Source organism: Xenopus laevis, chromosome 2S (assembly GCF_017654675.1).
Source record: "Xenopus laevis strain J_2021 chromosome 2S, Xenopus_laevis_v10.1, whole genome shotgun sequence".
Lineage (NCBI taxonomy): Eukaryota > Metazoa > Chordata > Amphibia > Anura > Pipidae > Xenopus > Xenopus laevis.
Window position 1 is genome coordinate 113,339,137 of NC_054374.1, and position 72,089 is coordinate 113,411,225.

Here is a 72,089-nt window from a genome sequence, read left to right on the forward strand (position 1 = left end):
CTTTATTTTTGGAGATCCTCACATCTTCTTGGATACAGTGTTTTTGGTTTTTGCATCTTGGGACTGAGGTGAACTGTGAGTGTTTTCTCCTTTGTTATTTTTTCTATTATATTGTTGTATTTTTATTTATTTGTTGAGTGGTACCATAGACATTTTTTGTTATGTGGCAGTAGCACAAACCAAAGTATTTTCAGATTGCCAGTTTGTCAAGATCCTGTTGCAAGGATGCCACATCCTGGATGGAATTTATTGGGCTGGATAGTTTTGTCCATTACTATATTGTTTTGATCTTGCTGTAACTGTAAAACTGAAACAAGGACATTATATTAGAATCTGTATAACTGCAATATTTGTGTTACTAGTGGAAATGTTTTGTTGGACTGAGACTCTCAGCTCATAGCTTCATATACAGTATGTGAACTGCGCTGTGCACGACTGAGCTTTTGTGCAATATGCAAAATTTGATGTTTCCTGCCAAAGTTTCAGCCTTATATATCTGTGCCGCCTATAATTTATATGAACAGAATACCCATGTCATCACTGTGCAAATGGGCACAGGTCATGGGTCATTAATGTCATTGGTGACAGGCAGTTGTATTCTCTTATAACAAATCTGTTTAACCTTCACTGCTCTAATCAACATCAATTTGATAAATACTGCATGTTCACTTTAGTTGTTTTCCTATTTTAAAGGAAACCTATACCCTGAACAATGTAGGTCTCTATAAAAAGATATTGCATAATACAGCTCATATATATACAACCCTGCTTCGTGTAAATAAACCATATTCATTATAATATTTTTTTTTATTAGTATGTGCCATTGGTTAATCATAAATAGAAAATTGCCATTTTAAGAAATAAAGGCCGCCCCCTGGGATCCTAGGATTCACGGTGCACACAAACAAACCATACTTGTTAGGTTACATGAACAGAGCAAAATTCTGTCTTTTGCTTCCACACTACTTCCTGTTACAGTTAGAGTTGTAGTATTTCTGGTCAGGTGATCTCTGAGGCAGCACAGAGACCATCACAAAATGGTGGTTCAAGGCAACAGATATAAATGTACTTTAATGTATAAACTAGTTTGGTTACATTCTTTAATATTCCACTATGATATAAACTATCTGTTGCTTAAGTATTCCTTTTGGGGGTATAGTTTTCCTTTAAGCCTAGATGTAAAAAAGTAGCAAAACTTCACTTGTGAAAGAATGAACAAATCTTTGGCACTAGCAGGTATTGTGTTCAATGAATATATATTAACAGCTGTGTGAATATGACTTTGGGGACTGGCAGGTGACAGTAGTCTTCCCAACACAACCTATATGCCCGTTGCCCTTACAGAATGCTGTCTTTCTATGTTTGTCACAACAACAAATGTATTGCACAATTGTGATTTTACTTTTCTTGGGATGTGCATGGGTTAGAAGAAACTAAGGTGGAGCCTAATGAATTGACTAAGATAAAAATGGAGGTAGGTAGGTTCCTATCCTAATCCATTTCTTCAGCACTTGCTTTGCAATTAGACAGATTGTAAGATCGTGTCCTCTAATCCTATTTTTTTTAACTCTATAAAGCTTGTTTATTAAATTATTGTAAAGCGCCTGTTCATTATAAATTATTGTAAAGCACTGCATAACACACTGGTGCAATTTAAATAAATGATGATAATGATGAGACTCTATTCTATTAGCACAGAAGAAATAATGTAGTGGTGCAAATTCAGAATTCTCTCTTTTTCACAGCAGATCCCACAGTGTGTTCCAAATTACAGCTGGTATTCCTTAGAAATTATAATAATAATAATAATCTGTTTATATTCTTTAAATAAGACATATGTATTGATATGTGCTTGCACACAAAGTATTGATTTCCCTAGCGTGTACAAAAAATAAGGTCCAATTCTTCACTTGTACAGTACAATATTACTTTGCAGATACTTCAGCCTATTAAATTGAAATACTAGTACTGCAGTCCAGTAACTTGCGGCGAGATGAGTCTGTCACACTTTAGCTGATTACCCGCGCTTTGGTTTTTAACATTTTTTTCAGATTTCTCAGCTTTATCTATAGTCATACCACTCTAGTATATTTCACTAAAAATCAATGGGAATGCCCACTAATTCTTATTTATTTAGAGTGCTGAGCGAGTTCATAGTTGATCTGCACAGTTATTGTTTTAATCGATTTCTGAAGCCATGTTTTGGAACATTTCAAGCACAAGAAGCATTATTAGTGCTGAACATGTGGTCTATGTTATATCAGTCATCTCTTTCAAGAAGTTATGCTGAGTCTAAACTCAAAACATTGGTAAGCAGGTGTACATATATATGTGTGTGAAAGTATTATTTATAAGCTTCTGTTTTTGTATATTCCACAACAATTGAACACTTTGCTGCAACTGTGATTTCCTTCCCAGGATTCCAGGAAAATGGTAAACCTCAGCAAGTGCAAAATCAATCTGTATCTTTATAAAATCCAGCACAAGGCACAGATTTCAGCTCACATAAATGCAAAACAGCTCAGTATTTAAAGAAGAAGGAAAGCTATGGAGCCATATAGCCAATAGATCAGCTGCAATAGTGCAAGCTAGAATGCTATATTTATTCTGTAGAATGTTTTACCATACCTGAGTAAAAAACTGCAGAAGCTCTCTGTTTAGGATAGCAGCTGCAGTATTAGCTTGGTGTGACATCACTTCCTGCCTGAGTCTCACTTATAGCCATGGGCTCAGATTAAAGCAGGTAAGGGGGAGGGGGGAAGAGGAGCAAACTGAGCATGCTCACGCCCGGAGCAAGGAGGTTTAAGCTGAAGGCAGGAAGTCTGATACAGAAGCCCATGGGGCAAATTTACTAAAAGGGAATTGACTAACGCTGGCGAAAATTCGCCAGCGTGACATCATTTCGGTGCTTCGGCAAATTACTAGTGGTCGCTGGCGTGACTTCGCTAGCAAAGGAGATAGACTCTAGCGGTACTTTGCTCCCTAACACCTGGCGAATTTGCGCTCTGGCGAATGGACGTAACTACGCAAATTCACTAACATGCGGATACTGAACGTTACCTCTTGCGTCAGACTTGCCTTCGCCACCTCAGACCAGGCAAAGTGCAATAGAATAGATAGGAGATACTCAAAAAATAGTCCCAAAAAACGCTGGCGTCTTTTCCTTTTTCAGGGTGATAGGCTGAAAAATAGAGTAATTTTTTTTTGGGGTAACCAGCTTCCCCCCTACATTTCCTAACATACACTATGGCACATAAACTATACACTGGGCACATGTGTAGGGCAATAGAACAACTTTATTTTATTAAGGTTTCCTGGGCTCGTGTAGTGTAATTTATTTGCTGCAACATATACGTCCATTGTACTTTATCTTCCCGCCATATGCAAATTAGCCAACGCTAATTATTGCAGTAATGCTGGTGCAACTTTGCCAGCGTTTGGCGCCCTGGACGCATCTTTGAATTTTAGTAAATTAGCGTTGTGAGCAAATTTTTGGAGATCAGTGAATCTGCCCCCATGTGTACACAATAGAAGGAAAGAAATGCAGTGTTTCTTTTGACGGGGACTCAGAGCAGCATTACTTTGAGGGTTTACTGGTATATTTAGGTGGACCTTTCTGATAAGGCTTACTTAGTTTTAACCTTTCCTTCTCTTTTAAAGGAGAAGCAAAGGAATAGTCACTGGGGAATGCCAATTTTTATGCACCCCCTAGGGGTGTTACTGTTTATTAAAAATTAGGCACATGCCTACCAAATTGAGGTTGAATAGTGCAAGGACAGATCTGTACAAACCACAATGAATACAGTTAATATGGCTTGGGAAAATATGAGCAATTATTGCCTGAACATTGTGACCAGAGCCCAGGAGTTGCTAATAATCTCATTATATGTATTTAAAGGTAATTATGTAGTGTCCACAGAATGAAGGTTACTTTAGAAATGCAAAGCAAAAAATGACAGACACTATTCCCAAAAGAACTTACCCCTAAACACATTCCTGGAAACTTACCTCGAGCTCCAGTGGTTTGGTAATTTACATGCTATTTGCAAAGTATAGGCTTCATGGACACAAGGGGGCTCTTGAATTAACACTTGCCTTTAGAAATCCTTTAGAATGTTAAGCCTACTCTTTCACTTGACTTGCACTTTCATTGGTAAATCACAGGCACCTTGTGAATCATGTTATTCTGCTGGCACTCACTTCTATGTGTAAATACCTAAAACATTACCAAAAAATAATAATACAGATTTGCATGTATTTTTGCACTTATTGCCTTGCTCTTGAGCGCTTAAGTTCTACAATGACACCATCTTGTAGGTACAGTAATAGGGAAAGGGTTGCCTGTCCCACACACTGTACAAATCAGCTGGCAGTATAGAGAGAGCTTATCTGTGAGAGGATGCTATTTGGAGGATCCCAGTGGAAGTAGCTTTGATTCCCAGGGATTACATGGAAGAGAGGCCCTGCTCCTAAGAGCAGAGGACACAGGCACACAGAGAGGCCCAGGATTTGCAGGGCTTTGACATGAACCATTTAATGCACAGCAGACAAGTGACAATACAAAACCCTGACAATGCCGGATAAACAGTTCCTTTGGGCTGACGAGAGACACAGTGAAAGTGCAGAGAATGCATAAAAATAAGCAAATCAAAGGCAATAAAAGGAAGAGAAAGTGAACAAAAGGCAGAAAGGGAGAAAAGAGCCATGCAAATAGATGAGACAAAGAAAGGAAGAAGAAAGGAGAACAAGAGGGGGAAAGAAGTAATATTTCCTTGATAAAAATGCACAAAAGGAACGATGAACTTTGGACTTTTTTTTCTCCCCCTTTCTTCTCTCCTCCCTCTCTGCTCCTCGCCTCGCAGCACGCCAGCCTAAGCTCAGAGCTGGAATGTCATTAAATTGCAAATGCATTTCCATTTCCGACACACACTGTTTACTTATCTGGCAAAAACATATGTTGGAAGGAATCCGTTAAATTCTGCCCACTGCCTTGGGTAAAAGTGCAATAGAAACGGCCCCAGCGAGGCCACTCTTTCTGGTGTTAGCGCTGCCCTTATCAGGCAGGCTGCTTGGCACAGAGCGACTGATTCAATGGGAAGGGGAGATACAGCCGCAGATTACAGGGAAACACTAAGCACAGGATTCCTGGAGAGAGGGTCACTCCATAGCAAATCATTTCACTGCTCTGCATAAATTACTAGTTTTAAGGCATCTTTAAAGTCTGTATATTTTTCTCACTCTGTCAAACATTTAATTTCACGCCCCATGTTCTGAATATGCTAAAAATGCATATCTCTGATGCACCTTTAAGCCAGAGCAATGAATGCAAAATTGAAGATAAAATGATGTGATTTACACTACAAGCCTATTACTTGAAGTATTTACATATAGTTTACCTTAGCAATTCCTGCAAAGAGGTTTATTTTCCTTAAAAAAAAAAATCATCTAGCGGGATTAAGCGCATATAAATATGTATAAACCTTTGTTTAGGAAATAGATTTTTTTGTAGTTATGGCAAGATTTCTATAGGTCCACCAAAAGAAATTCCCTTTTTTTTAATCCATCAAAATTGTACCGTTTGACAGCATTCTTGCTTAGAAGTGACATCCACTTTTGTATCATATTTTCATGCAGATTTCTAACACCAAGCACTAGGCAAGTGAACATTATACTGAAATATTATGTATAAGATGTAACTCTATTAAAATAGAATACATTCATACAATAGGAAGAAATAAAGCACTTTTATACAGTTTAATACACAGGGCCCTTTCATGCAATTCATCCTTGCAGATAAAACATAATTTTGCTCGGCTTCAAAGTTTTCAAAAAAGCGAATTAAAAGTCTTTTCTGAGCACCGTTATATTGTGAAGTAATTAACAAATAAAGGAATTATTCTATATTTATAAAGATCTATAGCTAATAGCATACAAACAGAAATCATTTTTGGGGTTGCTCTTTAGCCTTTTTTCTGGTGTTTTACATGTTTAAGGTGTGTACGTAATTGTTATACCATGCTAATTGCATGTTATAAGGGCAAGAAACACTGCAAAATACCAGTAATGTATTGCAATGTCTGCTGATTTAATATACATAAAATATCTATATATGACAAAAAAAGTAAGTTGACTTTAAAATCCTTGGCAGTTATCTAGTATTCGCTGAAATATTTGACAGAGTAAAATATTTTTCTTGTTTATTATTCATTATCAATAGATCTTTCCTATTTTCATTCTTCAGTTCTGTTACATTTTAATAATTTGCTCAATATAGTCTCAAGAACAATAAATATATATTAAAAAAAATATAGATATGAATTTTAAGCAATAGTCAAGTTTAAGCATTCCTACCACAGATTCACACGAGGGGAGAAGGGCTATGATTATTATATATCACAGTTTAAGACCCAGTCAAATCCCTCTGGTCCAATGCTTACAGACTAAGGGGCAAATTCACTAACCTCCGTAAATTCGATAGCGACGGCTTCACTCATATCATAACACTTCGCCAGGCGTAGATTTGCCAGGACAACACTAATTCACTAAAATCCGAAATTGCGTCCAGGGAGATGAACTCTGGCGAAGTTGCGCTAGCATTACTGTGCCAAGCGAGGTGAAGTTGCGCTAGCGTTGGCTAATTTGCATTCGCCGGGAAGTTAAAGTTGAATGGACGTATATGTAGCAGCAAATACATTACACTACACAAGCCCGGAAAACCTTAATAAAATAAAGTTGTTATATTGTCCTACACATGTGCCCAGTGTATAATTTATGTGCCATATGGTAGGAAATGTAGGGGGAGCTTGGGTACCCAAACAAAAATTCTATGGATTTTTGCAGCCTATCACTCTGAAAAAAGTAAAAAAAAGATGCCAGTGTTTTTGGGACTTACAAAATTTTTCAACTAAAAATTGAAGAAACCCTATACATTCCATTGCACTTCGCCTGGTCTGAGCTGGCAAAGTCTGGCGGAACAGGTAATGTTCAGTAAAATCTGCATCTTAGTGAATCTGCGAAGAGCGAAACTTCGCCTGGCGTAAGAGTGCGAAGTAACACTGGAGTCTATCTCTTTCGCTAGCAAAGTTACGCCAACGTTAGTCACCTTTAGTAAATTTGCCCCTAAGTGAGCAGGTACAAACCCTAAAACATACTTGGTTGAAATGAGAAATACAGAGAATTTTTTTTTAAGCAAAGAAAAACAATAATTGTTGTAATCAAGAGTTGAGGATTTTGGGGTCTCCTCAAATGCATTAATCAAACTTGGTTGAAATACTTCTTTAAATACTGTAAGCTACTCAATGCTGACAGACATATGGTATTCTTCAGCTGTACAGATGTTATACATATATCAGCCTGTTTGGGTGCAGATGAAGCATATATTTACAAGAACACAGCACCACACTCAACAGGAAATATCCTAAGTGATTTATTTTAATTTCTATTTTATATCTATCTATATATAGCCATGAATATCATGTAAATTATAAACGGTGACTAGTGATGTCATCAGTTATAAATGGTGAGTAGTGATGTCATTTTGGTCACATGACTCACTAAAACTTGTGTATTATAATAAATAAAGTACCCGATGTTGGAAAACTTAAGGATATTAGAAGTTACCTCGGAGTCCCATGACCTGTATAAAAGTACGAGGCCGAAGTCATGGAACTCCTCGGTGACTTATATATCCTTATATTTTACAATAGGGGATGCTTTATTCACTATATATATATATATATATATATATATATATATATATATATATATAAAACCATTGGTTGCCCTTTCACCTCCGCCATTCGATCATTTCGCCGGGTGCTAACCCAATTCAATATAAAGTCCAAAAATCAAAAGAAAGCACTCACGGCACTCCCATATATGTATATATGTAACACATTATTGCAATAATATCCTACAAAGGATCACACAAATGTTTTACTGAAATGATACAACTATACACATACCTATATATACCCAGAGCTCCTGAAATCCCAGCAAGGTGATCTGCTGCCTTGCAACTCCCTCTAGTGGATAACATGGGAAAAACAATCCTGCTTACCATGGAAACCTCTCACATGAAAAAGTGTGAGGTGGAGGTGGTCTTCATAGGCTTCAAAATTAGGGGGCTGTACTTCAGGGGGTATATTTATCAAGTTAGAGATGGCCACAGTCCTCTAGAGTAAAATTTTGCCGCTCTCCATTCATTTCTATGGGATTTTGAAAGGGGTATTAATTATGGATGAACATTGACTTTCAACTTGATAAATACGCTTTTAAAAATCCCACTTCTGTTATGGAATCCAGTGGCAATGCCTGCTACCACTGGCAGCTTTAGAACTTTTCGGAGAAAGTGAAAGCAGTCACATTCTACGTCTTCCCCATTATGATCTACTTTTTATTCTTTAGGTTGGGGTAAGAAATTCCATAGAGAAATTAAAGTTTTGAGAAAAATCTTTTGGGTTGGGAAAGAGGCGATTAGAGGAGAATATAGACAAAGGTGAGAAACACAGGGTAGGGAGCGGAACGGAGTGTATTTGGAGATCAGAGCTGCAATGTAGGTGAGGGTTTCAGTATAAAAGAGGCCTTGAATGTTAAGTATGAAGAGGAAATTAAAGGAAACATTTGTCTTGTCTTTTTTGCTGAAAGATTGTACCTTTATGAGATATAATGAAAAATAATGAAACCTTAATAATCAAGCACAATAGTTAAATACAGAAATGGGAAAATGTTTGGGGGGTTCTTAAAAATATATACTCATTTATACGATTTACCTTTTAAAAAATTGGTTTGGCAAAAAATATATATTACATAAGCTATATTAATATTACAGTAATATACTATATAAGGTATACATACTTACATAAGATAAATTCATATATTACTAAGCACCCAATAGTAACATAGAATTCATGAACCGTAAAATATATATCCCTAAAGTTCAAAAAATATATTATAAAAAATGAATATATAAAAATATTTATATATTAATACAGAATATATAAATGTACATTTATGTTAGTTAATTGTGATAGGCAGGTGGCATGTGGAATAAAGCTGAGGGCTATTGGAGGCAGATGATTAGAAAATAATATGGAGAAGAGTTTTTATCAAAACAAATCTCCCTCCGCTCAAACACAAACAGCTTTTCCACTACCTTCAATATCTCTGCCTTTACTTTGCCATTTTCAGTAGGGATCATAATAAACTTGGGATTTGGCCGAATCTCACAATAGTGGATTTAGTGTATCCCTAGTAACCAGTTGTGTCAAAAATACAGCAAACAAATGCTATAAACATGGTCACATTCTATTGCAAATATGTGCTACATATCCAGTTACGTCGCACACCTCTCTGGGCAATTTTTGGAGATACAGGCATGGGATCCATTATCCAGAAACCCATTATCCAGAAAGCTCCGAATTACAGAATGGCCATCTCACATTTACTCCATTTTATTCAAATAATCCAAATTTTTAAAAACGGTTTTCTTTTTCTGTGTTATAATAAAACAGTACAAACTAAGATATCAGTAATCCTTATTGGAAGCATAACCAGCCTATGTGGGTTTATTTAATGTTTATATCATTTTCTAGTAGATAATGTATGAAAGATCCGTTATCTGGAAAGCCCCAGGTCATGAGAATTCTGGATAACGGGTCCCATACCGGTACAACAAAAGTTCCAAAGGTAGATAAGAAATTAGCAAATATTGTTTCTGCAGTCAATAGAAAAGCTTTACTTCATTGTTATCAAATCTTCCCCCATCGCTTGACATGATGCAAACTAAATTTGACTTTGCCTACCATATGGATTGGTTAGAAACTACTCTAAATAGTAGTTAATCTAACGCCAAGTCACAAAATATGTGCAAACATCATCTCCTAAGAAAATTCATATGTATCTCAATTCTCTCAAATGTCGGAGGAGTTGGCGGGGAGAAACTCTTTAACAATAGGAACCTAAATATATGAGAAAGGCCCTAATGGTTTCTCTATTTGATACAATCCTGGGTAGTAATGGGAGTGGCTCTAAGGGAGAAAAGTGTAACTTTTTCAATGTTTAGGGAGTTCTGATGATCATTGTGTGATATTGCCTATTGGGGTAAGTCAAGGAATGTGTGTAGACCTATTCCAATTTATATATGTATATATATTTATGACTATATGGCATGTTTTTTTCGATTTTGTATGTATCTTTTTGGTGCTAAAATAACAAAAAAAAACCTACTGCCAATATTCAAAAAACACTACTCATGGGCTTCCCTCAATGAAAATGTTTACAAAACATTGTTTTCTTACCACATTTACGTGACTATTTGCATAAAGGAAAATTAGAATGTATGCTAATACCACAGTATTTATTTTGTTATGTATGCAGATTAACCCTTTCCCTGCCAGCCGTTTTGTCCTAGATGCGAACATCTACTGCCAAGCAGTTTTTAGATATTTTGCACTCTTTCACTTTAAGGGCCTTTCCTGGGGTGGTCTTTTAGTTAACCCAGGAAAACAATGTATTGTTTTTTTCAGGACAACCTGAACTTTCACAATATGCAAGAATTTTGGTGTAATTCTACTTCTCTAATAAAATATTGGATTCTAAGTGTCAAATAAAATGAAAAAAATCATGTTGCACGAAGAACAATCACATATATCAGAAACATCATTCATTTTATGTACGAGAACACAGTTTAGAAAGGTCTATGTCTCCTGAACGCGACAATACCAAATATATATAGTTTTATGGAGATTTCTCACTTGTATAGCTCAAAATCTACAAGCAGTACACAACCAAATTTCCAAAGCAACACTTCCCAAACGGCATACTTTTGATTTCAAGGCCAAACATTCCGCTAACAGTAGGTTTACCCTAGAAAACTACCCATTACTAGAAAGAACAGATTCTGGTGAATCAAAAATGGGTAGAAATATCTTTGTACTCCAAACCACCAAGTTGCAATTGTTTCCTAAAGTTATAATGTTTTATAGAAATTGGTGAATTTTTTGAAAAATGACCTCAAAGCTTCCACTCTACAGCAACATATCTCCCACACATCATTAGGTATCAATGTAAAACACCCCAAATATAAAATCCTGGGTCCACTGAACAGTTTGATGCCCAATATGAATAGATGTACCCAAGCACGTGGCATAGGAGGCCCCAAAAGGAAGACCCCCCATTTGTTCTGTCATTTCAGATACTGCAAAATCAACACATTTACATCGTTTTGGGGGGCGGCAAAGGTAGAAAAAAGTATGTTCACCCCAGAAAACCATATATTTTCGGAAAGTACACATTCCCCTGAATCCAAATTGGGTATGCATGTCTTTCTACACCAAAGTACCAAGCGGCAAACCATTACTAAAGTTGGTGATTTTGGCGACATTTCCAAAAATCACTTAAAAATTTCTACCCTGCAGCATCGTATTACCCACATACTTTTAGGTATCAAGACAAATCACCCCAAATATGAAAGCCTAGGGTCCTCTGAACAGTTTGATGCCCAATATGTATAGGTGTACCCAAGCAAGTGGCATATAGAGGCCTGAAAAGGAAGACCCCATATGGTCTGTCATTTCAGATACTGCAAAATCAACACATTTACATCGTTTTGGGGGGCGGCAAAGGTAGAAAAAAGTAAGTTCACCCCAGAAAACCATATATTTTCGGAAAGTACACATTGCCACGAATCTAAATTGGGTATGCATGTCTTTGTACTACAAAGTACCAAGCCGCAAATCATTCCTAAATTTGGTGATTTTGGTGACATTTCCAAAAATCACTTAAAAATGTCTACCCTGCAGCATCGTATTTCCCACATACTTTTAGGTATCAAGAGAAATCACCCCAAATATGAAAGCCTAGGGTCCTCTGAACAGTTTGATGCCCAATATATATAGGTGTACCCAAGCACGTGGCATATAGGGGCCCCAAAAGGAAGACTCCCATATGGTCTGTCATTTGAGGTACTGCAAAATCAACACATTTACATTGTTTTGGGGGGGGGGGCAAAAGTAGAAAACAGTAAGTTCACCCCAGAAAACCATATATTTTCGGAAAGTACACATTCCAACGAATCCAAATTGGGTATGCATGTCTTTCTACGCCAAAGTACCAAGCCGCAAATCATTCCTAAATTTGGTGATTTAGGTGACATTTCCAAAAATCACCTCAAAATATCTACCCTGCAGCATCGTATTACCCACATACTTTTAGGTATCAAGACAAATCACCCCAAATATGAAAGCCTAGGGTCCTCTGAACAGTTTGATGCCCAATATGTATAGGTGTACCGAAGCATGTGGCATATAGGGGCCCTAAAAGGAAGACCCCCATATAGTCTGACATTTCAGGTACTGCAAAATCAACACATTTACATTGTTTTGGGGGGGCAAAAGTAGAAAACAGTAAGTTCACCCCAGAAAACCATATATTTTCGGAAAGTACACATTCCCACGAATTCAAATTGGGTATGCATGTCTTTCTACGCCAAAGTACCAAGCCGCAAATCATTCCTAAATTTGGTGATTTAGGTGACATTTCCAAAAATCACCTCAAAATATCTACCCTGCAGCATCGTATTACCCACATACTTTTAGGTATCAAGACAAATCACCCCAAATATGAAAGCCTAGGGTCCTCTGAACAGTTTGATGCCCGATATGTATAGGTGTACCCAAGCACGTGGCATACAGGGGCCCCAAAAGGAAGACCCCCATATAGTCTGTCATTTCAGATACTGCAAAATCAACACATTTACATCGTTTTGGGGGGGGCAAAAGTAGAAAACAGTAAGTTCACCCCAGAAAACCATATATTTTCGGAAAGTACACATTCCAACGAATCCAAATTGGGTATGCATGTCTTTCTACGCCAAAGTACCAAGCCGCAAATCATTCCTAAATTTGGTGATTTAGGTGACATTTCCAAAAATCACCTCAAAATATCTACCCTGCAGCATCGTATTACCCACATACTTTTAGGTATCAAGAGAAATCACCCCAAATATGAAAGCCTAGGGTCCTCTGAACAGTTTGATGCCCGATATGTATAGGTGTACCCCAGCACGTGGCATACAGGGGCCCCAAAAGGAAGACCCCCATATAGTCTGTCATTTCAGGTACTGCAAAATCAACACATTTACATCGTTTTGGGGGGGGGCAAAAGTAGAAAACAGTAAGTTCACCCCAGAAAACCATATATTTTCGGAAAGTACACATTCCAACGAATCCAAATTGGGTATGCATGTCTTTCTACGCCAAAGTACCAAGCCGCAAATCATTCCTAAATCTGGTGATTTTGGTGACATTTCCAAAAATGACCTCAAAATATCTACTCTGCAGCATCGTATTACCCACATACTTTTAGGTATCAAGAGAAATCACCCCAAATATGAAAGCCTAGGGTCCTCTGAACAGTTTGATGCCCGATATGTATAGGTGTACCCAAGCACGTGGCATATAGGGGCCCTAAAATGAAGACCCCTCCTTGTATGTTCTGTCATTTCAGGTACTGCAAAATCAACACATTTACATCGTTTTGGGGGGGGCAAAGGTAGAAAAAAGTAAGTTCACCCCAGAAAACCATATATTTTCGGAAAGTACACATTCCCACGAATCTAAATTGGGTATGCATGTCTTTCTACTACAAAGTACCAAGCCGCAAACCATTCCTAAATTTGGTGATTTTGGGGACATTTCCAAAAATGACTTCAAAATTTCGACCCTGCAGCATCGTATTACCCACATACTTTTAGGTATCAAGACAAATCACCCCAAATATGAAAGCCTGGGGTCCTCTGAACAGTTTGATGCCCAATATGTATAGGTGTACCCAAGCACGTGGCGTATAGGGGCCGCAAAACGAAGACCCCCATATGGTCTGTCATTTCAGGTACTGCAAAATCAACACATTTACATTGTTTTGAGGGGGGCAAATGTAGAAAAAAGTAAGTTCACCCCAGAAAACCATATATTTTTGGAAAGTACACATTCCCACGAATTCAAATTGGGTATGCATGTCTTTCTACGCCAAAGTACCAAGCCGCAAATCATTCCTAAATTTGGTGATTTAGGTGACATTTCCAAAAATCACCTCAAAATATCTACCCTGAAGCATCGTATTACCCACATACTTTTAGGTATCAAGAGAAATCACCCCAAATATGAAAGCCTAGGTTGCTCTGAACAGTTTGATGCCCGATATGTATAGGTGTACCCAAGCACGTGGCATACAGGGGCCCCAAAAGGAAGACCCCCATATAGTTGTCATTTCAGGTACTGCAAAATCAACACATTTACATCGTTTTGGGGGGGGCAAAAGTAGAAAACAGTAAGTTCACCCCAGAAAACCATATATTTTCGGAAAGTACACATTCCAACGAATCCAAATTGGGTATGCATGTCTTTCTACGCCAAAGTACCAAGCCACAAATCATTCCTAAATTTGGTGATTTAGGTGACATTTCCAAAAATCACCTCAAAATATCTACCCTGCAGCATCGTATTACCCACATACTTTTAGGTATCAAGACAAATCACCCCAAATATGAAAGCCTAGGGTCCTCTGAACAGTTTGATGCCCAATATGTATAGATGTACCCAAGCACGTGGCATATAGGGGCCCCAAAAGGAAGACCCCCATATGGTCTGTCATTTCAGGTACTGCAAAATCAACACATATACATAGTTTTGGGGGGAGCAAAGGTAAAAAAAAGTGCATTCACCCCAGAAAACCATATATTTTCGGAAAGTACACATTCCCACGAATCCAAATTGGGTATGCATGTCCTTGTACTCCAAAGTACCAAGCCGCAAGCCTTTCCTAAATTTGGCGATAAAAGCAACAGTTTTTACATTTTTGAAAATTGCCTAAAAATATTGCAATTGGCCGCATTTATCTCACCCAATTTCTTACATACAATTCTAAAACACCATAAATACTGATGCCAAGGGTCAATTGAACCGTTTGATGCCCAATATGCATTGATATACCAAGGCAGCTGGCATGTGCGGACCCAAAATGAAAATAGTGCATATGATTTTTCTCTGCTGCCGATTCGCCTTCTGTGAACATAGACCCTTGACTTCATATTATATGCCTCAAGACCCTCCTAACAGCAAAGACCCCCCCAAAACCATATATTTTTGGAAAGTACACATTCTGACGAATCCAAAAAAGATAAAGACGTCTTTCTACACCAAACTGCAAAGCTTTTCTAAACGCAGAGGTTTTTACATTTCTGAAAATCGCCTAAAATTGTTGCAGTTTGCCGCATTTATCACACACACTGTTTTACGTATAAAGAAAAATCACCCTAAATATGGACGTCAGAGGTCTACTAAATAGTTTGATGCCCAATATGCATAGATTTACCAAAGTATGTGGCGTGTACAGACCCCAAATGAAAAACATGCCTATGAATTTTCACGCTAGCCAACTAAGCTGCAGAAAAGAGAGCCCCAACTGTGCGTTATGTGCCATAAGACCCCAAAACTGTAAAAAGACCCCCAGAAACCCATATATTTTTGGAAAGCATATATTCTGGCGAATCAAACTAAGTAAAATAAATCTTTCTATACCAAAGCACCAAACAGCAAAACTATACTAAAGATACATAAGGAACAATAATGCATGGATAAAATTGCAATAAAACCACAAAAATAGCGTAAATCAATGAAATAACAAAATAATTGATCCGGCAGCGTAATTAGTGGCCGAAATCGATTATCCAATAGTCACGCTGTCAAAATAACATGCTTTTAGGCAAAACAAACAGTACAATGAATAAGTAAAAAAACAAAAAAAAACCCTGTTTGTGAGTTTTTGTGTATACATATTTGTGCACTAATAAAAGTTGTCTGAGTGTGCAAATACATGTAATTAAGTGTAAATAAGTGTACAAAATCGACTAAGTGTGCTAAAATAAAAAAATAAAAAATAAAAAAACACAAATTTTTACTAAAATGTTCATGTAAGTGTATAAATGTACTGTAGGTATGTGTAAGTGCAGGTAAGTGTGTAAAAAAAAGTGCACTTACCGTTTTTGTAGCAGGAGGATCGCTGGAACCGAAGGACGACTCCTGGCAGCGTGTCTGCAGAGTTACTGCGCAGCAGGAAGTGACTGGGCGCGTGGTGCGACGAGGAGGAGGTAAGCCAGCAGCAGCAGCGCTTACATTGCGCTTCTGCTACTTTGAAGTCGGATCTGCGACAATCGCGTCGCAGATCCGACTTGACAGCCCCCCAGCCACGTTGCCCAGGGGGCTGTCTACCCTCCTGACTCTCTGCAGAGGCGGCAAAAGCCGCCGATGCAGAGAGAAGGGCTCAGCTGCAAAAGAACGTACGAGGTACGTTCTTGGCAGCCTGAGCCCTGAACCGCCAGCACGTACGCCGTACGTGCTTGGCGGTTAAAGGGTTAATACCTGCATATATATTTAGGTTCCAAGTTGATCCAGGGACTAGTCCGATTGCCATTTTGGAGTCAGGAAGGAATTTTTCCCCCTCTAAGGCAAATTGGAGAGGCTTCAGATTTTTTTTGCCTTCCTCTGGATCAACTGGCAGATAGGTAGTTAAAAAAAAAAAAGGTTGAACTCGATGGACGTGTCTTTTTTCAACCTTACTTACTGTGTTACTATGTTACCTATATTTATCATATATTAAGTCAGTCTTTTTCAACATGGATATGAACTTACCGTGGTTTTAACTTTGAAATAGACCATATAAAAAACAGGCTCAAAAATTAAGTTCTATATTCATACATTTTTTTCCATTTTAACCAGTTATTTTTTTAACAAAAAAAAAACATGTTTATTGATGTTGTGTCCTACTCCAAAATTAGGCCAGAACCTTTCTTTCGGTACATGAATAGCAAAAAGAGGCTCTATACACTGGAGGTTGAAGTTTTCAGTTGAGTATTCGGTTCTTTCTATTTCAAATTGCAGCAAATAAACGTTATAGATTTGGAATTTCCTCATAATAATCAATTTAATTGTTTGCGTAAAGCCTATGTTAATGCTGCTTTATGAACCCTATTAGGCTAATGTCAGACTGGTAGGCAAAGAAACGAGCCCTCTGCTAATATCTGCTCTCTTCTGTATCTTCAACCATATCCTGAGACGCAATGCATACTCACACAGGTCGAGAAACAACCCAGTCTGGCTTTAGCCTTAGTGCTTTGGATTGAATAGAATCAATGGCACTGGGCATAAAGGACATTTGGGACAGTGCTATAGATTCTAAGCTTCTGGTCTGTGACAAATCTTATATGGATCAAAATGCAACAGGAACTTAAAGAGATAAGACACGATGACCATTAAGAAAACAAACAAAATGTAACCAACAAAATTTATATTTTGAAATAATAACTAATTTAGTGGACACACTTTCTTGAACAAATATATGGTCAATAAATCAAAAATCATTGTTATAATGTTATCATTATAACAGTTATCTTTAAGAATCTTATAATATATTGGGAGGGGGCGATTTATCAAGGTTTGAATTTTCGACACGATTCAAATTTTTTTGCACATTTCACGTCATATTTTCAAAAACTTGAATGCCTGGTATTTATTAAACAAAAAACAGACTCAAATGTAAAAAAAAAAAAAAACAGAATCGAAAAGCTGGCAAGGTCATCTAGAAGTCAATAGGAGTTGTCCTAGGAAAAATTCAAGACATTTTTCTAATTCAAGATTTTCGAGTTTGTAAACGTACACATTCAAGTTTTTAGGCCTATAAAATTGACAAATTCATGGTATTCGAGGTTGTTAAGCCTACAAATATGAAACATTTGAAGTTGTATTTCATGATTGTATTCAATCGAGTTTTTTTACATTCTGATTTTTTCATAAATTAGCAAACATTCAAGGTTTTTTTAATTTTGAGTTTATTCAAAGTAGAAAATAAACTTCACAAATTAGATTTTTGATGAAATAAAATAACCAGTCGAGAATGAAATAAAATAACCAGTCGATAAGTAGGTTTCCCCTTTATTTTCCTTCAGACAGCCACAAAAGGCTTAGCTTATTGTGTGCACAGAAACCTAGCAGTGAGAGACAACAGGTGTGCTGTGAATCCCAGTATATGTTGTGCAGTTCCCCAGTATGTAGGGCAGACAACTTAGTTCACTAGCTAACGACAATGATATTCCCTTTCATGCAGGAACTGTTACAAGTATCTTGAAAACTGCTTCTGTCCAGCTTTTGCCAATTAGGGACTAGGAATCAGATACACCAGGACACTGAACTGTAATATATTAAATTTAAGACGTCCAGGTATGTCCCAAGTCCTGGCATCTACATCCAGCCCACAGGACTCCAGTTGGAAACTACTTATTTTAGCAAATAACATTTGGGGGCACATTTCCTATGGGTTGAATATCGAGGGTTAATTAACCCTCGATATTCGACCATCGAAGTTAAATCCTTCGACTTCGAATATCGAACGATCGAAGGAAAAATCGTTCTATCGAACGATTACATCATTCGTATCGAACTTTTCGAAGGCTTTTAATCCATCGATCGAACAATTTTCCTTCGATCAGAAATTACTTAGAAAGCCTATGGGGAAGGTCCCCATAGGCTAACATTGGTGCTCGGTAGGGTTTTAGGTGGCGAAGTGGGTGGTCAAAGTTTTTATTAAAGACACAGTACTTCGACTATCGAATGGTCAAATAGCCGAACGATTTTTAGTTTGAATCATTCGGTTCGAAGTCGAAGGTCGAAGTAGCCAAAAAAATAATTCGAAATTCAAAGTATTTTTCATTCTAATCCTTCACTCAAGCTAAGTAAATGTGCCCCTGGATGTCTCAAACACAATGGAGTTTTTAAACATCCATCCATAAATATTGTTTACTGGTTGTACTTCCCTAAAAATAATCTTTTTAGTACGTTGGCATACATTGAGTTTAAAAATGATCAGTATCCTCTAAAATGACTGATTCTCATTGCAATGAGAAGCACCAACAATAACCCACCACCAACAACGGTCAACAGTGCATTGTGGGGGACAATTGCAGTATAAGGGCTTATCACTGTGCTTTTCATTACTATCAAAAGAAAGTGACACATAGTCATCCTTGATATTTGAACTTTTGCTTTTATAATGCATAAAGTATTTTTAGGTCCTCTAAATCCAGGATGTATTTTCTTGCTGCAGGAAAATAAACTGACCATCAGACAGATTACCACTAATCTTGCTCTAACACTTTACTGCTAATGCTCTGTTTAAAAGTAGACTCTCTGTAGGAACACACAGCTTGACAGATATCAAGGAAGGAAACAAATACAGTATGTTGTTAAATTGATTACATAGAAATTAAACTTTTCGATGTGAGTTGATAAAACATATTAGCCAAAACTAAGCCAACAAGACCACAGTACTTTAAAACCAGACCTTGCCAATGCAAACTTAGTCTTTCATGCAACATAAAACCATAGAAACGTTGAAGGCTGCTTACAAACTTGAAATAAGTTACAAAATGCACTCATATAGCTGGCCATACCAACCTCCTTTTAAAAGAGAAAAAATAAGTTAACTATAATTAACTTAAAAAAAACCACACACGATATCTTGTCATCATCTCTTTAAAGCAGAGAATGTTTTAACAGTCAGCTCTTACAGTACTTTGGTCCTTTTCAGAGGTGCCTTGTCAAAATAATGTTCCTCTTATATATGGACGTATTTTACACAAATATAAAATACAGTATGTATTGTTATAGCTAAATAAACATCACTCATCAGTTTAGTTGCATCTTAAAAAAATGGGTGATCGAATGGATTCCTTTGAGGGTAACATTCTACTGTTAAGGTCTATTCAGTTCAGTATCTGCTGGTCTACAGTTTGGGCAACACTGCTTTAGCCACACAAAATAATTCAGGAAGGATCTTAGAAATGACTGTGGACTTTTCTAAATCTGGGCTCATATTTGCTCCACGATGAGATCTATTAATGTCACGCTTCCGTAGTTTTCTTTACCATAACTCTACTTTTTTTTTAGATCTTCAGGTCCCTTTACTCTTCAGTTGGCAGCAAAAAAAATCTTCCCAAATTTTGAAGATTTGAGCAGTGTAGCCTTAATTGGTGAACATCACCTACTGGGTTATCAAGAGTAATAGCGACTTCTGTGTCCTGAAGATACTGTTAGAGGCAGTGTGACAGATGAAAGGGAAGATACCTCCCAATAGAGACTGTGAGACAAAAATAGTCTGTACAGGATAATCATGGACACGGACTGAGAAACGATGACACCGACAGTAATAACCTGAATGAGGGAAAAAAAAAACATTTCATCATGCATATGATAGTTCATGTAGCCATTACATTAAAAAAGCTTGAAGAAACAATATTTATAGATTTTACTGGATGGGTTACTTTTTACATATGATTGATTACTGCAATTTTATTGAAATCCCTTGCTGTTTCCAGTTGATAGTTTTAGTATTCCTGTTATTTGTAATGTAATAAATATCACCGCAGAAACCCAGGACAGCTTCAGACATCTAGAAACCATGTATACTGTTGACCTTGCATCTGGAGCCCTCCAGGGTTGCCCCTGCCACCTTGGATCAAATGGTTGCCCTCATGCATATCTTATGGCCCTCCTGTGATTTCTGCTAGTCTGCCATCCTGCACCCAGGTAAGTGGTACATGCAAACATACTTTTTTGGGAGCATAGGAGGGCTCGAGTACACTAACAGCGCACACACACACACACACACACACACACACACGCTGGGCTTTTCACAACTGATCTCACTGAGAGAGATTTTACTGCTATGCTGGTTTGTTAAGTGATTTTAGAGCACTCTGCATTGTTCAGTATTTTTATTTTGTGGTCTCTTTATACCACATAGCGTTGTAGTCCTATTCATACTGGGCATGGAACTGTTCAGAAGACATTAATTCATATTGAGGATGTTTTATGGGTCATTCATGATCACTGGGGGGAGTAAGTGCAAGAGAGCGCACCCATTAGTGCTCATTTTTTAAGAACGTATGCCCCCCTGGACGCTGTACTTTGCACTGATCGCTGGATGAAAAATCATCAGTAAAGTGTATAGCCCCAGGATACACGGCTGTTCAATGCAGGCAGTAAGAACAGGGCCCTGATGCAGGCTGTGTGTCTGTTCCTACCTTGCACATCATTCTAAGGCACTGATCTCCCAGAGATATTTTACTGCTAGGATTGTTTGCTTGGTGTTTATTATTGCATTCTGCACTGTGCATATTATGTTTTTATTTTCTTTATGCTTTTGTAATCCTATTCATATTTGGCATGGAACTGTTCAGAAGACATTCATTCCTATTCATGACAAGCATTCCCTTAGTGCTCATTATTGTTGTAAAATGCAGCTTTGAGACAAATTTTAGCACAATCTTTCAGTATCTTTGATTTGGAGTAGAAAGACAATTACGTACTGTTACTTTGGAAGAATGTATACATTCTAAAATCAATTTATGCCTGGGTGCTGTACATTGTCCAAGTTTTCAGACAAAAGTACTGAACGATGGCATGGAAAAAAAATATGTTGATTAAAGAGACCAAAAATCATTGCTGCCAATTCTTTTTAAACGTATTGAATCAAATGCTATCAATTTCCCTTCAGTGTCAGTATCACTTACAAAAAGCATAACTGATGTCAGCATAGCATTAGCTTATTCTGTTAAAGTCTGTAGAGAAGATGTGGAAAAAAAAAAAAAAAGAGGCAACACCCAATATGAAGTGGGTCATTAAGTCTTTGCTTATAGTTTAAAAAACACATACCTTTTCTCTTTGATACTCTTTAAACAGAAAAGAAATAGCAACAAAACATGGGTGGCACAGAAACCACAAGAAACAACCCTGTATAAAGAGACAAAAGAAAGATTTAGGTTGTCTCTTGACATTTATAGGAAAAATAAGTAAAGCAATTTTTTAAACAAATAAAGTGGTTTGGAGGATATGTTGTTCTTTATTTCTTGTGTAAACAGCCATTAGTTTTGCTTACAAACAAAACCCATATTTGCATTAGCATTCAGGTATGCATTATAAATTACAGCAAGGAAACTACAGACAATAAAAGCAGCTTGTTTAAGAAACACATTAGTAACACCAGCTTTTGCTGTTTATGGCAAAACTGTTTTATAACATTAAATTTGCAGCACATGATGGGATGAAATGCATCAGTCTTATTGTTTGTCACTCAAGTTAACCAAACCTCTTCTGCAATGTTCTCCTTAGTTAATGCTCCAGTTTATTTACAGTTATATCCTTCCCTACAATACACTTTTTAACACATTCACCCTGTCTGACACAATGAAGGTGTAAAGGCTCATTTAGGAGTGCAAGTATGCTAACTTGCCATTTTTAACCCGCAATGCACTGTTATTCCCATAATTGTGACAAATAGGTGGAAGATGCGCCTGAAGCTTCTCACCAGAAATGGGGCATGGAGTGGATCCACTTTGCCTGAAAAAAATACACAGGCAGCGGATCCAACTTTCCATCTGCCCTTGGCCTAAAATGGCCTAGGAGAAACTGCTTTTATCAAGTAAAGCCTTCACAACTGTTATCTTTGGTCCATAAGCTTCTTTACATTTCATATAAAATGCTTTAAATAGAGTTGTGAGAGGGCATTTATTCCTACCTTCACAAAGCCTGTTGCTGCTATCGTGGAACGTTACAGCAATAGTTAAACATCCTGAATGTAGGCGTTTCAGAATCATCCAATGACCCTGAGTAGTTTTGGAACAATTAGGAAGATTTCTTTGGTGGGAGGCTAAAACTTGCATGGACAAAAATGAAGATGCCCTGTTTGAGTTACAGGCCTAAGACACAGAGTGCCATGTTGAATGTCTATGGGCTGGCAGCTCAGGGACAGATTTGACAGCACAACTAATGGGGTTTCTGTTTGTATAGAGATCACCCTCCAAACAAGAGAATATTTGCAAAAGTGCTGGATGGTCCAATCATTTAGCCCTCATAACGGCCTAGGCATAATGGTATTTTTAAACATGCCCAATAAATATCTGGACAAAAAACAGTTCTGCAGAAAGAATGTGTGCAATCAAACAAACAAAGGGCTGAATAAGTAGTTGATCCTCTAGCAGCACAAAGACAACTCTAAGAGAGAACAAACAGCAAAGTAAAGCCACACAAATTGATCACAAATCAGATTTGAATTCTCACCCCACTGGAGCTCCAGAGCTGGGGGCTTACATAAAATGTTGTTTGTTACTAATCACCTACATACAGGTTGTGTATTCAAGGATCAATAGGTCTACTAACACATGTGTTGTCATTCGTTTGTATTTTACTGCATGGCAAGTCTGCCCACATGCAGCTACATGACATTGAATGTATAAATTAAAGTAATGGAAAATATAATTAATATGGCTGCAGATTGTTGCTATGCTTACTTATGAAAATAAATGTAATTTGAAAAAAAATATATATTCTGTTATTTGCATGCCCAATACATGTGATCAATTATTCGTCATCTATGGCAGTCATCTATATACAACTTTGTACAACATGAACCTAATTACACAGGATGTTTGAAAATGGATTCTGTCTATTCTTATAATAGCAGATATGGGGACTTCTTCTGCTAATAATACATTAAGTCAATATCAACCATCAGTGGTGCATAAAACAATTTCCTATACATTAAAAGAAAACATTTATGGAAACAACCCACCTTTGCAAAAGTGATATAGAACTGCCGTTTCATAGTGCTTCTTTCCACAGTGATAATCTGATATAATCCACAGGCTAAAGATATGGCTAAGCAAATCTTCATGGCAATCAGGAGATTCTCTGCTAAGCTCTGATGGGCATGGAAACTATGGTGATTGGCATCTTCAAACAGCTCCCAAACCAGTAATATAACCTGTAAAAAAAATCAAGCAGGTGAACTACAGTATAACATGATGATTATATCACATAATTCATTTATATAGAGAGGTGTTCCTTATCCATTTGATATGAAACCTGAACAAGATATGATCTTCAGCACTGCAGCCCAAGACTTGGTTTGGAATTAATAAAGTATGTCCTTCAATTTACTGCTGTCAAATAATCAATTATATTCGATTGTTTCACCTTAATAAACTTACTGATCCACCCTAAACAGCATGGTGACACAATGTTGGGTTCCGCCTCACTGGTTAAGAACTACTTTTGTGTCTATTACAAATGATTAATCTAACTACTTAATACACATGGTAATTGTGATTTTAATATTTTTATTAAACTCCTTGAAGAGCAGAACTTGAAGATGAAGATACTTACATAAAATACTAGGTAAAAAACTATCAGGTTGCAAATACAGCCAGAGGGATTCACAGACCTGTGAGTCAAGCATGGCCAATAGGAGGAGATATTCTTTAAGCTTGTTTAAAGTGACATTGACACCTCTAGTTTAGTTCTTAGATCTCTACTTTGATGGCAATAATAACTATGAATCACAAAATTACTGATGTAAACCCACAAATTAGTAAAATATAAATATATTATTTTAAAAAACACTCCACTTCCTCATATGGAGAAGGATACTACTTCCAGTAAAGGGCGAGTACTACTGCTTTCAGCCGCTCTTATCGCACACACTCCTGCAAAAAAATAAAAGCCTCCTCTTTCTGAAAATCTCCTCTCCAGCACTGCTCAGGTTTTTTTGTTTTTTTTCAGATGATGTTTTTAACTCATTCCCTCTTACTAAGTTATATATGCATGTTCCTTTACTGCCTGCTTGACGTTTCTTGCACCAAGGATCTACTCCAGCTCTGGGGGTTAAAAGGTTAATCTTGCACATGGGGCCCCATACAACAAAATTTTTGGGCCCCCTGGGCCCCACTACGGCGTGCACGCCCCACCAACAATCCCGCCCACTTCAAACCATATTTGAAAGACTACACAGACATCAGCGCTAAAAAAGGTAACACACAAGTTATAAAAAGCTATTGATGGTCAGGGCCCCCTCATAAGTTAACAAAAAACTGTGGCGCTAGGGCGCCCCATAAAAGTTTTCTTTTTAAAATTGTTTGTCAGGATCCCCCCTACTAGTTAAAAAAAATTATTGGTGACCAGGGCCACCCTTAGAAGTTAAAAAAAGGGGGCCCCAGAGAATATTTTTAAAAAAACCATTGGTCTGACTATAAAACCCCCTTCTCTGCACGGATTCACTGCTAATGATATGTCACGCTTGCTTGCTCCTAGGTGCTGTGAATACTGCTTTGTTTGTTTCTTGATTCCTACTACATGCTCCTGTCCCCTGTGTATCTTCCTGGTGCTGACCACAGCTTGTTCCTGAGCTTTAGTTTGTTTTAGTTTGTAGGGGCCTATAGAATATTAAAATAATACATTGGTGGCCAGGGGATTAAAAAAATAAAAAAAACACACATTTGTGTTCAGTAGAATTGTACTCGTGGCTTCAGGACTTCAACTTCGCCTCCTTTCGCAAATTTGGGTCTTTTCCCTGATTCAGGACTTCAATTTCGGCTGCTTTCGTGACTTCGGGTCTTTTTGGCGCTTCAGGATTTCAATTTCCGCTGTTTTCGTGACATTGGGTCTTTTCGCCGCTTCAGGACTCCAATTTCGGCTGTTTTCGTGACTTTGGGTCTTTGGCTGTTTGGCACTTCCGCATTTCGGCTGTTCGGGACTTAAGAAGATGTGGCACGGCTTCGGCGCTTTCAAGGGGGGCCCAGCTATTTTGAATAGTGCAACACAGCAGGGCCCCCCTTCAGACCCGGGCCCTGATGGTGGCCCTGGCTACGATAGTCAAGGTTGGCATTGTGGTTAGCATTGCTGCCTTAAATCTTATACAAATACAGTAGTATCTGGAAAAAAAAAATATTCCTGTAGGCATTGTTTAGCTTTAAAGACCTGTTTCCTACACTACCTGGGAATTACACGTCCATGATACTAAAATTATATGTTAGACCGAGGTGTGTTTTTATAATGGATCTTTCCTGTATTCGGAAGGCAAGTGCAAGCCCAGCAATTACCTTTAATCAAAGGCAAGCAATGAAACGAATGATTATCTGTTCCTTATAAAGGGAGATGATTTAATATCCCTGGCAAAGGATTGGATAGAATCAGGGCCGCCATTAGAAATCACGGGGCCCCATACAACAAAATTTTCACCACCCCAGATCCCGCCCACTCCACACTACAGTTAAAAGACCACATAGACATCAGTGCTAAAAAAATGTTCAAAAACATTGGTGGCAGGGCCCCCTTACAAGTAAAAAAAATAAATTGATGGCCTTGGGCCCCCCCACAAGTTATAAAAAGCCACTGGTGATCAGGGGACCCACCTGCAAGTAAAACAAAAAAAAAATTGGCCCGATCCCCCCAAATTTTTTAAAAATTGCTTGCCAGGGCCAGGAGGCCCAGCCATGTTTCACTTACTTGATTAGCCATGCCCCCCTGCTTTCAGCGTGCTGCACAGCAGGTCTGTGCATGGAAACTTTTCTCCTATTTCCTGTACCCTTGTGGTCCTTTAAGAATAAGTCCCGGTAAAGCTGTACAGGGATTGGATAAGGGGATCCAATCCCAATGCAGATTTACCGGGACATATTCTTAAAGCACCAATGAGGTTACAGGAAATCTTAATAGGAGAAAAGTTTCTGTGTACAGAGCTGCTGTGCAGCACGGCGATAGCAGGGGGCCCGGATAATCAAGTAAGTGAAGCTTGGCCGGGCCTCCCCTTAGACAAAAAACCCTGCGGGCCCGGGACAACTGTACCCCCTGTGACCCCCTGATGGCGACCCTGCTTGCACAGATCGTAGCACAGCTCATTCTGTTTATGCAGGGAAGGCATGCAGGCACCCCATAAGGGCCACACATAATCAAGTAAGGTAGAATAAGTTAAAAACACCATTAAAAAAATGAGCAGCACAGAGCGATGTAGAAGAGGAGTTTTGCATTGCGGTGGAGGAGCGGAGGAGCGTTATTGTATAGTCACATACCTGAACATGAAAGGAAAAAGCAGCACTGTGATAAGGAGGTTGCAAACCCTGTCCCAGTGTGGGCACTTAGTATAAGCCAGATTTTCCTGCCAGTCAAGCATTTAACTTCAGCCTTACAAGCTCTGATTGACAAGCCCCAAGGGAGCATAAGAATGTGTCGGAGTCCAGCACTCTCTTAAAGGAGAAGTGACCTATGTCCAATTTACACAGAAAGAGGTCACCTTGAGGAAAATGGTCATATATGTCCAAAAAAAAGGACATATAGGCATATTTTGATGAATAATTCAATTATGCTAAAACCTGAGAAGTGTCACTATCCCTTTAAATGCACTTCTTTATTGATGCTCCTATAATGGACCATATAAAAAAAGTAAACTGGCTTGATGATCATGTCCCTCTTTATATATAATACAAATGGCCTTCTCAATTATAGGTATATGTGTTAAAAAATTGACCAACATGGCAATTAAATGATATGAAGAAATAAAAAGAATAAGTTGATTCATTATTGCTGATGCAACAATGTCCACAGTGGATATGTAAATGTGCCAATCCTCATTCCACTACCCAGTAGCACAAGTTATCTTGAAAGGTTAGAGATTAAAATGTAGAAAAAATGCACACAGAACTGCTGCAAGCAAGGAACACCTTGCATGTTTAGTGCAGTGCAACATTTCGGTGTTACGCACCTTTGTCAACATGCTTGACAGGGCAGTTTAGCATAGAACAATCCTTAAAACATTCACACAATTACATTTCCAGTGTGTCACCATATTTGAAGGGAACAACAGACCATTAGACTTAGGCCACACAGGGCTATACCTTGCACTGCACTTAAATGCAGGCCGATAAAAAGCCCCTTGCTCATGCCTGAGGTGTTCTGTGTCTCCACCCGACACACGGAGTGGATTTTGGCATTGAAATGCACTATGTATTTTGGAGCCGACAGCCGCTCTATGTCTACATCCAAGTGGTGGCTCCAGGTGCAGACACACAACTGAGTGGATGTTAGCATATTGGCTGATTGTCATCAGCAAAGATACTCACAATAACAGTCAGCAACAATTAAAATATTTAGCAATCCCAGAATGATTCTTACCTGTCTGATCTCCAACTGTGACATAAAATGTTTCCATAAAACCATTAATTAATTTAACATGTTTGACAAAGCTGGACTATAACAATATCAGATACATACCTGGGCAGAGACAGCAAGAACTGCAATCCCAGTGGATGCTGGTGTTCTATCCCACTGAAGGGGTTTTCCCTGGGATTTTTTTTTTCTGCTCAGTGTCCAGCCCATACATAAGCTAAGAAGCAAGTACAACATCTGCACTTCAGAGGCTATGTCACATACTGTTGACAGATAAACATAATGAAGAACAATAAAATCAAAAGGCTGCATACATCAACTGGTTAAAATAATTAAAATATTGCCAAAATATTGATCAAAACAATAATACATTTATCAGGAGCAATAGGAATTTGTAGTAGACTGTTAGGATCTTAGCATGCTTACCATGTAAAACAACTACACATAGCATGGTAAGAATGAAGCAATGTATTAGAGCAAGAAAAGAAACATGCATTTATTGTGTAGAACTGTGAAGACATATTCCTAGCAGCAAACCTCACCATACCCCACTTTGACATATCCAGTGAATTATAATTAAAACTTACGTTCAGCTAAACTTCCAACCAGAGGTGCCCCTTTTCCATCTGTAGCATACCTATGGGATTTCAGAGAAGAGTCACAACAAAGAAATAGCAGTTATAAGGTTACTCAGAATTAAAGTTATAATTTCTACAAACCTGGAGAGATGCAGATAATTTGCCAAGGCTGACACAACCTGCAAGAGCAGAGCAGTTGACAAAACCTTCAGCACTGTGTGCATTGGGCCACCTTTCTTCATCATTTGCCAGAGAGCCTGTATATAAATACAAGCAGCCACAAAATAGATGAGCACCAGGAGGAAGAAGAATTCATGTAGTCCTGGAAAAGAAAAGAATGCTATATGTAATATCTGTAACAAAGGGGAAGAAACTCAATCCTATTTCAAATAAAGGAAAACCAAAGTCCGTGCTACACACTGGCCCTATATGGACAACTGAAATTTAACATTCAGCCATTTTTATTTGAAAGTTGGCCCATTGCAGGAACGCTAGTGTAATGACCCCTGTGCAATGATTCACTGATAATAGCTTTAATATTTTATCACTGGACAAGAAACAAACTATTCCTGCCCTTAAATTGACTACAAATTGTAATTATTAATGTGTTAGGGTAACTGATTTTTGCTGACACTTGCACTGATCCTGTATCCATGCCATAAAACATGACAGTACTGTTATCTTTGTGCCTGAAAAGAAAAAAAGTGAATCATAAGAGTGCCAGAAAGAATGCCAGAAAAAAACATGCTGTTGTCAGAAACGGATATAACATGTATTTCCAGATAAAAGTAATGTGATATAAATTCATGACATCTATACATTATGTCTATACTGTAAATGTACCTGACTCATCAGCTCCAAAGTGGTCAAATGGATTTCCTGCAGCATCTGGATTCAGCATGGCAACCTCAAAGGTGATAGCATCTGATTTTTGGTCTTCATATTTCACAAGGCAGGTAAATTTGTCCACATATATTACATACCATGCTTTGGGATATGCCATTTGTGGGAGAGTGTAGTTATATTCGGTTTGATTTAAGGGAACTGTAACATAATGAAAAAATAGGATTTAAGGAATCCTAGAACATTCCTGTGTAAGATATAGGACTGTAAAAACATAAGGTCTGTTTGTTTAGTGAATACACAGCACAGTAGCTGAAACTGAAATGTCATTCACAGTCAAGACTTTGTTATTATAAAAATGAAGTGAAGTCTTTTAAGATTAGAAATGCTGACCAAATTGTCTTGCTTTTCTAATCTGTCAGGACTGAGAATATTTACATATGACTATGATATTGTTTATTTAATTGGATTATGCTTACTTATTTATTTGCATATTATATTTGCAAACATTTCAGTTTGAATTATTCCTTTGCGGAGAATTCCTAGCTAATGCTAGACAAGGACATGACAAGGAAAGATCAACCTGCTTGCTAAGATCCTATGTGGTGGTGGGGGGGCAAGCTGGTCAAATGTACTAGCCTTTAGCCTTAGACTTTAGGAAACAACAAAAAAAATGGATTCTTGTAAGCTATATCACTTATACATGTTTCGTAATATATCTGAAAGCTACCTGTTGCACTGCAAAAAAAATAATTCTAACAATGCACAAGGTAGGCCAAATCGGCAAATAAATGCACAGATTTAGATGTTTCAAAGTTGCTCACTGCTAGACCAAAATGATAATGGCACTGCTGGTGCATTTTTCAGTGAAGAGGAGTTCTGGCCTGGGATTTGAGGCTAGCAATTCTTCAACAGAAACGCGTCTTCTGTACTGTTAGAATATGGAATTAGCGGTTCACTTATTTCTCCCTGGCTTCACTACTAATTCCTCTCCAGGAGGCCATAGTGAAAATAATAGTATATGTGAGTCTTTCCAAAACAGGGTAAATAGTTAAGCTTTTTTCACACAGTTCCTTACAAAAATTTTCAGGAACCAAAATTCTGTGTTTTCTGATATCTATCACAAAGCACTGAAAAACATTTTTTTTAAAAAAGGAAAACTAAACCAGTGTTTTAAGCACAGGGCTCCTATAAAGGCCCCCTCCACATCTCAACCGACCACATTCACCCAAAAGGCCATGATAACAGAAAAGGCACCGATCACCAGGATCTGCACCTGGCTTCCAGTGTCCATACTCTGTAAATACTACTAAATACAGTTAAATTTATTAATGACAAGGAGTGGGATTATTTTATACACTGGACAAACTAGCCGTTAGGAAGGTAAAAAGGTTGAACATGATGGACGTGTGTCTTTTTTCAACCTAACTTTCTATGTTACTATGTATTTGTTTTACTGACATTTACGAACATTGCAAAATGAAATAAAAGAACTCCGCTCACTTGTGTCTTGCGCCAGGGACAATCTCTCAGGGCAGCTATATTCCTCCAGGCTGCTGTGTATTTGCACCCATTGCTCATCTTGGTAGAGATATAAGGCAGATTCCTTGCCAGCAGCAGCTGCAACATTGTTGATTTTGACACGCAACACAGCTTGGTCACCTAAGAATCACAAAGTCAAACACTGAATAATGCAAGGCCACAGAAATATTAACCCCCTTCTTTAATGAAACACTTGCTAATACTGCTTTTTTTTTTTTTTAGCAATGGCCCTGATTTTCCAAGTGACCTGGTGAGCCATGACACTACTAATAAGGCTGGTTATCAGGCTGCTGAGAGAGATGACATGTAAGCAGAGTAAAGGCTGGCTGGGAATGGTGCGTTACGTGTAAAAGACACATATACACGATGATGCAGTGAATGGCATGACTCCAGTACCCACCATGGAATAGGAAGGTGACAATATGCTGCCCCCGGCCGTGCCACGCCACGTCACTATCCAGGCTCCCATGAACAGTCCTGGCTCGCCCCGTGTGCACCAGCTGCAACACCACAAAGAGACTCCAGAGCATCTCTCGCTCCCTGTTATTTCCTAGTTCCCGGTGACATGTGTAACCTCAAGCCGCCACATCTGCACAGCGAAAGCAGGCGGGCTTCTGACGTCACCAATAGGCGTTGCAGCCCGTGGAACGCATTCTCGGGCGCGCCACTGCTACGTGGACACTGACGAAAAGCGAGGACTTCCTAAAATGTCGCAATAAATGGTGACAGCTGACTTTGTGCGATCGTCTCATGAAGGAAGGAAGAGTGGATTGGCAAATTTGGGTCTGTCCTATGGACTGGACGTGGCAGGGTGTTTTATCACGTGATGAGTCGCCAACCACCGGCGCTTTTGCTTATTGTTAGGCTGGATGACTAGGACTCTCACTGCCGCTATGAATGGGACGATACGCTCCGAGCGGCCCGCGGGCTTCAGCAAAAGGATCCTGGTAACCGGAGGGGCGGGCTTCATGTACGTATTAGTGTCGCATTATACCACTGTTAGTATGAATACAAACTCTATACACAGAGGGAATATTTCTATTTCAGCCAACTCCAGCTGTACAATTTCAGCCATAGGAAATGCTGTGCCAGCCAATAGCTTTACTTGCACTTTAAAGGACAACAATATAGTTACACCTGGTGCCACCCGTTGTTGGACTATATCAACATGCTGCCAATGTTATTCATAGGGAACAAACACAACATGATGATGCTGCTGCCCCCACACCTTTATAAAGGTTTCTGGGCTCTCCTTGAACATTAGCTCACATATTCCACAGTGCAAATAAAACCTCATTTTTCACCTTCTAAAGCAACTCTGGGAGGGGGTCGCCGACCCCGTAAATTGTTATAAATTGATACATTTAGTTGATTTCTTATCTCTGTCCCTGCTGAGCAGAATCATTAAAGGAATGGTTCACCTTTAATGCATTATTTTTTTTTTATAGTTTTATAGTTATTTTGCCTTATACTGCTGACTCTTTGCAGCTTTTTCAAATGGACGTTGCCGACTCCCTTCTAAGAAGCAAATGTAAGGCTAAAAATGTATTGCTATTGCTACTTGAGATTTCTGATCTTTCTATTCAGCTCCTCTCCTATTCATATTCCAGTCTCTTATTCAAATCAGTGCATGGTTGCTAGGGAAATTTGTACCCTAGCAACTAGGGATGCACCGAACCGAATCCACTATTTTGGGTTCGACCGAACCCCTGAATCCTTTGTGAAAGATTCAGCTGAATACCGAATCCTAACCCTAATTTGCATATGCAAATTAGGGGTGGGAAGGGGAAAACATTTTTTACTTCCTTGTTTTCTGACAAGTCACGGGATTTCCCTCCCTGCCCGTAATTTGCATATGCAAATTAGGGTTTGAATTCAGTTCGGGTGGGGAGAAGGATCCTGGCCGAATCACGAACCGAATCCTGGATTCGGTGCATCCCTACTAGCAACCAGACTGCTTAAAATTGAAGAGCTGCTGAATAAAAAGCTAAATAACTCAAAAACCACAAATAATAAAAAATGAAAACTAATTGCAAATTGACTCGGAATATCACTCTACATCATACTAAAAGTTGTTCTCAAAGGTGAACCACCCCTTTAAAGACAGCTGTTAGAATTGATACAATAGTTGCTAATACTCCAGAGATGCTGGAAATATATCAACTAAATGTTGCAAAATTGTAAGAGTTTATTGTCTGCACCTGAATTACTGAGCTGGCAGACTGAAACACCAGAGACAGGAATATTCAACTTTAAACTTAGATTTTGGAAAGACAGTAAAAAAGAAATAATAGACCATGGAAAACCAGTTATTAATGATGCAGCACACTTGATGAAATATTGCATAGTTGTGCTGCTGCTGCCTATGCAGAGATTTCCGAATGCCTGCAATGTATGCTGCAAACATCTATGAATATTTTGGTATGAGTCACTACTGGCTGAATACGTGGCCTTCTGGCCTGTTGTTTGTTTACCAGTGTTAAATAGAGACTAAGGTATGGAACCCCAAGCTGTTGCCCTTAGTGAAACTTTCACACACTGGTAAGCATAGGTTTCCTACAATGTATTATTAAGCTAGCCATACATTTAATAAGCCAAATCATGTGAATGTTTATTATGACATGTGCTTTACTTTTCATAGTATTCTCATTCCGATTGGCTTGTAAAATAAAAATAAAAAAATCATTCTTTTTGGTGAGTAGGTGTCTTATAAAGGCTAGATTCTCTAACCAAGCATCTAATTTATTATAAAACTAAGGATTAGGGGGAAAAAGTATAAAGGAGTTAGTTTGGTACATAATGATAAAAAAAATAGACAATATCTCACTGTTAGCACTTTACTACCATCTAGTGGATAAAAGCATAACAGCAGTTCAATTCCCAAAACGCTTCCACAGAAAATAAATACCATTCTGCATTCTGTGTATTTTCTCATACATTTATATATTGTTTTATTGCTATGAATGTTGCATGCTGTCAGATGGCCATTATCATATCATTAGAGTATCTACATACCACTAGAGCATTGGTATCCTCAAGCAATGCCAAGATCTAAGCAGATCTTATTGATGAGCATTGTGTTTTAGTCCATATGGTCTGCTCCCTCTACAATTTTATTTCTGGGAAATAGTGAAGAAATCTTTCTACACTCTAAAATTATAAGGCAGTTTTAATGAGCTGATTACATAAGTAGTTCTATATGAATAAAAATATACATATAATGTTCTATGTTACCTGGGATTTGTCAATCCTAGGATATTGATATTTAATGGAGGTTGGCTTCCACACCTGTAATAATACATGTTAATGCCAAATATTAACAAAGCCAAAGAGAACACAATACTCCTGTGTTAATAAGAACACCATTTAGAAAATTCCTTCTCCTTGTGAAGAGCTGGGTTGAGTAGCATTAGAACCAAAATGAAACAAATTCAATTTAGCAAAATTATTAGTGCAAATAGTTTGGGGAAAATATGTATAATAGTCTAAGTTACTATAAAGTTTAGCGGCTACTTAATTAATAGAATTACTATTTTACTTTGATACAGTCATTACAACAGTACCTAGGAGGTGCATTCAGTATTAAGGATCCAATACAGTGTTTTATATCTTTCGCTGCCCAATCCTATTAGCTAGGCTTAAAGGGGGTTATTTATCCAAATGCCAAAAACCTGAAAAATTCTAGTTTTTTTTTTTTTTTTTAAATATACAATCTGAATTTTTAGTGGATAAAAAAATTCAGACCTGCCGAGTTCATTTAGAAGTCAATGGGAGTAATCCCGAAGATATGCTGATCTGCGCTGGGTTTCGTGCAATAATCCTAAAATTTCATGGGTCTTGGGCTTCAAATTTAAAAAATCAACTGAATATAATTTTTTGATAATATAATCTCACATTTGAATTTGTTTTTTCCTCTGTGTCTCAGCTGACTCTTTCCCATATCTGGTTCTACTCATGACAGTCACTTAGCTGGCTCTCACTCGTGTCTTTCCCTTTTCCCATAAAACTAATTTTCAAACTATTTAGGCTTACTCTGTAGTGGCAATAATGGTCCAAAGGCACACTTTTGAGGGTGGAGATTGTGCATTTTTAAAAGTAACTTAAAGGGTTCCTCTTCATTTTTGCATCTTTATATGTTACAATTCTCTTAATGCTTCTGCATGGTAAATCATCTAAATCCCAAATTGCGAACTCTTAACTTTTCACCCGTTGATAAATACAATTCTTAAAATCTCATAGGATTAAATAGAAAGTGCGTGAGTTATTTTTGTGGTGAGACCTAATCTCACATTGTGATAAATGTACCCCTTCGACAGTGATATTCTGAGACATTTTGCAGTTGGTCTTTATTTTTTATTTTGCTTGTTAGAAAGTATGTAATGATCCAGAGTTACACTTTAGTTAGTATGCAATCTTGTAATCCAGAAGGATTCACTGCTGTTTGATCTTTTTTTCTATTTAACATGAGAAAGTTAACAAATTGCAACAATTTCAGTTTGTCACACAGTTCAACCACTTTAAGTAGTGGTTTTCATTTAACAGCTCTGCATTGTTCAGCAGTTGTGCTGTGTGTTGCCACCTATCTCAATCCTTAATAATAATAATAATAATAATAATAATAATAGAAAAATAATAATAATTAAGAAAACCCCTGACTGAAATTTTGTCAGGACTCTCTATGCAGCCTGAAAAATAATTTTCCAATTCTGCATTGTTCAGCAGTTGTGCTGTATGTTGCAACCTATCTGAATCCTTAATAATAATAATAATAATAATAATAATATAATAATAATAATAATATAGTACATTGTACTGGATCCCAACGAAGATATGATCGATCCTTTCTGGAGGCAAAACAATCTTTTAAGGTTTAATTGATATTTAAATGATTTTTAGTAGACTTAAGGTAGGGAGATTCAAATTACAGAACTTATCCCTTATCCAGAAAACCTCAGGTCCTGAGCATTCTGGATAACCAGTCCCATACCTGTAATATTTATAATAGCCTCCCTGACTGATATTTTGTCAGGACTCCTTTATGCAGGCTGGAAAATCCAAAGCAGAGGCCTGAATCAAAATGCAGATGTGATTTTACAATCAGTCTGCAAAGAGGGACGGTGCATATATTGGGGCCACAGTAGGCAAAGATTGAGTGCGTCTTCCCTTGCCTGATGAGATTTACACCTCCATAAATTCATCTCAAAAGCTGATTAAAATAATAACAAATTAGGAGCACACAGAGAGCAAATTATTCTGAACACAGTATCAGATTTTTAAAGGTTTCCTTTTTTCTTTGGATTCAAATAGTGCAGCAACCTTTTGTAAGGAAGGCCTTGTCCCTTTGAATAAATACTGCCTTTGTAGCAATATTATACTACGTCATCCTTTTTTTTTACTTGGTTTTGTGAGGGTCTTGTGTGTTCAAGTAAAAAAAGCATTTCCTGGCACAGAAAAGTATTGGAGCATTTTAATTTTTCTGGGATGTTTATGAGTGTAGTTCAACAGACTGCCCTTATATTATGTCATTTGGGATTTGGTTGTTAGATGCAAGCCAGAATCCATTCACAGTGTTTTTCTTACAATTTCATGAAAATATTATTTTAAAAAAATAGTCATTTTACCTCTCATCTGTTATTTTTTCTATTGTCATAACTGTTTAATTTTAATATATTTTAGATATGATGTGCCAAATCACAGAAAGAAACTCTCCAAAAAACACAGTTTAAAGTGATGGTCTGACTTTTTTTACTTAAATAATCAGAAAAAATGAATTTTGATAAATAACCCCTTTGGTCATAAGTACAGATCCAAAATATTTTGCCAATATGAGGTTATCCTAGTATGTAACAGTTTGCCATTACAATGGGCATTTTATAATATACATAAAAATAACTTTTGTTGACTAATTTGTTTGTTTTTAGAGCATCTCACATGATAATATCCCTGGTTGAAAACTATCCTGACTATCTTATTATTAACCTAGATAAGGTAAGAATTATATTTGGTAAAATATGTCATAAAAGAGGGTTTGCCCTAAACAGGTCACATCTGATGCTGGTATTGTAAATCAATGTAATATCCAAGGAGAAAAAATTAAAATGTAGAAGTTTCATACTTTTCTACAAATGTTTTCATTTGCTTAAAAAACAAAACAAACAAACAAAGCAAAACATTGTACAGGTATGGGACCTGTTATCCAGAATGATCGGGACCTGGGTTTTTTTTTTCCAGAGAACGGATCTTTCTGTAATTTGGATCTTCATACCTTAAGTCTACTAGCAGATCATGAAAACATTAATTAAACCAAATAGGCTGGTTCTGCTACGAATAAGGATTAATTATATCTTAGTTGGGATCAGGTACAAGTTACTCTTTTATTATTACATAAAAAAAGGAAATTGTTTTTAAAAATTTAGATTATAATGGAGTCTATGGGAAACAGCCATTCCGTAATTCTGAGCTTTCTGGATGATGGATTTCCATACCTGTAACAATATGTGTTATACACTGGAACCATTCATTTTAGGGTAGGGCTTCATGGTGCGCGAGCAGCCGACACGTTGCAATGCGACTAAACGCATGCGACGTGTCAGATGTTTTAAAAAAAAACAGAAGTGAAGGAGAAATCGCAGGTAACAACTACATTGATCCGATTGTCTGATGAAAGCGCTGCGTGTACACTGCAAACATCTCTGTGCAGTTTCAAGCAGTTCTGTTTCCCCCCAAAATTAAGTACTTTGAAATTCCTTTTGCATTTGATTAATTTTTTCTATATTCTGTACAAAAGAAGAATTTTAGGCCGTGCCTCCTTTTTGGCATAATGTAAACAGTAATTCTGACAACTATCAGAATTTCATTTTATATTAATCTGAATTGTTTTCAAGTAATTATCACTGGATAATGAACACGGATGGATAAAATTACTCACTGATATTTTGAAAGCTTGTCATTCGTGTGAACTGTTTGTGTGATATATATAGATTCATTTTAATGTGACAATTCTTTCAAAAGGAAGGGACATATTTGAATGGTTTGTCCTAATGATTTTCATTTTGTATTACATTTTTTTTGGTTATGACTATTAACTGTACTGTAATAGCTTCTGACTCCCAAAGCATTAATTATAATTTTAGTTGTTCTACCTTGCACGTCTATTATATACATTTCAGCTGATATAAATGTGCCTGCAGTGATTAATCAGAGTTAGATTTTTATTTATATTTACAGTACAGGTATGGGATCTGTTATCAAGAAACTCGCTATCCAGAAAGCTCCGAATTACTGAAAGAGCCATCTCCCATACATTTTTAAAAAAAAATGATTTCTTCTTTTCTCAGCAATAATAAAATGGTACATTGTACTTGAACGCAACGAAGATATAATTAATCCTTATTGGACACACAACAATCTTATTGGGTTTATTTAAGGGCCAATTCACAAAGGGTCGAATATCGAGGGTTAATTAACCCTCGATATTCGACTGGGAATTAAAATCCTTCGACTTCGAATATTGAAGTTGAAGGATTTTAGCGCAAATAGTGCGATCGATTCGAAGGATTTAAATCCAACGATCGAAGGAATATCCTTCGATCAAAAAAACCTAGGAAAGCCTATGGGGACCTTCCCCATAGGCTAACATTGAGTTCGGTAGCTTTTAGATGGCGAACTAGGGGGTCAAAGTTTTTTCTTAAAGAGACAGTACTTCGACTATCGAATGGTCGAATAGTCGAACGATTTTAAGTTTGAATCCTTTGATTCGTAGTCGAAGGTCGTAGTAGCCCATTCGATGGTCGAAGTAGCCCAAAAACACTTCGAAATTCGAAGTTTTTTTACTTCGAATCCTTCACTCGAAGTTAGTGAATCGGCCCCTAAGTGTTTAAATGATTTTCTAGAAGACGTAATGTATGAACGATAAAATCCTTCGAATCGAACGTTTTGAAGGATTTAAATCCAACGATCGAAGGAATATCCTTCTATCAAAAAAACTTAGGAAAGCCTATGGGGACCTTCCCCATAGGCTAACATTGAGTTCGGTAGCTTTTAGATGGCGAACTAGGGGGTCGAAGTTTTTTTTTAAAGAGACAGTACTTCAACTATCGAATAGTCGAACGATTTTAAGTTTGAATCCTTCGATTCGAAGTCGTAGTCGAAGGTCATAGTAGCCCATTCGATGGTCGAAGTAGCCCAAAAAAAGTTTTTTTACTTCGAATCCTTCACTCGAAGTTAGTGAATCGACCCCTAAGTGTTTAAATGATTTTCTAGAAGACGTAATATATGAAGATCCAAATGATGGAAAGATACATTATCCGGAAAACCCCAGGTGTCGAGCATTCTGGATAACAGGTCCAAACCAAGTGTGGGTTGAGTAACCGTGTGTTCCAGTTGTCAGCACAACCAAGCAAACTTGCATGCATATTTCCATATTTGATTTTTTTGTAGCAACAGAGGCGTATTTATTTGTCCATTTATGTTCTGCGTTATTGCTTGTACTAATTTGATCAAATTGACAGCATGTGAAAACCATATCAAAATTTAAATGAATTCAAAACATGTGCATTATAGCAATGGAAATTTTTCTTTTGTTTTTTCCCCTCCCTTTAGCTTGATTATTGTGCCAGTTTGAAGAATCTGGAATCTGTTTCCAGTCATCCAAACTATACGTTCATACAGGTATGTTACATGACAGCACCAAAATATCTGTATAAAGACATAGACACTGAACCTGGATCTTACATGTAGTGTGTTTAGTAAACAGACAAATGAGATGTTTTCATGAAATATAAATAAGCAAAGTACAAAGTCATAGATTATGCCTCCAATGCTAGGTGGCTTACTAAACTGATAAAAGAATAGTTATTATATATTCCTGTTAAACTTCTCACTTTTCAAGCATTCAGGCTACTGCTCTTATATTGCTTAAACCGCTCCCCCCACCAACCCCACATACCCTTTCTGCAGCATCATGGTGGCCACAGCTGTTGCGTCATTTCTTTTATAGTGGTCTATTGATCTGGCAGGCTTTTCCTTGGCAGAGCACAATTTTCAATAGAGACCCTGCTAATTTGGCTGATTAATAAAGGAACCCCAGCTTTAAGACATGAACAGTACTGATTGATGTTACAGTGTGGCTTGATGTTTAAAAAATATTTAGTTAAAAGTTCTGGTAGATTTCATAACAACACTTGCATTCTTTCTGTAATTATCTTTTGAGTAATTACTCACAGACTAGTGAATGCTTTTATTCATAATCCCATTAGTCTCCTTTGCCATGCTTTTTGTGTAAAGAAAAATACCTTGAAATGCAAGTTTTGCTTGTTTGCAAATTTGCTTGCCAAGCTTATCTATTCATTTTAGAGATATGAGCACATTATATGGGCATATTCAAAAGTGTATCTCACAGTAGGGCTTGTAAAATTATACATATTTAAAAAAGCATGCCATTTTATGCAAATATGTAGCCTTGTGTACAATTCTATTATAAAAGTAGAATTTTTAATTTTTTTTTGCTACCTGGATTTCTCATTCTGGCACTACCAGCTCTAAGGTGGTGTAAATAATGGTGTAAATTAATGCATCAGTCTGATGTAAAAAATCTTGAAATCCCATATAATATGGGTCAATATGGTGGCTGCCAGCACTGCTTGCTCAGCTGTATAGGGGTACCATAAGCTTTTCTGACACTTTCAGCGATGTGGTACAGAGGGGCTTGGGGTCCAATCTAATGGGGAAAATTAAAGAAACAGGTCAGGAATGTGGAAATATATAAAATGCATTTAAAATGTATAATACTTTAATTCCTGCTTTTCTTTTCCCACAGGGTGATATCTGTGACTCTGATTTCATGAAACTTATTTTTCAAAGAGAAAATATTAATATTGTCTTGCATTTTGCAGCACAGACCCATGTAGGTAAGATGATATTTTTGTTTTTATTTATAAAGTAATGAAATAGTAAATTAGTGCTTTCCTGCACCTACATGAGTTTTTTTTATTAAAGCCAGAAATTGTTGTGTGAAAGCTAGGTTTATAGTATATTCTGTACTGGCTTATTTCTAGTTTGCACTTGGTAGAGGTGTTGAAGCATTGACAAAGTTCCCTTAAGGGCAGCTTTATTTATAAACAACCAAATTCTGCAAGATACCTCTTTAAATGCTTTGATTATGTTTGTTTGTTTTTTTTTTTTTTTTTTTTTATACAATGCCAAAACAAAATCCTATGTTCAAGGTAAGCCCTAACTTAAAGTGATACTGACATATTCCTATAAAAATAGGAACGTGTCGGTATCAGTGAAAAGATGAACTTGAAAAGCCCAGCGTGACTGGAATGACTCAGGAAGATGATTTGATGGTGTCGGAGGGTCGCCGTTACTAAGGTTCGCTGTGCTGACGGCGGCTTTGGTGAGCTTTTAGCCGCTTGTATTTCACGTGCAGCTTCTTTTCACTGATACCGACACGTTCCTATTTTAATAGGAACGTGTCAGTATCACTTTAATAAATGTATTCATTTCTGTAAATGGCATTCATAGGAGTTATGTAATAAAAGGTGAAAAGTTTGATACCACCCAAAGTTTAGAGCTAATTCAGTATATCCAATGCATTATTGTGTTTTCTGCATTATATTTTTGTGTAATACAACTTTCTTATTTTTATCTTAGATCTTTCATTTTTCCAGTCCTTTAAATTTGCCTATGTGAACACTTATGGCACGAACATCCTGTTAAATGCAGCCCATGGCCATGGAGCCGGAGTTGAAAAGTTTGTGTATATAAGTACAGATGAAGTGTATGGAGGTAGCCTTAATGAAGTAAGAGCTATTTTATGTATTAATATGTGAGTGTGAATTAAATAGATACAGTATGTGATTTATAGTATTTTAATTTTTCTTACCCCCCAATTTATCTCATTTTTACTACAAGGGTGCCAGAATACCCAGACCCCTCACTGCCCTGGGTGATTATAGTAACTTTTATTTACTTGGGGGAAAAGAGCATGTTTGTATGCTGACATGTCCAGATAATATGCTCTTCGTTGTTAAATAGATTACCCAGATATAGAATTGAACTGAAGCTCTGCTGATCACCATGGGAGCAAAAATGTCTTGTAATCTGTTATATTAGAATTTGTATATGCCACAGATGTAAATGAACAACTTAACACCCTGTTTATATTTGCAATGTATTTTAAATTTTTTACTTTTGCCCATTTTTTTTTTTTTTAAACTTGTTTTTTATTGTAAATGACAAAGTATAATCACAACAAATATTCATACATGTTTCCATAAAGCGGAGAGCAGAGCAATTGTTATTACGATCATATAGCAGTTCAATAACATTTTAATAACATTTTAAACATTCAGCTCAATTATGGTTTTACTTTTGCCCATTTGATATATAGTACATAAATATATATACGGTATATGACTTGGACAGTATTAATGTGAGGGCATGTTTTTCTGAGAAATGTTGCTATAAATTAGTACAATATGTATTGGTTTCTTACTGAGTCGTACTGTGTCTACTGTCATTTATCTTCACTGCTGTGTTGTGGTTTTTAATTAAGGAATTTGATGAAACTTCTCCAAAACGGCCAACCAACCCATATGCCTCATCCAAAGCAGCTGCAGAAAGTTTTGTACTGTCTTTCTGGGAACGACACAAGGTAAGGGACACAGAGACAGTCCAGGATTCATTAGCACAGGGAATAGCCATATGTTGCACACTGTGAAGGGAAGGTTTATGCTGCTGATATGGATAGACCAAAGTATACCAACCCACCCTGCTGTTTTCCAGCTGTCTTTTAGTTATTTCATAATGATAATTGTTTCTCCTGTGCATTTGAAATGTATGACCTGTCCAGAGGAGCAACATTTGTGTTACAATTATATTAAATGCCATTTTCACTTTATAACAGATGCTACTCTTAGAAAGCCACTATGCATACGTCTAAATTCAAAGCAGAACAATGTTAGGATTTGGAGTATTTATATTGTAGACAAAGGTTTAATACTCAAAATAACTTGTTTCCTTTAACTCCATGTAGCCATTTTAACCTAATTTATTATTAGCAGGGAAGGGATTGAACATCAAAAAGTGAAGAGGACCATGCTTCCGTAGTGTAAAATCATAATATAAAACTTGCGTAGTACACATGTTGCACTTACTATTGTAGGTACAACATGTGTACTGAATACATTTCATATTATAATTTTACACTATGGGAGCATTCTGTTTTAAATGATTTGCTTAGAGGCTATGCCCACTACAGCCATTCTGCTATTTACTGGAACTGTTATGTGGATATTTGCATCAAGAGACAATAAGGTTTTCTTATTTTTTGGGTACACAAAATTATTGTGTTGTGTATTTATTATCTGGATATTCTCTACAGATTGTTTTTCCACTTAGGGCACCCCCTTTTATATGTGTTAAGGAGCAAATGCGTTAAATCTATGTAATGCTGTTTATACAAAGAGATATCGAGATATAAAACCACTAGTTCAAAATATGTTCCTGGCAGAGATCAGAACTTGGGATATAACATTTTCTGTCTTTTTCCAGCTGTGAACATTGACTTCACATTTTTATACAAGTCTACCAGGCTAAGTTAGGAACTTTATTTACAAAAGAACTGGCCCTTGACTTGGACCGCACATAAATCATGGCACTAATATCGATGTACAGTGTATAACATAGACCTCTTTTTTGTTTATATAAATATACATTCTTTTTTTTTTTTGCCTCAGTTTCCAGTTGTAATTACCAGAAGTAGCAATGTTTATGGACCACATCAATATCCAGAGAAGGTAAGTTCCAAATAAACTTAATCTAAAGAAAATTGTGGAATGCAGAAGGAAGATGTGCTATGGGTTTATCCATTATAGCTTTATAGACTTGTTGCATCAATAACATTTTGAGAAACTCTTAATGGGTTGACCAGAGGTCATTGTTAAGGTCAGGGCAGTGTTAAGTTGTGGCAAGTTAAACCCTGGTCCATATAGTGGATAAACTCTGCACTTCCTTACCCACTAGAGCCTTAGACCTGGTGAAAACATTGTGAATTTTAGGGTAGGGATGCACCGAATCCAAGATTCTTATATTTCTTAAAAACACTAAGTAAATTGAGATTTTTTTTAAGTGTAAAAACCATGAAAAATTCCAGTGCAAAAAATCACCATGTAAAAGTTGTCGAGGTCCTGTAGAGGTCAATGGAAGATGCGCTGATTCTATTGGAACTTTTTAAATTAATTTGGGCATTTTGAGGGTTCTCGTTTTTCTCACTAAGAATTGTCTGAAAAACTACATTTTTTCAGAGGAATTTGTATTTTTTTTTCCCGATCGTTCAGTACTTTTCTCCATTCGTACTTTTTACATTTGAATCGTTTAATAAATTCCATAGCATTTGTGGTTTTATAGAAAGTGAGCTTTATCATGTTTTCAAAAACCTCTAAAATGAGACTGCTGATAAATAGGCCTCCATGTGTTATCTTTAGTTCTTTGTAATGAGAGGATTGGGCAGTTGCTTTAGACTTTTCTTCACTAGATATAATAATTCATAAATCTTATAAAATACATTTAAAGCTGAATTTAGTAGGTTAACAAAGGTAATTTACAGGTGGGGCTCCATGGACTGCTACAGTTGTGCTTATAAGTTTACATACCCTGACAGAATTTATGATTTCTTAACCATTTTTCAAAGAATATGAATAACACAAACTTTTCTTTTACTCATGGTTAGTGGTTGGCTGAATCCATTTATTGTCAAACAACTGTGTTTACTCTTTTTAAATCATAATCACTACACAAACTACATAAATGACCCTGATCAAAAGTTTACATGCCCTGGTGATTTGGCCTGATAACATGCACACAACTTGACACAAAAGGGTTAGAAGGTAAACATCTTCACCTGTCATCTGTTTGCTTGTAATTAGTGGGTGTGTATAAAAGGTCAATGACTTTCTGGACTCCTGACAGACCCTTGCATCTTTTATCCAGTGCTGCACTGATGTTTTTTGGATTGAAATCCATTTCTCAAAAGAGCAAACAGATTTTTATATATTCAATTTTGAAATCTGACATGGGGCTAGACATTTTGTCAATTTCCCAGCAGCCCCTGGTCATGTGACTTGTGCCTGCACTTTAGGAGAGAAATGCTTTCTGGCAGGCTGCTGTTTTTCCTTCTCAATGTAACTGAATGTGTCTCAGTGAGACATGGGTTTTTACTATTGAGTGTTGTTCTTAGATCTACCAGGCATCTGTTATCTTGTGTTAGGGAGCTGCTATCTGGTTACCTTCCCATTGTTCTTTTGTTTGGCTGCTGGGGGGGGGAAAGGGAGGGGGTTGATATCACTCCAATTTACAGTACAGCAGTAAAGAGTGATTGAAGTTTATCAGAGCACAAGTCACATGACTTGGGGCAGCTGGGAAATTGACAATATGTCTAGACCCATGTCAGATTTCAAAATTGAATATAAAAAAATCTGTTTGCTCTTTTGAGAAATGGATTTCAGTGCAGAATTCTGCTGGAGCAGCACTATTAACTGACTCATTTTGAAAAAAATTTGTTTTCCCATGACAGTATCCCTTTACGAAGTGGGAAAATTAGGGGTTCTGTTGAAACCAAACCACGGTCAGGTAGACCAACTAAAATTTCAGCCACAACTGCCAGAAAAATTGTTTGGGATGCAAGGAAAAACCCACAAATAATTTAAGGTGAAATACAAAAAATATTGGAGGAAAATTTGCACTCCTACAGTTATTTGAATGCATAAATAGTTGCGCAATACAAAGTTGAATTGAACACGACGATCAAGCATTTAATGAAGCTTTTCCATTTATTGAATCTATAGCATCATGCACAATTTATATGCTTCTGATGTATCTCCTAATTAATATGGGATTGTGAAATTTACATTTTAAATGCATGAGAATGCAACATAAGTGTAAGGAGACAGTAAAAAGCCTACTGCACTTCAATAACTATACTACTTAAAATAGAATTAAAATTTTACCAAGAAGTAGGATAGAAATACTACATTGTGTTTCGGGTTTCTGTACCACCTCAAGGTTTATCGACTGACTTACAGTACACACTTGAGCATACAGTTACATAGACCTGGTACTATTTGTTAGATATTGGGCATTTTTGGAAAATATGAGTGATCCTACAAAACACCATTCATTTCTTTCAGAATGTTTGCAGGTGAAGCTATCCTTCCTTTAGTAATCATAATGATAACTAAAAAACACACCACATATAGTCCTGATCAAAAATGTATATATCCTTGAATATTTGGGCTGATAATATACACTCAAGTGAAACACACAGGTTGAGATGGCGATGAAGGTTAAGTATCCACAGCTGTGCATTGCTGAAATTGTAATTATTGCCTGTGAATAAATAGTCAATGACTTTCTTAATGCTTAAGGAAACCCTAAATTAGGGGTTCTGTTAATACTAAGCTGTGATATATTGGGATGCAACGAAAAATCACATGTACAATAAAGGGATACTTGTGCCATGGTAAAGTTAAACAGGCTTCACTAAAACTAAATTGTGTGGCTTTTCCAGCATGTATAATTTATAACCTTTATGGCCATAATTTGGTTAATGGTTGGGTCACAATACAAGGCTAATTAAAATAAAAAAAATTAAACATGAAAAAAATTTAAAAAAAAAAAAGTAAAATCTAACATTTAAAATCATTACGTGACAGCTCAGCTCATTTTCTGCTTGATGATTTGCAACCACTGCTAGGTTTAGCTTCTCAACAGTTGCTCAGAGCTCACTGAACATGTGCAGTGTCAATGAATCAAAAGATAGACTAACATGATCCAAGATTCTGAGTTGCTGTGGACAACATTGAAGGCCTAGTGTTATAGGGCTGCTGAACCTGTCTGTTGGTATGCAAAGTACAGAATATAAAATACAGTATTTCTAGTCACATTCATTTTTAGGCTTTCGTTTTCTAATGCTGATTCCCATGTCGTTCTCTAGACACAAGATATTTCAACTGCCTGTAAGTGCCTCAAATATGTGACATTGATTCACTTATGTAGCTCCATAATGGATATGTTGCTTATGATATATCATATACTAATTTAATGTTTCATTCATAGTGGGAACAAACAAATGCTTTTTCTACTGATGGCATTTGGGATGTGTAGATTGCCTATATCACAATATTACACGATTAGGAATCTTTCAAAGTGGAGCTTTTTAAAACTTCATAAATCCCACACTTATCCATTGCAATTAAACCCCTGGCAAATGTAAGTGTACATGCAATGTCTTCTGAAATGTTGATGCTTGGCCTGATTTAAAGTTGTGTACAAATGTAAAAAAAACACTCTTCAGGTGAGGTCTCCCTGGGGGGTAAGCCCAGCAGAAAGCAGATGTTCTTCACATATTCTAAGTCAGTGGCAACACATACAGCACTGGGAGCTCTGGCAAGATGGCTCTGCCATGGCTTAGTGTAGAGCACCCTGGTCGATCTGTTCCTCAGAGAACAGACTTACTGCCCAGGCTACCACTTGGGGTCACAGGGTGGAAATGCCATACAGATTCCCTCTGGGTTTTAGAGTTGACATGTTCATTAAACTCTAATGCATTGCTGGTATTTTTGCACTTTAGGTAATTCCAAAATTCATATCATTGTTGCAGCAGAACCAAAAATGGTAAGTATTGTCACCTTTAATTTAAAATTTCAGTATATAACTTTATTATTTCTAGTTTTATGTATCTCTTAAAGGAGAACAAAACCCTAAAATGAATATGGTTTAAAATGCCATATTTTATAAACTGAACTTAATGCACCAGCCTAAAGTTTCAGCTTCTCAATAGCAGCGATGATCCAGGACTTCAAACTTGTCACAGGGGCTCACCATCTTGGAAAGTGTCAGCGACACTTAGGGGTCGAAACAAATTTACAAGAAGAATATGAGGTTGGCCTGTAATATAAGATGATACTACAGGGCTGATAATTAAATTCTGATGCTAGTTGCACTGTTTTCTGTGCTTCCTTGTAGTAATTATCTGTATTAATTACTTATCAGCTCTATATTGTGACATTTATATTATTTGTACTGTATATTTTGATTGAGCCCTTAGTTGAGTAAGTGACAGCAGCACAGAGCATATGCAGTGAATCAGCAGAAAAGAATATGGGGAGCTACTGGGGCATCTTTGGAGGCACAAATCTTACTGCTAAAGAGCTGTGGTTGCCTTTGGCTGGTACAGAAGCCCAAAACACAATGTGAAACATTTCTAGCCTACTTCTTTAATTAAGCTTTAGTTCTCCTTTAAAGCAGAAAACATATGTTGTTAGTTTTCCATTCTGAATACTAGTGTAAAGTTTCATAAAGCAGTGATATTGGGAAATTGATGGCTTACATTTATTTATAAGTTTACATTTCAATTTAATTTTGGATTTCAACCTTATTCTGAAATTCTCTGACTAAGCATAGCTGGAAGAGAATTCTGAGAGTTAAACAATACTATACAAAGGCAGGTGTGGTTGAGGTAAAATCTGTGATAACTATAGCTGTTATCGAACTATAACTACTAGAATTAATTGTCAGCATTTGGTTATTGGGTCTGAGTCATTAGCATTATGACTTTCTGGTCTAGTGTATATTATTATTATTATTATTATTATTGTGTTAAATGTATCTTGCACACAACACCTCTGGGGTCCTGCAATGATTTTAATTTTATATTGCCATATCAATGTTACTTCAGAGACCTACATACATTGCACTGGAATTGTTCAAGTGTATGCCTTAATTTAAATGTACATAGTTTGGACTGCAAGGAATAATACACACTGCTCATGCAAATATATTGTAATTATTTCTAATTGGGCAAAAAAATTTGGTTCTCAACTAATAATGTATTTTTTTTTTCTTTTTTACATTTTTGGATATTTTCTGGCAAAAAAAGCTGTATACATGGGAGTGGAAGGCAGACCAGACATTTTCTTTATGCCTCGGATATGGTGGAAGCACTGATGACCATCCTCACGAGGGGAAAAACTGGAGAAGTTTACAACATTGGTGCAAGTTTTGAAATCTCAGTATCTGAGCTAGCCAGAGAGCTAATTCAAACAGTAAGTCTTCGGCAAAGCTCAAAAGATTGGAAAAGTGAAAATTGATTTGTTTCACAAATATCAAAGGACCAGTATTTTATATACAGGTTTAGAATCTGTTATCCAGAATACTTGAAATCTTCCATTTCCCGGGGGTGTTTTATTCTTAAACCAGATATGGGGTATCTTATTCTAAAAATATGAACCCTTTTCACGGACGGCTCTTATCTTGTTATGTCTTGTGCATCTTGTATTGTCGGTACAGCACAATCGATGGCTGCAAAATGAAAAATCCAAGGTGGAGGCATTCCGGTCATTTACAGCCAATGGGGTTATTTGTGATCAACAAGGCCGTATGCTAGTTTTGTAGCTTTTGTGGCTCCCCTTAGCAGTTAGTCGTGATGAACTGAATAATACATAATGTGTACCCCAGCATACAGGGGGCTTTCAACTAAACCCATGTCCATATTTATCCTTTATTTGATTGTATGCTGCTATTAAGGGCCTTCTTAATATAAAACTATACATGGCTTTTGGAAATCAATTCAGATTATTTCCTGATTTGTTAGTGCTTCACTCTCATTTTGAGCGGTTTAAGACTCTCAACTGACTGATGCTGCAAGCCTTAAGTACTGATGCCCCAGAGGTGCTAATTACTGTCTCTCTCTTTATAAGCCGCCTGTTCTTCTGTATCTTATTAAGCATCAGCAGTGTAATACTGTTAGTGATTTTGTGTCTGTTTAAAAAAAAAAAAAGCAATGTCGTTAAACACCAAAATTATTTTGTGTTGACAAGAAATTTCGAATTAGCTTTATTTGATCTAATATTTGGCTTTATCTTTGCCTAGATAAAAAACACAGAGTCTGAATCCGAACTCAACAACTGGCTTGTTTATGTGAAGGACAGGTAATGATATTTTTTCTTTCCTTTCCCATCTGTGGCTTCATATTAATCATTTGATCTTTTCTCAAACATCATTTTAAGATACAACGCATACTTCATATGAAAGTACAGAAAGTAACCGTTCTTTTTTCAACTGTATATTTTGTTTTGCGAACAAAAAGTTGCTGCTTTAACCCTTTTAGGTAAAAGGAGTAAATGCCATTGATCTACACCTATAACTGTGGGGATGCTTCATAAAAATGTATTAAAAAAAAATATTTGTTTTTATTGATAGTGTCCTTCCTCAACCTGACATTTTGCTTACTGTAAACAAGTGAACCATGTTGTTTCTCAGTAGTGAATTGTAAATTGTTACCCATGCTGAAACCAACCAGCCAGCTAGAGCATATGATAACTTTCAGTGATTCACAGCATTATTATTATTGTTACCACGTATTTAGAAAACGACAACATATTCCTTAGCACTGATGAGTGCATTATTTGTAGCCAGAAAACAATACGTAAATCATGAAATACTATATAAGCAAATGGCTGCTTATTTTTTTTGCACTTTACACCTTGTGTGCATTGTAAATGAGCCCTGCAATCTTTTAGGATTAGAGGTTTCATTAAGTGTTTGCAGGTTTTTGACATAATTACCTAATTACAATCAAATTAACCTCCCTAGCTTTTGACTATGAAGATTTTCATTCATCCAGGTCATGGTATATCTAGTATAGGTCAATTTAGAAACAACTGGACTTGCTGAGTAATCAATGAAGACGTTTCACTACTCATCCGAGCAGCTTCTTCAGTTCAACTGACTGGTGTGGGAAGTTTTCGGCATATAAACTCTTCCACTAATCCAGTTACAATGGCACATTGTAACTCTTCAAAGAGGTGACATCTGAAGAAATTCACAGAGGTGTTGATTCTGTGTAGTTGTGACCTATACTAGATACTCTCTAGCTTTTCTGCTTTTGATTATGTATGGAGCCCCTTGTTGCTGCAATTCAACTGACTACTTTTTGCTGAGGCAAACTTTTAATTAGTGATAATATATAACTTTTCATTAAATTTAAAAAAAGTACATGGAATTCTCTATTTACTTTCGGCAACCAAAGGCAAAAAAGTTTGGACTGTGCCTGAAACACTGCTTATAAATATTAGTTATGGGCCCTCAAAGCACAGTTAAATGAGATATCTAGGCTCTTCAAGCCACCAATGAATTATAGGTCCTGTGCTGTGTATATAATTTCTACATTATTTGGTGTAGTGCCATTGCATTTTAACAGGTATAGCTTCATTACTATCTGTACATAATGTATTTACATCAACTGCCTATATGTGTTTGTTTATTGCTATAAGTATAGTACATTATGCGATTTGCAGTTATGCACATATAAACTTCTTTTCCTTTAGCTAAATGGGATGTTAAGAACTTTTAGTTTTCTGGTATGGGTGGATTTCCATTAAAGTCAGTGTCAAGCAGCACTGGAGTCCAGCTCCAGCAGTAGTACGGTCACAGGTTCTATGAGCCTATTTATACGCTTGCGAAGTTGAGGCAAATTGTGTCTACATTCAGTAGAGCCCTCCAAAGGCAAAGTATCAGGATAAAATACTGTTAATTGGCTAAGATAAGTGTAGACTTTTCTCCCGGCAATACCCCAGTACACAATTCTAGTAATTGCTGCTTGAGAAAAGTATACAGCATATTGGTTTATGGCATGCAAGCAATATTATAGTCAAAGCAAAAATATCTGTATTTGAAGCTTTTATCCTCTAAATGAACTACACCAAAAATATCCCAAGTTTTTGGCTTATACTACATATCTTTATGATGCCTTTTATTTATGTTAAAATGTAGTTATAAGATCTGTTATACCGAAGACTGTTATCTAGAAAGCTCTGAATTACTTCATGGCCTTCTCCTATAGACCCATTATAATTAAATAAATCTAATTTTTAAAAATGATTTCCCTTTTCTCTGTAGCAATAAAACTGTTCCTTATATTTGATCTCAACAAATATATAATTAATCCTTATTGGATTAATTATCCTTTTGGTTTTATTTAATGTTTAAATGTGTTTTAGCAGATTTAAGGTATGGAGAGACAAAGCACAGAGATCAATTTTTTCAGAAAATCAGAGGGCCTGAGCCTTCAGGATAACCGGTCCCATGCCTGTTTTGAAATTTGGGATGAAAATATCCATTTATGGAATTATCATTTGACAAATTTTCTGAATTTGGTTATAAAATTACTTTAACATATATATTCCATGTTTGCATTTATTTTCAGGCCTGTCAATGATCTGCGTTACCCTATGAAGTCAGAAAAGATGCACAGTTTAGGATGGAGACCTAAGGTTCAATGGAAGGAAGGTATTCAGAGAACTAGTAAGTAAAGTTACTATATATAAATATACAGTCGTATGAAACTTTGGGAACCCCTCTTAATTCTTTGGAGTTTTATCATTGGATGAGCTTTCAAAGTAGCAACTTCCTTTTAATATATAACATGCCTTATGGAAACAGTAGTATTTCAGCAGTTACATAAAGTTTATTGGATTAACAGAAAATATGATATGCAATATGCATCATAACGGCCTCTACACACCTCAGCCTTTGATCAGTGTTCTGGATAGTGGTATTTTGACAATTTGTCCATAAAAAATCTCTCCAGTTTAGTTAAATTTGATGGCTGCCGAGCATGGACAGTGTGCTTCAATCATCCCATAGATTTTGGGACTGTGACGGCCAATCCGGAATATTGTACTTCTCCCTCTGCATAAATGCCTTTGTAGATTTCGAAGTGTGTTTAGGGTCATTGCCTTGTTGGAATATCCAACCCCTGCGTAACTTCAACTTTGTGACTGATGCTTGAACATTATCTTGAAGAATTTGTTGATATTGGGTTGAATTCATCCGACCACAACAAACACTCCAATACTCAAATGTTCCTGGGAAATGAAAGACAAATTATTATGCAGACTGAGAGGAGTTCCAAAACTTTTTCATATTACTGTATCTACCAGGGAGCTGTTATTTCATGTCATGGGGATGTTATTTGGTTACCTTCCCATTGTTCATTTGATAGGCTGCTGGGGGTTGATATCACTTCATTTTCCAGTGCAGCAATAAAGAGTGACTGAAGTTGATCAGAGCACAGGTTACATGAGGGCTGGTGGGAAGCCAACATCATGTCTAGCCTCATGTCAGATTTCAAAATTAAATATAAAACAGATCTGTCTGAAAAATTAATGCCAGTGCAGAATTCTGCTGAAGAAGCACTGTTAACTAATGCGTTCTGAAAAAGTTTCTGTGATGGATCCCTTTACAGCAAACTGCACTCTTTATAGTTTATATATAAAAGGTTTATATCGCCCTTTGGAAGGAAGGTTTGTGGAAAGAAATAGGATGTACAACACTTTATAATATTATTCCTCACGTGCAGTAAGTATTCAGTTTTGCACTTTAAGCTGTTCTTGCTATATTTTCATAATTCAAATTCTCGACCAAAATTGTTGGCGACTTTTATAAAAAAAAAAAAGGCTTTTCTTTTGTGATTGACAGATTATGTATGCAGTTTGCAAACCAAGTTGTTATAATATGCATTGTTTTTCATTTGACAGTTGAATGGTATAAAGATAATTTCCACAACTGGCAGAATGCTGAGCATGCACTGGAGCCATTTCTGCATGATGCATAGGGTACAGTGTCCAGAAGCAGGGGAAGGAGAAGATGAACATGGAAACATGAAGCACCAGAAATGTTTCTTTCTCTTGCAGTAATGAAGGGTAGAAAGAACAGCAGGAACTACTTGCATTTGTAATTAAGTTCGGTTTACCGAACATTTTATTCTTTGTACTTTTGTAATTTATAGACTTCTAAATACTATATATTTTATTTATGCCTGAAAATCATTTTGGGAGTACTGTATTTATAGATGAGATGAATTCCTTTTTGGCTCTTGTTTCTTGTGCAGCAATGCCCAACCTGTTGCTCTTCACCATTTGTGGAACTACAGGGTCCAGAGGTTTGTATTAGAATAGTAACAGGGCCACAAGTTGGAAATACCAGTGATGTGAATTGGATCTAATCACCGTTGTTAATCTTGAATGAAAAGCTTTATAATTCCATTACATATTACCATATAAATTTATGGAGCTCCCTATTTCCATAAATACATATTTCCAGCTGGTGCATGGAAGTAAAGTTATATTTACTATGTAATGCAGATTTTATACCATACAGTGTAAATGGTTAATTCTATCAGTTGATGTATGTGTGCTTATGTCGCTGCCAACGTTAAGGTTTATATTTTCAACATACTATATATCTTTTTTTTTTTATAAAACTGTATTTCACACTTTGTTTCTTTAAAACAGTTATTTGCCCAGCACTTGAAGTTCCTCTGGCCTGGATTTAACGAATAGGGAACGATTGTTAGCCAAAATGTTAGGCACCCCACAGTGCATTAAATCACTAAGTAATTTCTACCCATGTCACTGCTCCATTTCAAAAAATATGCAACGGCCTTGGGATATTTCTAATGAAGTGCCGTTTTTACTTCTGATTCCCAGTGATCCCTTGCGTATTCCTGGGCCTGTGCATTTGCTTACTAAAATCGGAAAAATTAACTATACTGTGAAAGCCCAAGCCTGCTCAAGGATTACCAACAATAGAAGGAAGATGGTAGCCCAGCACCTCCTCAGAAAGATCTTGATGCATGTCACCAGCCTGGGAAAACCTTGTATTTACTTGGTGGTGGGGAGGGTGCCTAATGTTTTGGCAGTCGACAGTGAATTATTATTTTCTTGTCCTTTAAGAAAAGCGTCTTTTGCATTTTTGAGAAGTTGTTCAATGTGCTTTTTCCTGGCTCTAACAATGCCAAACGAACAAATGTAGCTTTTAAAATTACAATTGTATGGATCAGCTGTGAGTTAAATGTATTTTTCTAATCAATGTGTTTTTTGTATTCTTTGATGCTCTACTACATACTAAGTGCATTCCTTCTTAATAAAACCTTAACCTTTAATTTTAGATATGTGTATGAAGTATACTTTTGTATAAATTAAAATGCAGCAAAAAGTTCCATCTCCTGGGACAATCATGGTGAAATCCTTGGTATATACTTTGTGTTGTAGTCAAGCTTGCATTACATTATCAATGTCTTCTCTTTTTAAATGAAGGCAGAGGGGGCATTCACCCTGGGACCCCAGAAGGGGATTTTTTAATGATTAGTTCAAATTACATATAATGCTGGACATTTTAGTTCAGCAACAGCGGGAGGGACAGATACATTTTTGTATCCATGTCCCTCTTAGATGGGAGGCCAGGGTTCTTGTACTGGCAGGAACCCCTAACACCGACTCGGATATTTCAATTCCCTTCTACTGAGGAAGGAGCATGGATTTCTTTTCCATTCATTTCTGAGATATGCGTCTATTTCGTTGCCCTATATGTGTCCTAGAGACAATTTGCATTTGTTTTTCATTTTTTATTATTTGTGGTTTTTGAGTTATTTAGCTTTTTATTCAACTGCTCTTCAGTTTGCTATTTCAGCAATCTGGATGCTAGGGTTCAAATTACCCTAGTAACCATGTGTTGATTTGAGTAAGAGACTGGAATATGAATAGGAGAGAGCCTGAATAGAAAGTTGAATAATAAGAGTATAAGGTTTATCAAAGGTTGAAATTATGTGTATTTTTTTTTTTAACTCTAATAAATTTAAATGTACTCACAACTCGAATGGGAAGTTATTTATGAAAAAACTCAAATGTCTAATATTCTATCGAATGGGAACGACCTGAAGATTCCAATTGCGTTTTCCCCTGAAAAAGGAAACTACTTTTGCGTGTCAAATTTTTTTTGGTCATGCAACAATTTTTTTCTTCCATTGGAGTCTACAGGGCATAATTTTCACAGCGAAATTTGGCAAAAATTTGGCTCATTAACATCTTGAAATATTTCAAGGGACCTCTGCCATTGACTTGTAAATTAACTCGGCAGGTATTAGGTGGCCAATATTCGAATTCGAACTGTTTCCAAACTTGGCTGCCCTTTTATTAGACACCAGTGGGATCACCTGACTATCCCTGACTACCCTTTGTAAAATGTATAATGAAGCAATAGAATTCTTAATGAATCAGATAAAACTGAGCATAGGACTGGCCAGATATGGGATGACTTTGACGTAGTTGGCCAGCTTAAATATATTGCGATATATGGACAAACAATCCCTGTTTTGTTTAAAGGGTAAGTCATTTTTCAGTAGCAGTATGCACAAAATGTCACTGTCTTAAATATATTGATAATGGGTTGAGTGCAGAGGACTCTTGTATTTGTCTATATGTATTTTGTGGTCAAAGCCTCATTGCACCCCGCCTAATGGTTTTAAAATAAAAAATATTTTTCTAATGACTCCTTCCTGGATGGATCACCGTTTATATTTATATAATACACAAAAGCCATGAATATCCTGTAAATTATATACTGAATAAAGTACCACCTCTTGTAAAATATAAGGACATTATAAGTTACCGAGGAGTTTCATGACTCCATGGAACTCCACTTATACACACGTTTCATAACGTTTCATGTGACCGAAATTACATCAGAACTCACCGTTTATTATTGACAAAATCACCGTTTATAAGGATATCATTTACAGGATATTCATGGCTTTTGTGTATTATATCCTTATAATACACAAAAGCCATGAATATCCTGTAAATGATATCCTTATAAACGGTGACTAGTGATGCCATCAGTTATAAACGGTGAGTACTGATGTAATTTTTGTCACATGACTCCCTAAAACTTGTGTATTATAATAAATAAAGTACCCCTTGTTGGAAAATATGAGGATATTAGAAGTTACCTCGGAGTTCCATAATATCCTTATATTTTACAATAAGGGGTACTTTATTCACTATATAAACAGTCCTTAGTGATGTAATTTGTTATAAATGGAGCTTAGTAATTATATTTTTGTCACCTGACTCACTAAAATGTGTGTATTATAATAAATAAAGTAGCCCTTGTTAGAAAATATGAGGATATTAGAAGTAACCTCAGCATTCTATGACCTCTATAAAAACACTCAGCCTTCAGCCTCGTTCTTTAATTTGGTCATGGAACTCCTTTCTGACTCAAATGCTTTAAAATGGCAACCAAAACCTGAAAGACGAGGAAGAAATCAGAAAACTACCATTCAAAAGGATAGAACAATAGCTAAAATAGAAAGGAGTCAGTTTATGGTCAACTCTAGGAAGTTCAAAGAAGGTCTAAAGTTACCTGTGAGTACTGTTACAATTAGCAGATGCCTATTTGAAGCCAAGATATCAGCAAGAAGCTCCCGCGCAGTCCCATTGTTGAAAAAAAGACGTGAAGAAGTTACAATTTGCCAAAGAACACATTGACTGTCCTAAAGAGAAATGGTGCAACATTTTGTGGACTGATGAAAGCAAGATTGTTCTTTTTGGGTCTAAGGACCACAGACAGTTTGTCTGACGACTCCAGAATTGAATTCAAGTCACAGTACACTGAAGACAGTGAAGCATGGTGGCACAAGCATCATGATATGGGGCTGTTTCTCATACTATGGTGTTGGGTTTATTTATTACATACCAGGGATCATGGATCAGTTTCAATCCATCAACATGAAAATGCCATGTTGCCTTTTGTCGAGGAGGAAATGCCCTTGAAATGGGAGTTTCAACAAGACAATGACCACAAACACACCAGTAAACAAGCAACATCTTGGTTCCAGACCAATAAGATTGATGTTATGAAGTGACCAGCCCAATCCCCAGACCTTAATCCAATAGAAAACTTGTGGAGTGACATCAAAAATGCTGTTTCTGAGGCAAAACCAAGAAATGCAGAATACCTGTGGAATGTAACAGGTGCCAGAAGTTGGTGGACTCCATGAAACACATGTGCAGCAATTCTCAGAAACACTGCTTATACAACTAAATATTAGTTCAGTGAATCAAAGGAAAGTAAAATCTGGATACATTTTTCAGTTTATACAGTGAATGTTTAAAAAGAAGAATACAGACACTGATATTTTTTATCAGCTTTTTATTCACTTTCTGTAAAGTAATAACACTTCTGATAAATGTTTCTTCAGGTTTTTATTTGGAATAGAATGTGCAGTGTGCCCAATGCATTTGGGTGTATGGAAATGAAAGCTTTTATGAGCTTTATTCACTTTTTTTAAACACACTGCAATTATTCTAAACACAAATGTACATTCATTTTATACCTTCAATAGTTTTAAATTTGTTGAAAAGTTAAAATCACTCAAATATTAGGCACCCCATAGTGATTATAATAGTTTACCTGATAATGCTCCTGTTGGCAGACAACTGTACCAGCCTGGGGTACTTCTGAGTGAGCACCATGGAGCGATCTTCTTACTTCTTCTTAGCAGGACACATGCAGTAGAGTGAAAAGCCAGGTTTATCACTCTACAGCACATGCATCAGCCCCGGCCAACAGAAGAACAAAGTGAAAAAAGAGGTTCAATGTTTGCTGAGAAGAATCCCGAGCTGGTGCAGTTATCTACTAACAGGGGCACCATAATTTTGTCAGCACCTGTTTCAATAATACACTTAATGATGGGTGCAGGTCACACCATGGCCATGTCGGTCTGCATATGTTAACAGACTGCACCACCAGCAGATATCTTCTTAAAAGCCTCTACATCTAGGTAGCTTGATAAAAGGCCGATGTTGGTCTGAAATGTTGCTTGTGCCCAGGTCAGGACCCTTAATCCAATAAAGGCTTTTAAGAAGATTTTTTTTGGTGGTGCGATCTATTAATAGTTTAACAGGAGCACCGTCCTGGGGTATCCGGTAACTGATTAAAAACACCAGGGGTGCCAAAAATCTAATAGAGTGGTAATTATGGAATCTCATTAGCATTCCCATTCGTCACACAGGCAAAAGCCTTTTCTGGGAGCAGAAATACCAAGTACAGTGGAAAACAAAAAAAAAACTGAAAAAGAGGTGTGTGAATAAATACCTTTTATGTTGTATATGATGCAAGTTTGCAAAAGGGTCCCTCCGAACTGTGCTTGTAGATGTGCAAATTGTTTTTGTTTAAATGTTTATCCCCTATATGTAATATAAGGCACTAAGTTTACCCAGGAGCAGTCACCCATAGCTACCAATAAGATGTCTACTTTTAAACAGGTGTCCAGCAAATTCTGCCTGCTGATTGGTTGCCATGGGTTACTGCACCTAGGCAAACTTTGTGCCTTTTATTACATAACCCCATAAGTGTTTGTGTATGCAGCCTCCACTTATCTAGGAACAGGACGGGGTGTCAGAAGGCCTCACAATGCAGAGGACAGCTGCCTTGTACCAGATTTTGTGGGGCCAAAAACAGCAGAAATGTGGGTTCCATGTCTGCTTTTGCTGAGGGCCCCTGAGTCCATTTGTTCCTCTTGAGGCTCACCTCTGTCTGACACTTGCCACCTGTTTTCTTTTATAAACTTGACAATAGACATGAGTGGGTCAGGTATTGGATTATAAAGTACCGGTATGTCAGCACAGTTGGATATGAGCATTTTTTGTAAACTGCATTCCCCTGCACTGGATCTTTCATGTGTTTCAGTGCAGGCAAAAAACTCTTGTCTGAAAGAGCCCTACACCATATAGCAATTTTCAAAATGCCGTCAATGTTCTGTAATTAAATGCACTTGTGAAGATGCATACAAGGCATACTGGGGAGTTTTGGCTGGAGAAAAGATTACTTTTGCCCCATTGTTTCAACAGTTGGGACAAGCTGTGCAGAACTGGCCCAAGCTGGCCAGGCTCCCTAGTCAACCTGGCCGGCCATCTTGACCCCCCCACATGTACGACCAGGGATGTCACATGGGATGCCAGAGCTGTGATTGCTAGCTTTATATAGGGGATGCGGGTCTAGAACAGGAGTAGGCAGATGGTAAAGGTATGTGCCCAGTACCCTCTCACCTTTACACCCTAGGCATGTGCCTCTCCTACATACCCCTCCATTCTGCCTAGTCTACAAACTAGAATTTTCACTGTCTCAATTAATGGAATGTAATACTCCATAGTTACCATAGTCCACCTGTTCCTGTTTCTATACACTATGCCTGTGAGCTGTGGCTCATGGAAAACAAACCTGTACTCACATAAACAAAACCTGAGCAGCAGAGGCATAATGGAACTTTCCCTCATGAATAGAAATGACCAGACACTGATTTCAACAACATTTATTGACAATATTGAAACAATGTATATTTGATAGTTGCTGTTCATGATTCCTTCCGTTCTAAATCTTGTGACATTTGACCTTCCAGTGAATGGCTGATTGTGAGCTCCTGTGCATGTGACACGGCACAGCTTATAAGTAGTGGGGCCCCGCTAGTGAGAGGAGCAGAGCTGAGTTGGAGCACAGAGGTGTGAGGGCTGTGTTGTTCCTCCTTGCTTGCTGCCTTCAGGTGCTTCAAGCTCAATTCCCCCGGCCCTGTGTGTCTGTGGAGTCTCTAACTTCTAAGCACTGCTGTCCTGCTATGGGCTCAGATCCCAACAACATGTGCGGCTCCCTGGAGGGTCAGGCCAGCGCACGCCTGTAACTGTGCGTAAGCGACCCTGGAGCGGACCCTATACCTTGCGCAATGTGGATGATCGGTAGCGCTGACCACTGAAGTTCTTTAACTTGACCTGCAGGTGCACAGGTGAGAAGCTATTGAAGTATCCCCCGTTCCTTCAACCTTTCTCTGAACAGCTGCTGCGGGATGCCGGGAGGAGGAGTTAGCGCAGCCTGCTGCCATATATACAAGTTAACTGATTAAAAGGGTGGTTCACCTTTAAGTTAACTTTTAAGTATGTTATAGAATGACCAACTCTAAGCAACTTTTCAGTTGGCGTTCATTATTTATTTTGTATATTTTTTTAAATTATTTTGTTTCTGCTTCTGACTCTTTCCAGCTTTAAAATAGAGGTCACTGAACCGATCTAGAAAGAAAGGCTCTGTAAGACTACACATGTGATGTTATTGTGAGTTTTTATTACTCATATTACTATTCAGACCATACCCTAATTATATTCCAGTCTCTTATTCAGATGAATGCATGGTTGCTATGGTAATTTGGATTCTAGCAAGATTGCTGAGACTGCAAACGGTAGAGTTGCTGAATAAAAAGATAAATAACTCAAAAACCACAAATACTAAAAAATAACAAGCAATTGCAAATTGTCTCAGAATATTGATATTTGCATCATAGTCAAACTTAACTCACAGGTGAACAACCCCTTTAAAGCATGAAATAACAATTCCTTAACAAAATAAGGGAAAAGTGTATTCTACTCTGAGAACTAATTCACATTAGCTGTACTTAAATGCGGTTTTGAATGATGTTCTAGTAGCTTTACCGTATTCTTGCACACAGACACATTTGGGGTTATTTATCAAGGTCCGAATTTATCTCAGTATTTCTAAGTTCCAAGCAACTCCGATTGCCCGAGTGGACCTTATTTATGAAGAAAAAAACCCGGAAAAATAGGGTTGGGCAAACTTCTGAGCTTTCCCCGAAAACTCCAAATTGTTTAGAGTTTTGCACAAAAACTAAGATTTTTTCATAGTTTTCTGAGTTTTTTGCTCAGAAACCACAAACTCATCGGATATTGGTATGGGCATCAGTGCAGACACTGGGACCTTCCCCATTGACTTATACAGGACCTCGAGAGCTTTTAGATTCTGAGGGTTTTTTTTCCTCTGAAAACGAATTATTCAAGGTTTGAATATTCGGAGCTTGATAAATAACCCCCATTGTATCAGGTTGGGTAGGAAAATCCACATCTAATTTTGGAGGGCCCCAAGTGCAACTTCCCCCCCCCCTACACACACACACACACACACAAAAGTACCTGTTATCTTGTTTCTGCTGCAATCTGGGCCAGCGCGGAGTTTCTTATTAGTAGGTAGCAGTGGCTTTGTATTAGCACTGGTGTGGCTGATTCAATGACTGGCCCTTTCTGGGTGCTTGGGTTAAGGGCCAATGCTTGACTCTAATGAATGTCCAGGGCCGGATTTACATTGTGGGCACCCCCACAATATCCACAAATCGGGGCCTGTGAGTGGCTCAGGGTGGGCTGGAACAGTGGCTCAGGCAGATCAGCTTAAAAGTCCAAAAGACACAGCAGCTAACCAGTCAGATGTTGCTATCTTTTCTCACACTGCAGCAGATTGACCAGAGCTTAGTTACATTACTTCTTTGACAACAGGATATAAGATAATATACAGTCACATCTCCTGTTGGGTTCAACTACCAAGGGCGATGAGTGTTTGTAAGTATAAATCAATCAAGCGACTGCATTCCTACTGGGGAGTTTAATTGATTGGGCTGCTTGGGCAGTAAAATACACCAGACCCTGTGACCCAGTGTCTCTTTTTAAGCGCAATCTCTTGCTTGTTCCTGTGCACTGATATAAAAAGAATATTTCTCTAAACTAGTTGCACTGAGGATTTCTCACACTGGGGTTCTGTGTGTCACATGGCTTCTCTTATGATCAGAATTTCCCAGTCCCAGTGGGGTTAATTGGTGAAACCGCTAATCTTTCCATGTTAATCCTTTTCTATGTGTGTGAATTCCAGTTTTATGCTTTTTAAGGGCAATGTTTAGACATTAGATCTCCAGGAGGAATATTAACTACTTAAAAAAATACATACAAGTGGCTTCTTAACATGCTATGATTGCAACAAAGCCACATTGGCACTAATATATATATATTTTAAATATATAAAGGCCAATTTTGGAGAACACAACAAACTTTCATATACTTTGTTATATTTATGTATAATCGCAGGCAAAACTGGTATTAAAAAGAATTAAGATCATTAGTTCATAAATTAAGATTCAAGCTACATCAGTTAAGATCTGAAGGTATGATTAAATATAAACTTAGAGCATGGGGGATAGAGATAGAAATGTGCAAGGAAAAAAAATGTTCTTTAGACACCTTAACATAGCATATTATTCCATAAGAAATGTTATTGCATAGATATAAAAAAAATCCACAGTAACTTTCTTGAGCATAAAAGAAAAAACACACAAGAAACTTCACAAACACCATACTGAAATGCAGAATTTTTTGTTGTTCTTAAAGGGGAACCCCACCAAAATAATGAACAGGTTAAATTATGCATAATGAATGGAAAAAGTAATTATAAATAGCTTTCCAGTATGTATTAATCTAAAATGGTAAGTAGTTATTAAAGTTATTGGAAAATGTATTTAAATGCAGTGTATGTTTATCCTTTATTGTTTTCTGTAGCAGAAGTCAATTAATCAGCTGACTATTTCTGCATTGTTTCAGGAGTCAGAACCAGCTGTACAGAGACTCTAATCAGCCAGACAGATTCTCCTTTTCAGTATCAAATTCAATTATAAATAACATTAAAATAATTTCCTTTCATTATTTAGAAGTAGTTATTGGATTGAGTTCCCCTTTAACATTAGTAGGAACTGAATCCTTCAGAAGCATATTTATCTGCTGAAGGAAGGCATGGGGGATAGATTTTTTTAAAAGGGGACCATACCATCTTACCACGTTTCTATATTGAAAGGATAATTGGGGTATCATTTCTTTAAGGGCAGAGACACACGCTGCTTTTCGAGGAGATTAGTCACCCGGCGACAAATCTCCTCTTCTTCAGGGTAACTAATCTCCCCGAACTGCCTCCCCTGCCTTCCCGTCGGCTACAATGTAAATCGATGGTGGGATAGCACTCGATTCATTTTCCAAAGTCTTATCTGATGTGCATGTTTCTGGTCATTAGGTATTCTTTATCAGCCCACTGGCCAAACAATGGGCCTTGTATATATGAGCAGATGGTCTGCTACATACCATGATAGACTTTATTGTTGGACTTGATACTTGATATGGACCTAAAATGAATAGATCCCCTAATGATGTCAGGTCTCACTCAGCTATTGAACAGGGAGGGTGGAAATACCTATAGAATTTGGAGATTTTATGGGCGTTCCATGTGATCTGGATGAAGGTTCAAGAGTCAAATATCTAATTTGGAAAAGTAGTGCCACCAGGCTTGTGCCTTGCTTAGGGCATTCATTATGCACCAGCAAACTGACCAACTACAAGTTAGAAAGTGAAACAAATATCTAGCATGTTGTTCTGTGCTGGTGGTCCCCATTAGACCCACTGACTTATTTGGAAAACATCTATTATTTTATATATACATATGTGTGTATCTCTATCTATCTATCTATCTATCTATCTATCTATCTATCTATCTATCTATCTATCTATTGAATCTCTGTCATCTATCGAATCTCTATCTTAATTATCGAATCTCTATCTAACCTATCTGTCAAATCTATCCATCTATCAAATCTATCTATCAAATCTATCCATCTATTTATTGAATCTATCAAATCTCTATCTATCTATCTATCTATCTATCTATCTATCTATCTATCTATCTATCTATCATCTATCTATCTATCTATCTATCTATCTATCTATCTATCTATCTATCTATCTATCTATCTATCTATCTATCTATCTATCAAACCTATCAAATCTCTATCTAATCTGTTGAATCTCTATTGAATCTATACAATCTCTACAGTGCAATTTGGGAGGATTTTGAATATGCAAGTGTAACCATGTTTTGGGTGGGCTACACTTTATGCTGTCTATGAAAAGTAAATTCTCTGACAATGATTTAGGATTAGCTGTGACCAGTTCCTGTAGGCACAGGATGAAAAAGTAGAAGTGAAATTTGTAACTTTCATACATTTTATATTTTTTATACCTGGTTTTAACATTTCCATAATATTGGTGTTTAGTTTTACAGCAAGCAACGCATTATTAAGAAGCATTGAACCTAAAAGTGAACCTTACAGTATCATTAAACTGACTTTGCTAGCAATGATCTTAATAGCTCCCATTGAAATGCCTCACTGATGCCTTTTAATCCATTTTATTGGCTGTAAGCAAATGGTTTTATGATACCATTTATATGTGGACTGAATTTAGTTGTTCTTTAAAATAAAACCTGTGTGGGTTAATATGTGTCTCTGAAGGATATTGTAACAAACGTGAGGATGGAAATGGCTATAAAAACTACTAATCTGGCTTGTTACTTTATATCCAATCTATTTTGTAGGACCGGGATGTCCCTTCACTGCAATTGACTTCTCCCACCAGGGACCAGCTTTTGTTGCTTGGCATCGCTACCACCTGTTACTACTGGAAAGGGATCTTCAGGTTGGGCTATATTTTCTAAATGTGTAACCATTAACTTCTCTCTCCATGTAGCATGGCAGAACTGCAATATTCCCAAACTGGGGAGAAGCCCATAAAATAATTCTCTTGGGTTTACTTTTTCTAGCATATGGGTGAGCACTTTTACTCTCCCTCTGTGTTCCACTGATACAGATCCTATGAATTAGGATATCCTATAGGACAAATATTTTTTTCTAATTGGTAAACAATAAGGGGCAGATTTACTCGAGGGGGGCGGAAATTCACCAGCGACCGCTTCACAGCCATCGCTACACTTCGCCATGCGAAAAAATGGCGATGTTTCGCTAGCGTTACTTCAGCAATGCGAGCAATTGAAAGCGAAGATGGGCTAGCACTCAGCGGGATATTTAAAGTTGTATGGACAACAAATACAAATACATTACATTACACAAGTTCAGGGAACCTTAATAAAGAAAATAGAGTTGTTTCGCATATTTAGCATGCTATGTTAAACATTAGAGGAAACCATCAATGTTGCCCATTGCAATCAGCAATCAACCAATTAGCAATAAGCTGCCTACAAGTTTTACACAACATGATAAATAGGCCCCTTAGGGTGGTGGCAGACATGCAGATTAGGGGGAGATTAGTCCTCGTGAGGCATCTGCGGACGACTTCAAAGGACAAAGCAATCCGAATGCCACAGGCCAGGCGAATCACATTCTTGCCGACAGGGAAGGCATAGGGAGATAAGTCACCCAAAGAAGAGGAGATTTGTCAATGGGCAGCTAATCTCCCCTGAATCTGCATGTCTGCCACCACCCTTAAGGAAATATTTATTAACACCCAGTGGCGGAACTACCGGGGGAGCAGGGGGTGCGAGCGGGCCAGGGCCCGCACCCCCTCAGGGCCCCCCAGGCAGACCGTGCACCACTGAAAATGTGGGCCGTATGGAGGGGGCGGGGCCCGTCCCCCTCTAGTTACGCTACTGTTATCACCAGTGATGTTGCCGATAGCAACCAATCAGATCTTTTGTTTTCTAACTTGTAGGTGACTGTTCAAATCTAATTGCTGGTTGGTTGCGATGGGCAACATCACAGGAGATGTTACTAAATATCCCCCCAAGTGTTATGGGAGAGTAAGTAATATATAGGAGGGAACAAGTCACTAATAATTTTTTTTTCTTCTTCGTGGACTTTTAAAATATATTTTTAATTGAAAACCAGCAATTTTTTCAAAGGAATATATCATAACACCCTATTTTAACAATGTAGACATCAGTTAACCCTTTCTCTGCTTTCTCTGTATTGACATGGTTTGATTCTATCTAAATTTTGAATATACCTTAAAATGCACAATCTTTGTTTTTTTTTTTTTTAATGAATGGAAGATTATAGTTGCCCAACAGAAAATGACTGGCAATGAGTGCTTTACCATACTGGAATTTTGCAACTGGAAGGAATGAGTGTGATGTGGGTACTGATGAGTTATTTGGTGCACCCAGGCTGGATGACCCAAATCTGATAAGTGTTGGGTCCATGTTCTCACGCTGGGGAATTGTGTGCAACAGGTATGTACGGTCTTTCTCAAAATGTAGTTCTTTAAAATGTAACCATGGACTTCATGTAAATGCAAATGTGTACCTGATCACATATGCACAGATGTCTCATTAGCATGCATGCCTGTTATTTATACAAAGTATCATATGTATCATATGACACAGAAAGATGTGTGCATTAGTCTTTCTCCCAGCTGAAACCCTGCGTAAGTCTGGCTATCCCTGGTGTTTGTCCTTTGCCTTTGTTGGGGAATGTAAGTGTGTTTGTTTATACTTGTTTTTATTGTTTTTGAATCCTAGTTTGAATGACTACAATCGGCTGGTGACCCTGTGTAATGGAACTAATGAAGGTTCCCTTCAGAGAAACCCTTTTGGTAGTGCAGAAGAAAGGCTTCCATCCATGGAAGATGTACAGAAGTGCCTCTCTTTGAATGACTTTGCTAATTCTCTTTTCTTCAGGAATTCTACTTTCAGCTTCCGGTAGGATGATATCTGTGTCTGTTAATAATGAATATTCCTTGTATAATATAAACTCATTCTTTGATAATCCTAGGAATGCCCTTGAAGGATTTGATGAACCAGATGGAACATTAAATTCAACAGCAGTGAGTCTTCAAAATCTGGTCCATTCTTTCTCAATTGGAACTAGTGCACAATCACACTCTGCCGCCAATGACCCCGTTTTTGTGGTATTGTTTGCTTTTCCTTATCTGAAATGTTTAACAACGAGGCAAATGTAAGAGTCAATTGATTACTGAATTATGTTTGTTTAGAAGACCTAGGGAAACTATGCATGTTGGTGGGGTTTTATTTAAAACACATGAACAATCTCATATCAATTCGAAACAGTGATTACTACATCTATTGGGTAATTTACCGAAATCCCAGACAGAAGTTCAAAGGTGCACCCCTAAATAGTCATTTAAAGAGCACTTCATTGGGTCTGCACAAGTAAATGGCAGTCAGTTTGCAAGTAAGAGAAACACCCGTGGCAGTAATATGGGCTGTGTTTATTGTGCAGAAGGGAGTCCTTGTCAGGGCTCTGAATATCAAAACATACTCCTATAGGGGCTGGAAAAGTCACATGTAAAAACTACGTTACATCCGACGTGATGCGACTGACGTATGTGAACGCAGAAAGCAGTGTCTTCATCCATCAGTCTGACCGTGTAGTTTTTACCTGCAACTTTTCATTCAGTCCAATTATATCTTGACCCTGCAACTCCGTCCGACTTGTCAATGTTGAACAATAGTTTCTTTAAGTCCTGAGAAGACTTAGGGCTGGACCCCACAAGCGTTTTTCGTCGGATCTTCGCCGGTGACAAAATGCAGACGACAAGACGGTTGGAGTCACAGGTTCAAGATATAATTGGACTGAACGAAAAGTCACAGGTAAAAACAACATGGTCAGACTGTCGGATGAAGATACTGCTTTCTGCGTTCACATCCGACAGTCGCGTTGCGTTGGGTTAAATGTAGTTTTTACTTGCGAATTTTCGTTCAGTCCAATTATATCTTGACACCTGCGACTCCATCCGGCTGGTCGCCTGTGTTTTGTCACCAGGCGGTGATGCGCCGAAAAATGCATGTGGAGTACAGCCCTAAGTCTTCTCAGAAACTTTTGTTCAAGTGAGGATTCCCAAAAAAAGTCCATAGGTCAAGCAGATTCTCTGAGTCTGGGTAAGTCACTCCCCAGCTGTGAGCACTATTTCTGATAATTTCCCAGGAAATGGTGTTAAATCATAATTGGTCCCAGTCCTTTGTTCTGGGGTGTCATTTTATTGTTATATCTGCTTTCTTAAAGCTCCGTTAAGTAAAGGCAAAAGTATTGTTAAATAAAAACATTGTGCAGTTCAGAAAAAAACTATGAAAAGTACAGACTAGTTGCTCTGTATGTGCGAAAACACGTAGGGGCAGATTTACTAAGCTCGAGTGTAGAATTCGAATAAAAAAAGATGGAATTTCGAAGTATTTTTTTGGGTACTTCGACCATTGAATGGGTCGAATTCGATTATTTGATAGCCAAAGTACTGCCTCTTTAAAAAATACTTCAACTTCATACTTCGCCACTTTAAACCTACCAGCTGTAACTTATGCCTATGGGGACCTTCCCCAGCACTTTTCTAACCTTTTTTTGATCGAATAAAAATCCTTCGATCCAATATTATTTTATAATTAAATGGACAACACCCATTTTTGATCTATTTTCTTTACTCTGTTCTGCTACTCCAATCTGTGGGAATACTGCTATGCACTGGTCTCCAGATTTAGATCTAATAGTAGGTCATTGTCTAACATATCGACAACAGCTAGTTTAGGGGGCAGATTTACTAAACTCGGAGGAATAATTCAAATTGAAAAAAATTAGAATTTCGAAGTATTTTTGGGTACTTCGACCATCGAATTGGTCAAATTTGATCGAATTAGATCAAATCGAAGTAAAAATCGTTTGACTATTCGACCATTCCATAGTCGAAGTACTGTCTCTTTAAAAAATACTTCATACTTCGCCACTTTAAACCTTCCGACGTTCAATGTTAGCCTATGGGGACCTTCCCCAGCACTTTTCTAAGTTTTTTGTGGTCGAATAAAAATCCTTCGATCGATCGCTTAAAATCGTTCGAATCGTTCGATTCAATCGTTTTTTATTCAATCGTTCGATCAAAGTATTTGCAGTAAATCCTTCGAATTCGATATTTGAAGGATTTTACTTTGATGCTCGAATTCGAGGGTTTATTAAACCTCAAAATTCGACCCTTGATAAATCTGCCCCCTAGAAATGATTTTTTTTTTTTTGGTGTCACCAGCCCAAAGAGTTTAGTTTAATACCCTTAGTTACTTGTATGATAGCACTTATCCAGGGTGTAACCTGTTCCCCCACCCCCTGTGAAAAAAATGTCAGAATTCCCCCTGCTAATTTGTGGGTGGGGGTGGGAACACTCAGTGACACCCCATCATGCCCCTGGATCAGCTTTCTTGGTAGTTACACCATTGGCACTAATAAGGTAAATCATGTTCCACTTCACATCAGATGCTCACTACCTGTTGCACTGCTTGTGTATTTTTGTCAGTGCAAATATATACATCTGTCTTCCTATGAGGATCACATAGTGAAAAGTGTATGTACTGGTGCCTGTCAGAATACCAACAGTACTATACTATTATGCAGTTGGCATTATGCGTTTTTGTCTAGAGCTCCTAAAAAGCCAATTGAAGAGGCATAATAACAAAAGCATGCAAGGTGACTACTAATGCATTATAGTTTTGATCAGGACAGTGGAACAAAAGGCAATTGTTTTTAAGCTTATATTTTTCCCCTGTATATGTAAAGTAAATATCTATTCCCATTCCCCCAAGTGCTGCCCTCTTTTACTGATGCTATCTTTGATGAATGGATGAAACACTTTCAGCCATCGGACGTTGCTTGGCCTCAAGAATTGCCTCCAATAGGGCACAATCGTATGTACAACATGGTGCCGTTCCTTCCTCCTGTAACCAATGAAGAGCTTTTCTTGCCAGCTGAACAGTTAGGCTGCGTTTATTCTATCAACCTACCAGGTTGTAACAGGATGCAAATGCCCTCTAGTGGTAAATAACATTTTCTTCTTTCATTAAGGCTATGGTCACACAGGCTGTTGGCTCTGGCTGTTGTCAGCTGGCGTATGTTTGCAGGCTGAGAGAAGCAGATCTGCTCACTGCCCCTGCTCCATTGATTTAAATCTGATGAGACTGTGTGCAGTCACACACATCGGTGCTGAAGCAGAGGTCAGTATTTTGCTGACCTCAGCCTGTGTGTGGCCTCACACAGATCTGCTTCTCTGAGCTTGCAAAAATATGCAGGCTGACAACAGTCAGAGCCAACAGCATGTGTGCCTGTAGGCTTACAGTACTTCTCTAGAATTAGCCATTTTTTAAAAGGACTTATTCACATAGACACAATTGCAAATGTGCAAACATAGATGCAGTGGTTGTGCATAATTCTGCCTGAAAACAGTCTGTGGACTATCTGTGATTGGAGCCATTGCAACTATCAAGTCAGACCAGAGGAACTGAGCACAATTGCAGTGAGTGGCAGTGAATCCAGGGTTTCCATTACAGGCTGTATCTATATCACCAGAATAACATGCAGACAGCATTTTGACAAACAAATATAACACTGTTGGTAAAATATCGTACTGCATAATAAATATAAAAGTCAGATGGGGATACTCATGTATTGTTATGTAGAGTATTGATTCACTACAATATACCATGCAGAACAGTTTATTAAAGCTTTAAATATGGTAGTGTAGTTGCTTGCATATAATAATGGTCATCGTTGTAAATGTATTATTTTGCCTTGTACTTTTGAAACTGAACTCCCCCACCCGATGGAGATTTTGTCACTGAATTTTCTAAGCAACAAAATGTGTGTGAGCAGAAAGATTGGATCTGCGGTCAGCTATGCCTCTGGCAACCAGCGCAACTGTGTGAAGCTAATGCGAGACATCCCTGTGCATTTTGTTGTTGACCCTGAAGGCAGTCTTACTGCTAGCTGGGAAGGGCAGAGAAAAGACGAAGAAAGGTAAAAATATATTTTCTTTGTAGACATTTTTTCTTCTTTTTAAAAAACTAGTCTGAAGTCTAGTAGCCAGCAACAGCCGGCTTTGATAAAGTTCCGTTTTCTTCTCTATTACCATATGAGAAGTTTTTTAAGGACAAGTAACAGGAATAAAGTACAAAATGATTTCTTGTAATTTAAACATAACATAAACATATAGAAAGAATAACAATACTTAGGGGCAGATTTATCAAGGGTCGAATTTCGAGGGTTAAAAAACCCTCTAATTCGACCCTCGAAGTTAAATACTTCGAATTCGAATTTGAAGGATTTAGCGCAAATACTTTGATCGAACGATCGAATAAAATCGAACGATTTGAACGATTTTAAGCGATCGATCGAAGGATTTTTATTCGATCAAAAAAAGGTTAGAAAAGTGCTGGGGAAGGTCCCCATTGGCTAACGTTACAGCTGGTAGGTTTAAAGTGGCGAAGTATGAAGTCGAAGTATTTTTTAAACAGACAGTACTTCGATTATCGAACGGTCGAATAGTCGAACGATTTTTACTTTGAATCGTTTGAATCATTGTATTCGATTGAATTTGATCGAATTTGACCAATTCGATGGTCGAGGTACCAAAAGAAATACTTCGAATTTGAAGAAATACTTCACTCGAGCTTAGTAAATCTGCCCCTAAATCTTTTATGTGCAAAATACCAACCTTCTTATTAAATCCTCTGAAATATATAACTGTCAGTCACAGCCTGC

General features: G+C 37.4%; 2 protein-coding genes across 2 annotated transcripts; one reads left to right on the forward strand and one right to left on the reverse strand.

Moving 5' to 3' along the window:
• Positions 1-17,867: 17,867 nt before the first annotated feature.
• On the reverse strand, positions 17,868-31,676 carry gpr180.S (G protein-coupled receptor 180 S homeolog; the record flags this gene model as incomplete). The annotated part of the gene is given in 9 exon segments (NM_001096516.1): positions 17,868-20,261; positions 21,765-21,842; positions 23,680-23,871; positions 28,149-28,306; positions 28,631-28,680; positions 28,763-28,943; positions 29,465-29,665; positions 30,968-31,126; positions 31,407-31,676. Coding segments are annotated over 9 exon segments (1,308 nt in total). The 3' UTR covers positions 17,868-20,102.
• Positions 31,677-31,698: 22 nt separating this feature from the next.
• Positions 31,699-55,015, forward strand: tgds.S (TDP-glucose 4,6-dehydratase S homeolog). Its single transcript, NM_001094832.1, is given in 12 exon segments — positions 31,699-31,976; positions 36,928-36,994; positions 39,608-39,676; positions 40,824-40,914; positions 41,660-41,808; positions 42,564-42,662; positions 43,747-43,806; positions 47,637-47,680; positions 48,945-49,110; positions 49,937-49,995; positions 52,272-52,369; positions 53,605-55,015. Coding segments are annotated over 12 exon segments (1,056 nt in total). The 5' UTR covers positions 31,699-31,899; the 3' UTR covers positions 53,682-55,015.
• The last annotated feature ends 17,074 nt before the right edge of the window (positions 55,016-72,089 follow it).